This window comes from Ornithorhynchus anatinus, chromosome 2 (genome assembly GCF_004115215.2).
Source record: "Ornithorhynchus anatinus isolate Pmale09 chromosome 2, mOrnAna1.pri.v4, whole genome shotgun sequence".
In the NCBI taxonomy this organism is placed as follows: Eukaryota; Metazoa; Chordata; class Mammalia; order Monotremata; family Ornithorhynchidae; genus Ornithorhynchus; species Ornithorhynchus anatinus.
In genome coordinates, this window is record NC_041729.1 from 137,539,297 (window position 1) to 137,598,190 (window position 58,894).

At 45.5% G+C, this 58,894-nt stretch overlaps 1 protein-coding gene across 1 annotated transcript; it reads left to right on the forward strand.

Annotated features, from left to right (window-relative positions):
• Positions 1 to 3,842: 3,842 nt before the first annotated feature.
• LOC100091963 (interferon-induced very large GTPase 1-like) lies at positions 3,843 to 53,340 on the forward strand. Its single transcript, XM_039914620.1, has 8 exons — positions 3,843 to 3,890; positions 6,091 to 6,201; positions 13,359 to 14,138; positions 14,180 to 19,964; positions 37,636 to 37,694; positions 39,353 to 39,385; positions 40,179 to 40,244; positions 53,233 to 53,340. Exons 1-8 carry the CDS (start codon positions 3,843 to 3,845, stop codon positions 53,338 to 53,340), a joined length of 6,990 nt encoding a protein of 2,329 aa, XP_039770554.1.
• Positions 53,341 to 58,894: the final 5,554 nt, after the last annotated feature.

The window sequence follows — 58,894 nt, forward strand, 5'->3', positions numbered from 1 at the left end:
TGCAGAGCACTGTTCTCTCCCCTCCTCAAAAACCTCCCTATCAACCTTTGCATGAAACAAAAGCTCCTCACTCGGCTTCAAAGCTCTCTATCCCTTTGCCCCCTCCTACCTCACCTCCCTTCTCTCTTTCTACTGCCCACCCTGTACACTCTGCTCCTCTGCCGCTCACCTCCTCATGGTCTCCCATTCATGCCTGTCCCACCATCGACCCTGGCCCACGTCCTACCACTGTCCTGGAATGCCCTTCATCCTCACATCTGCCAAACTAACTCTCTTCCCCTCTTCAAAGCCCTACTGAGAGCTCACCTCCTCCAGGAGGTCTTCCCTGACTGAGCCACCCCTTTCCCTCTGCTCCTCCTCCCTTCTTCATCCCTCCACACTCTGCTCTTCCCCTTTCCCCTCCCCTCAGCACTGTGCACATTTGTATATATTATTTATTACCCCATTTATTTTGTTAATGAGGTGCATATCTCCATGATTCTTTTTATCTTGATGACATTTTGTTTTGTTTTGTTCTGTTTTGCTTTGCTTTGCTGTCTGTCTCCCCCATTTAGACAGTGAGCCCGATAGTGGGTACGGATTGTCTCTAGCTGTTGCTGAATTGTACATTCCAAGTGCTTAGTATAGTGCTCTGCACATAGCAAGCGTTCAATAAATACTACTGAATAAATGAATGAGCCACATGGACCCCCACAGTTACGGGGTGACAAGCAGAGGCGGGGCCAGCGAAAGAGCCTGAGAATGAGTGCCCACAGAGATAGGAGGAGAATCAGGAGAAGATGGTGTCAGTGAAGCTGAGGTTGTATAATTTTTCCAGGATAAGGGGATGATTGGCAGGGTCATAGGCAGGTGAAAGGTCAAGAAGGATTAGAATGGACTGGTAACAAAGTGCCCATCCCAGCAGCCCTAGCCTTGTGCCTCCCATAGGTGATTGTTCATAATAATAACAATGTTGGCATTTGTTAAGCGCTTACTATGTGCCAAGCACTGTTCTAAGCACTGGGATAGATACAAGGGAATTAGGTTGTCCCACATGGTGCTCACAGTCTTCATCCCCATTTTCCAGATGAGGCAATTGAGGCACAGAGAAGTTAAGTGACTTGCCCACGGTCACACAGCTGACAAGTGGAAGAGCTGGGATTAGAACCCACGACCTCTGATTCCCAAGCCCGGGCTCTTTCCATTGAGTCATGCTGATTCTCTATTAGGGAAGAGTCAGGAACGTTGGACCACTTGGGGCTTGGGTTTCCACTACATCTGGCTGTCGCTACACCTGCCACACTGATGTGAATACATTGTACACCGGGGCAGTTTCCTAAAAAAGTGATATTTCCTGAATACCAACTGTATGCCACGCACTATATTAAGTATTTGGGAGATGACACCATCCCTGAGCTCAAGCAGAGAAGCAACATGTCTCAGTGGAAAGACCAGAGGCTAGGGAGTTAGATGATGTGGGTTCTAATCCTGGCTCCGCCACTCATCTGCTGTGTGACCTGGCAAGCCACATAACTTCTCTGTGTCTCAGTTACCTCATCTGTAAAATGGGAATTAAGACTGTGAGCTACACGTGGGACAACCTGATTACCTTGTATCTACTCTAGTGCTTAGAACAGTGTTTGGCACATAGTAAGGACTTAAATACCATAATAATTGATAATTAGTCAAGGGGAGAGAGAAATTATCATTGACAGAAACAGAAGAAAGAACAGTTACCACTGGGAGTAGCAAGAATATGAAAGATGAATCCATCGATCATATTTATTGTGTTTACCTTGTGTCCCTCATTATGGCAGGGAATGTGTTCTTCATATTATTGTGTTGTACTCTCCCTAGTGCTTAGTACAGTGCCCTGCACACAGTAAGTGCTCAATAAATATGATTGATTGATTTGGGCTTGGAGTCTACAATATGACAGAGTTTCATTCAATCATATTTATTGAGCATTTACTGTGTGTAGAGCACTGTACTAAGCGCTTGGAAAGTACAATTCAGCAACAGATAGAGACAATCCCTGCCCAACAATGGGTTAGTAGTCTAGAAGGCAGGAGACGGACATCAAAACAAGTAAGCAGGCATCAATAGCATCAATATGAATAAATAGAATTATAGATATTAATAAATTAGTAAAATTAATTAATAAAATAAAACAAATACGTACATATATACAAAAGTGCTGTAGGGTGAGGAGGGGGTTAGAGCAGAGAGAGCGAGTCAGAGCAATGGGGAGAGGAGAAGGAACAGAGGAAGATGGGGACCTAGTCTGGGAAGGCTGCCTGGAGGAGATGAGCTTTCAGTAGGGCTTTGAAGGGGGGAAGTGTGCTAGTTTGGCAGATGTGAGGAGGGAGGTCATTCCAGGCCAAGGTAGAACGTGGGCCAGGGGCCAATGGCGGGACAGGCAAGAACGAGGCACAGTGAGGAGATTAGCAGCAGAGGAGTGGAATGTGTGGGCTGGGCTGGAGAAGACTAGGGAGGTGAGGTAGGAGGAGGCAAGGTGATAGAGAGCTTTGAAGCTAATAGAGAGTAGTTTTTGCTTGATACGGAGGTTGATAGGCAACCACTGGAGATTTTTGAGAATAGGGGTTACATGCCCAGAGTGTGTCTGTAGAAAGATAATCCAGGCAGCAGAGTGAACTATTCATTCATTCATTCATTCAATAGTATTTATTGAGCGCTTACTATGTGCAGAGCACTGTACTAAGCGCTTGGGATGAACAAGTCGGCAACAGATAGAGACAGTCCCTGCCGTTTGACGGGCTTACAGTCTAATCGGGGGAGACGGACAGACGAGAACAATGGCACTAAACAGCGTCAAGGGGAAGAACATCTCGTAAAAACAATGGCAACTAAATAGAATCAAGGCGATGTACAATTCATTAACAAAATAAATAGGGTAACGAAAATATATACAGTTGAGCGGACGAGTACAGTGCTGTGGGGATGGGAAGGGAGAGGTGGAGGAGCAGAGGGAAAAGGGGAAAATGAGGCTTTAGCTGCGGAGAGGTAAAGGGGGGATGGCAGAGGGAGTAGAGGGGGAAGAGGAGCTCAGTCTGGGAAGGCCTCTTGGAGGAGGTGATTTTTAAGTAAGGTTTTGAAGAGGGAAAGAGAATCAGTTTGGCGGAGGTGAGGAGGGAGGGCGTTCCAGGACCGCGGGAGGACGTGACCCAGGGGTCGACGGCGGGATAGGCGAGACCGAGGGACGGCGAGGAGGTGGGCGGCAGAGGAGCGGAGCGTGCGGGGTGGGCGGTAGAAAGAGAGAAGGGAGGAGAGGTAGGAAGGGGCAAGGTGATGGAGAGCCTTGAAGCCTAGAGTGAGGAGTTTAGGGTTGAAGTTTAGAGTGAGGAACTATAGACTGAAGTGGGGAGAGACAGGAGGTTGGGAGATCAGAAAGGATGCTGATGCAGTAATCCAGTCGGGATAGGATGAGTGACTGTAGTAACTGGGTAGTGGTTTGGATGGAGAGGAAAGGGCTGATCTTGGCGATATTGTGAAGGTGAGACCGGCAGGTTTTGGTGACGGATTGGATGTGTGGGGTGAATGAGAGAGAGGAGTCAAGGATGACACCAAGGTTGTTGGCTTCTGAGATGGGATGGATGGCAGTGCCGTCCATAGTGATGGGAAAGTCAGGGAGAGGACAGGGTTTGTGAGGAAAGATAAGGAGCTCTGTCTTGGACATGTTGAGTTTTATGTGGTGGGAGGACAACCAGCTGGAGATGTCCTGAAGGCAGGAGGAGATGCGAGCCTGGAGGGAGATTTCGTCTAATGTGGTGGAGAGACATTAAAATAAATTACAGATAGGTGAAGCAGCAGAATATAAGCCTATTTATATACATTCTGTGGGGATGGAGATTGAGAAAAGAGAGACTAATAAAGGAAAATTCTTGAAGAAGGTATGAGCTTAGATCTGTTGACCTTTGGGCATTTTATATTTGCCCCATCCCCAACCCCACAGCATTTATGTACAAACCTTTAAATTATATATTATTTATTTATATTAATATCCATCCCCCTCTTTAGACTGTAAACTCATTATGGGCAGGGAACAGGCCTCCTAATTCTGTTGTATTGTACTATCCCAAGGACTTAGTAGAGTGCTCTGCCCATATTAAGCACTCAAAAGGACCACTGATTGACAGATATGATTTAATATGGCTTAGAAGATGGGAAGAGTTATGGTCTGTTCGATATGAAGGGGAGGGAGTTTCAGGCTAGAGGGAGGACTTGGGCAAAGGTCGGCCTTGAGAGAGATGAGATCAAGGTTCAGTAAGTAGGCTGGAGCTATAGGAGTGTAGTGTGTAGGCTGAATTGCAGCAGGAGATGAGTGAAGTAAGGAATGAGGGGAAGAACTGAAAGAATACTTTAAAGCCAAAGGTAAGGAGCTTCTGTTTTATGCTGAGAGGGCTGGACAACCACTGGAGATTTTTGAGGAGTGGGAAGAAATGTGCAGATTTATTTTAGAAAAATGATTCAGGCAGAGGGTGAAGTAAGGACTGGAGTGGGGAGTGACTGGAGTAGAGAGGTGAGTGAGGAGGCTCATGCAATAGTCTAGGTCGGATATGTTAAGAGCTTAGATCAGGTGGTGGCAGTTTGGATGGAGAGTAAGGAGTAGATTATAAAGATGTTGTGAATGTAGAGCTAATAGAACATGTAGGTTGATAGAAGAGTCGAAAATAATGCCAAGGTTACAGATTTGTGGGACAGAGAGCATGCTGATGCTGTCTACAGTGATGTGCAGGTCAGTGGGAGGACATGGTTTTACTCATAAGATGAGGAGCTGTGTTTTGGACATATTAAGTTTGAGGTATTGATGGGACATATAAGTATAGATGTCCTGAAGGCAGGAGGAAATGCAAGCCTGAAAAGAATGAGAAAGGTTGGAGTTGTCAGTCTGGGAGTCATCTGTGTAGAGATGGCAGATGAAGTTGTAAGAGTGAATGAATTCTCCAAAGGAGTGGGTGTAGAGGGAGAACAGAAGGGAACCCAGAAATTAGTCTTGAGGGCTCCCCTGTAATTAGAGGGTGGGAGGCAGAGGAGGAGCCGGCAAAAGACACTGAGAAAAGAGATAGGAGAAGCAAGAGAGGGCAGTGTCAGTGAAGTTGTGGTTGGATAACATTTCCAGGAGAAGAGGGTGGTCCACAGGAGTGTTGAGGTTGAGGAGTTTTAGGATGAAATAGAGGCTGTTGGATTGGACAAGAAGGTAGTCACTGATGATCTTAGAGAGGGTAGAGAAGCAGCGTGGCTCAGTGGAAAGAGCACGGGCTTTGGAGTCAGGGCTCATGAGTTCGAATCCCAGCTCTGCCACTTGTCGGCTGTGTGACTGTGGGCAAGTCACTTAACTTCTGTGTGCCTCAGTTCCCTCATCTGTAAAATGGGGATTAAGACTGTGAGCCCCACGTGGGACAACCTGATTCTCCTGTGTCTACCCCAGCGCTTAGAACAGTGCTTGGCACAAAGTAAGGGCTTAACAAATACCAACATTATTATTATTATTATTAGTTTCCATGGAGAGAAGGGAGAGGAGAAGTGAATTTTCACTTACTGGCAAGAATGGAATTGTTGGGTACATACTAGTGTTTTATGCTTATGGATTGTGTCGACAATCAAGCAATCATTCAGTGGTATTTATTTAACACTTACTTGTATAACACTTAATACTTAACACTTCTGTAGAACACTATACTAAGCGCTAAATTGTAAGCTCATTGTGGGCTGGGAAAATGTCTACCAATTGTCTTGCATTGTACTCTCCCAAGAGCTTAGTTCAGTGCTCTTCTCAGATTAAGTGCTCAATAAATAACACTGTTTATTGGTAAGGAAAGCATGATAGAATAGAGATGGTAGAAGCATTCCCTTCCCATAAGGAGCTTATTCGCTTGTGATAAGAAGCAGGGCTTACGGAACAAGGTAATTGGTCCAGGGAGATTCCAAACAGAAACCACCTGAGCCTCCTTACAAATACAGAGACCGAGGAGGTTAGAGCTCCAACTACCTTATAATGGAAAAAAATAGCAAAAACTCATAGTAAATAAATTAGGTAACAGAGATTAAAGAACTCTGATCCAAAATGTTTTTCCTTTTCTTCTCCTTAAGGGTTACCTTGTTGATTCTCCCCAAGACCCTGTCTACTTTCCTGCAAGCATCTTGGGGCCCACTCCTTGGTCCACACACTTCGCCCTTAAATCAGGGGACCCCAAGTGTCAGGTTCACCATTTCTGGATCCTCCCCTTGGGATTTTGGAAATTGGGGTGAAACTGCTGCCAATCCATTAGGTTGCTCTTCCCCCACTGTGAAGAAGGAACCTCTCCAACCTACCCTCACCCACCCTGAGGATCCTGCCCTCTAGATCCCAACCTGGAGAATCTTTCACTCTGCATCCTGCTCCAGGATCACTTAGTCCCAACTCTGCAATTTAAAATTTCCTAGGAGAGAATTTTTTTATGGTGTTTGTTAAGCATGTACTATGTGCCAGACACTGTACTAAGTGCAGGGTAGAGACAAATTAGATTGTACGCAGTCCATGTCCCACAAGGGACTCACAGTCTTAATTTTGCAGATGAGGGAACGGAGGCACAGAGAAATAAAATGACTTCCCAAGTTACATAGCGGACAAGTGAAGGAGACGAAGTGATAACAGTGGGGGCAAATAGCTATTTTAAGGAGGGAGCAGCGAGTTAGGTCAAAAGCTGGAGGGAGCCATGGGGTCAAGAGAAGGGTTTTTTAGGATAACAGATACATAAGCATGTTTGAAAGCAGGGAGGAAGTAGCCATTGGAAAGCAAACCATTGAAGATAGCAGTCAAGGAGGGAAAAAGGGAGGTGATGAGTGCTTTAAATAGGTATGAAGGGAAGAGGTCAGAAGCACAAGTGGAAGGAATAGATTTAGAGAGGAGATGAACAACTTATCTTGAGTTGCTGCAGGGAATGTAGGAGGAGTCAAAGAGGGTGGGTGGACAGGGGTGATAGAGAGAAGTAGGGGAGATTTTAAGGAGATCATATCTGATGGTTTCAATTTTGTTGATGAAGTCTATGGCCAGATCATTAGGGGAAGGAGATGGTGGGGATGGAAAGACAGGAGATTTGAGGAGGGAGTTAAATGTCTGAAACATCTGGTGTTGTCAGTAGGTATGAGAATGAATTAGGAAGGAGAAGTATTGTTGTTGGGCAGTGCAGAGGACAAAATCAAAATAGACAAAAATGAATTTAAGGTAAATAAAATCAGAGAGCTATCTCCCAACCTTTGGCTTTAAGGCATTTAATTCACTTTTCCTTCTTCCTCCTGTCTGTAAAATATTTTAGAATCCTTTTCTCCTCTTAGATTATAATTTTATTGAGGTCTATTACCTTTACTAAATTCTCTGCACACATTAGTCACTCAAATATTATTGATTGATATGACCTTGGGGTTTAGTAGGGATTAAGATCTAGAGTACGGAAAGGCAGTTATTCTCAGATTTCAGTCAGTCATATTTACTGAGTGCATACTGTATGCACAGCATTGCACTAAGCGCTTGGGCGAGTACAATATAACAATAGACACATTCCCTGCCCACAGTGAGTTTACAGTCTAGAGGGGGAGACATATAGTCACATAAACTGTAGATATGCACATAAGAGCTGTGGGCTTGGGAGGAGGGATGAATAAAGGAAGTCAGGGCAATACAGAAAAGAGTGGGAGAAGAGGAAAGGAAGATTTATTCAGAGAAGGCCTCTTGGAGGAGATGTGCCTTCAATAAGGCTTTGAAGAAGGGAGAGTAATAAATTGTTGTATATGAGGAGGAAGGACCAGAGGCAGGACATAGGCCAGAGGTCAGTAGTGAGATAGACAAGATGGAGGTACAGTGGGAAGGTTAGCGTTAGAGGAGCAACCAGACTGAGCCCCCCTTTCCCTCTGCTCTTCCTTCCCTCCCCTCCCTCTCACCCTCTGCTCTTCCCCCTTCCCCTCCCCTCAGCACTGTGCTCATTTGTATATATTATTTATTACCCTATTTATTTTGTTAATGATGTATATATCTCCTTGATTCTATTCATCTTGATGTTGTCTTGTGTTGTTTGCTTTGCTGTCTGTCTCCCCCAATTAGACTGGAGGTTGTCATTAGGCAGGGATTGTCTCTGTTGCCAAATTGTACATTCCAAGTGCTTAGTACAGAACTCTACACATTTAAGCGCTCAATAAATACTATTGAATGAATGAAAAGTGATCTGGGCAGCAGAGTGAAGTAGGGACTGGAGTAAGGAGAGGCAGAGGGTTGGAAGATCAGCAAGGAGGCTGAGAGAGTAATCAAAGTAGAATAGGATAAGTGCTTGGATTAACATGGTAGCAATTTGGATAGAGAGGAAAAGTCAGGGGAGGACTGGGTTTGGGTGGGAAGATAAGAAGATGACACGAGGACATTCAAGTAGAGATGTCTTGAAGGCAGGAAGAAATGCAAGACTGGAGGGAGGGAGAGAAATCAGGGCTGAAGATGTAAATTTGAGTATCATCCACATAGAAGTGGTAATTGAAGCAATGGGAGTGAATAAGTTCTCCAAGGTAGTGGGTGTAGATGGAGAATAGAAGAGGACTCAGAAATGAATTTTGAGGGACACCCATAGTTAGGGGGTGGGAGGCAGAGGAGAAGCCCACCAAAGAGCCTGAGAATGGCAGCCAGAGAGATAGGAGGAGAATCAGGTGAGGACAGTATCAGTGAAACCAAGGTTTGATAGTATTTCCAGGAGAATGTGGTGGTTGATAGTGTTGAAGGCAGCTGAGAGGTCAAAGAGGATCCTTGGCAAGATCATTTATGACCTTTGAAAGGGTAGTTTCTGTGGAGTGAAGGGGATGAAAGCCAGATTGGAGGGGCTCAAGGATAGAATTAGAAGAGAGGAACTTGACAGCAGGTATGGACAACTGATCAAGGAATTTGGAGAGGAAAGGTAGGAGGGACATGGGACAATAACATGTGGGGTCAAAGGAGGGTTTTTTAGGATGGGGAGAGGTGTGTTTGAAAGTAGTGGGGAAGAAGCCATTGAAGAAGGGACAGTTGAGAATGGCATTTAGGGACGGAAGAAGGGAGGGACAAATGTTTCGAAAAGGTACGAAGGAATGGGGTCAGATGTGGAGGTGGAGCAGGTGGATTTAGAGAAAATGCAGAAGATCTCCTCTAGAGATACTGCTGGGAAAGATGGGAGAGTTGGAAAAGGGGCAGGAGGAGGGAGGGACTGGCGAGGAGAAGGGGAGATTTTAGGGACATCAAGCCTGATAGTGTCAATTTTCTCAATAAAGTAGGTGGCCAAGTCATTAGAGGCAAGGGATGAGGAAAACGGGGGCACGGGAGTTTTGAGGAGGGAATCATATGCCTGGAACAACTGTTGCAGTCAATGGGCATGGGTGTCAATAAGGATGGAGAAATAATTTTGCAGGGGAGAGGGCAGAGTTAAAGCAAGAATAAACTTGAAGTGGAAGATGGCCTGAGTGGAGTGTGCGGGATTGGGCGGTAGAAAGAGAGAAGGGAGGAGAGGTAGGAAGGGGCAAGGTGATGGAGAGCCTTGAAGCCTAGAGTGAGGAGTTTTTGTTTGGAGCGGAGGTCGATAGGCAACCACTGGAGTTGTTTAAGAAGGGGAGTGACATGCCCAGATCGTTTCTGCAGGAAGATGAGCCGGGCAGCGGAGTGAAGAATAGACCGGAGCGGGGCGAGAGAGGAGGAAGGGAGGTCAGAGAGAAGGCTGACACAGTAGTCTAACCAGGATATAACGAGAGCCCGTAATAGTAAGGTAGCCGTTTGGGTGGAGAGGAAAGGGCGGATCTTGGCGATATTGTAGAGGTGAAACCGGCAGGTCTTGGTAACGGATAGGATGTGTGGGCCCACCCCGCACGCTCCGCTCCTCTGCCGCCCACCTCCTCACCGTCCCTCGGTCTCGCCTATCCCGCCGTCGACCCCTGGGTCACGTCCTCCCGCGGTCCTGGAACACCCTCCCTCCTCACCTCCGCCAAACTGATTCTCTTTCCCTCTTCAAAACCCTACTTAAAAATCACCTCCTCCAAGAGGCGTTCCCAGACTGAGCTCCTCTTCCCCCTCTACTCCCTCTGCCATCCCCCCTTTACCTCTCCACAGCTAAAGCCTCATTTTCCCCTTTTCCCTCTGCTCCTCCACCTCTCCCTTCCCATCCCCACAGCACTGTACTCGTCCGCTCAACTGTATATATTTTCGTTACCCTATTTATTTTGTTAATGAATTGTACATCGCCTTGATTCTATTTAGTTGCCATTGTTTTTACGAGATGTTCTTCCCCTTGACGCTGTTTATTGCCATTGTTCTTGTCTGTCCGTCTCCCCCGATTAGACCGTAAGCCCGTCAAACGGCAGGGACTGTCTCTATCTGTTGCCGACTTGTTCATCCCAAGTGCTTAGTACAGTGCTCTGCACATAGTAAGCGCTCAATAAATACTATTGAATTTAGATTTACCCCAGCAGTGCTCTGCAGCTCGTGCTCAAAAACAAAGGATGTGGGCTGTGGCTATGATCCAGGACTGTGGGTTAGTAGTATAAGATTGATAAAGGGATAGGGGAATGAGTGAGTTGAGTTCAGTAGAGAGGGTGGTGTTGAAAACATCAGTTTGATCACCAAGGGAAGGTCGTCTGGGTATGGATGCTTAAATACTGCTTTCATTTGATTCCTTAAATAAGTAAATATTGGCTTCATATTCATCACCTGAATTGTTTGTGTAATTCATGCGAGGAAATCATGAACTTTGGAAAGTTTGCTCTTAGGATAGTGAGGGGGATTTTGCATTGCTCTGGACAGAAGTCCTTAGGGAGCAGGAATCCCAGGAGCTGAATCCCAGAGGCTTCCCATTCTGGGCAAGAGTGCAGATTCCAAGAGTCGTAGGGTGGTGACAGCAGACTCCAGGTACAGCCTCAAGGGACAGTAACAGCCAAAAAAAAAAAGGCAACAGAGATTTCAAAAGAGAACTGTAAATTGTGACAGATTTAGTCCCTAGCACCTAGAAAAGAAAAACAACGTCCTCATTTTCTAGATTTCATTCATTCATTTATTCAGTCGTATTTATTGAGAGCTTACTATGTACAGAGCACTGTACTAAGTTGTTAGAATGTACAATTCAGCAACAGATAGAGACAATCCCTGCCCAACAATGGGCTCACAGTCTAAATGGGGGAGACAGGCAAGAAAACAAAACAAAAACAAGTAGTCTGGCATCAATATCATCAAGATAGATTCATAGATATATACACATCATTAACAAAATAGAGTAGTGAATAATATATACCAATATGCACAAGTGCTATGCAGGGGGTGGGGGGAGAGCAGAGAGAGGGAGTAGGGGGAATGGGGAGGGGAGGAGGAGCAGAGGGAAAGGGAAGGCTCAGTCTGCAAAAGCTTCCTGGAGGAGGTGAGCTCTCAGTAGGCTTTGAAGAGGGGAAGAGAGTTTGGTGGATATGAGGAGGGAGAGCATTCCAGCTCAGAGGTAGGATGTGGGCCAGGGGTCAATGGCAGGATGGGGTGAGAATGAGGGACTGTGAGGAGGTTAGCGGCAGAGGAGCGGAGTGTATGGGGTGGGCTATAGAAAGAAGGGAGGTGAGGTAGGAGTGGGCAAGGTGATGGAGAGCTTGGAAGCCAATAGTCAAGAGTTTTAGTTTCATGCACAGGTTGACAGGCAACCGCTGGAAGTTTTTGGGGAGGGGAGTGACATGCCCAGAGCATTTCTGGAGAAAGATAATCTGGGCAGCGGAATGAAGAATAGACTAGAGCAGGGAGAGACAGGAGGATGGGAGATCAGAAAGAAGGCTGATGCAATAATCCAGTCAGGATATTATGAGAGTTTGTACCAGCAAGGTAGCAGTTTGGATGGAGAGGATAGGGCAGATCTTGGTGATGTTGTGAAGGTGATCCTGGCAGGTTTTGGTGACAGACTGAATGTGTGTGGTGAATGAGAGAGCAGAGTCAAGGATGAAACCAAGTTTGCGGGCCTGGGAGACGGGAAGGATGGTAGTGCCGTCCACAGTGGCAGGGAAATCAGGAAAAGGATAGGGTTTGGGAGGGAAGATAAGGGCTCAGTCTTGGACATGTTGAGTTTTAGGTGGTGGACAGACATCCAGGTGGAGATGTCCTGAAGGCAGGAGGAAATACGAGCCTGGATGGAGGGGGAGAGAACAGGGGAGGAGATATTGATTTGGGTGTTATCTGCATAGAGATGATTGTTGAAGCCGTGGGAGTGAATGAGTTCACCAAGGGAGTGAGTATAGATGGAGACCAGAAGAGTGCCAAGAAGTGACCCTTGAGGAACCCCTATACCGTTAGTGGATGGGAGGGGGAGGAGCCTGCGAAGGAGATTGACAATGAATGGCCAGAGAAATAAGAGAACCAGGAGAGGACAGAGTCCGTGAAGCCAAGGTTGGATAAAGTGTGGAGGAGAAGGCTATGGTCAACAGTTTCAAAGACAGCTGAGAGGAGAGGAGGATTAGGATAGAGTAGGAGCCTTGGATTTGGCAAGAAGGAGGTCATTGGTGACCTTTGAGAGAGCAGTTTCGGGTGGGGTGGAGGGGATGGAAGCAGATTGGAGGGAGTCCCAGAGAGAGGTGGAGTTGATGAATTCAAGGCAAAAAGTGTAGACGATTCGTTCTAGGAGTTTGAAAGGAAGGGCAGGAGGGAGATAGGATGATAACTGGAAGGGGAAGTGGGGTCAAGAGAGGGCTTTTTTAGGATGGGGAAGACATGGGCATGTTTGAAGGCAGAGGGGAAGAAGCCAATGGAGACTGAGTGGTTAAAGATGGAAGTTAAGGAGGGGAGGAGGGAAGGGGCAAAAGTTTTTATAAGGGGAGAAAAAATTAGCTATCGCCTATGTTAACAAAATCCAGGCTCCACCACTTTTCTGCTGTGTGACCTTGGGCAAGTCAGTTAACTTCTCTCTGAGTTACCTCATCTGTAAAATGGGGGTTAAGACTTGTAAACATTTATTGAATGTTTACTATGTGCAGAGCAGTGTACTAAACGTTTAGGAGAATACAATATAACAAACAGAAACATTCCCTGTCTACAATGAGCTTGCAGTCTAGAGGGGGAAACAGACAATATAAATAAATTACTTTGCAATTATCCCCCAGGACATTCATTCTGACTTCGAAAATAAACAATTTCAAACTAATGTAAATCTCTTGAGTCATTTAACTGACTACCTGGTTTGCTATTCTCATCTAGGTATAGCATTCAAAGTTCTGCAGTCATCATATCTATCTTTGGGAAGCAACCTGGGGGTCACCTTGAATGGGGCCCAGATCTGGATAAGAAGCTGAGAGAGGTGGGTCTGAATTCAGAATACTGACTGCCTAAGCTACAAAAACATATTGGAGTAACCAATTTGCAGATTCTCCAGTACCTGGACCAGAAGGATGTGCTGAAACCTGAACCCCACATTCAACATACCTGGGAGAAGCAGGCACTGGAGAAACTTCTTTCTCTATCCCATAGTCGGGTGAGAGACCTGGAATCCACACAGGCAAACAGCCAAGAGGTGATAATGAGGAAGAATGAAAAGGAGCTACAGGAAGCAATAACAATCCCACCACAGTGCAGTGAGCCATCTGAAAAGCCCCAGTCAGAGATCACAGAAGACAATCAAAGGCAACCAAGCATCGCAAAGGAGACTCTGACAGGCAGAAAGAGAATACCAGATAAAGAGCTTCTGAGCTGGGCATCCAGGGGCCTGGCCCTGCAAGGGATTTACCTGACCGACAACCCTAACGACCTGCTGGAGCAGCGAGAACCACTAATTAGGATCCCTGAGGATTTTGCTCTCCGAGGCCCAGGGCAGCAGTCGAGGTTTGAGAAGAAGGAGTTTTCATCCTCTCAAGCAGAAGCCTCATTCACGCAGAAAATGGAGAAACTGGGCTTCAGTCTGAGCTGCTCAGCCACATCTCCAGACTGGGGCTGTAGCTGGGAGGCTGGTTTAGATTCCAGCAAATCTTCAGAATCCAAAGGCAGCAGCTCATCCCTCTCTGGTTACAACTACATCTGCACAGCCAAGTTCAGCTATGTCCCACTGGCCTCCGCTCACCTCGTGCAGCACCAGCTGAGACTGTCCCAAGAAGCCCTTGGGGAACTCAAACATATCGAGGATCTGGGCTTCGTGCCCTTAGGAGCAAGTGTGAACACTTCTTCTGCAGGTTTGGTTCCCACATCAACCAGGGACCCCTGCACCTGGGGGGGATATTCTGGTGGAAAGCAGTAGTGGAGGGTTTCAGGGAGGAGCAGCGGGAGGATGTGAGGCAACAGGCATGTAATGCACTGGAGTCTTACATCAGGTGCGGTGACAGTGTCTTGGGTGTGAAGGCAACAGTGGGTGTGGGGGGATCTAGGTCCCACTCAGAAATGTCATTCAAAGGCAAAGAGACCAAGAGCCTCCAAACAGCCATTCAACTGTCTTTAACTATGACAGGTGGCCCCCCAGGGGTGGACTCTGTCTCCCATTGGAAAGCTGGGCTGGTAGCCAGTAACAAGACCTGGTGTGTGATTGATCGAGGCCAACGACTGCTGCCCGTATGGGACCTAATCCTGTCCAATCACAGAAAGGATTTTCGGGATGTTCTTCAAGTGAACCACCAGCTCGCGGAGGCCTACACAGACCTAACGGGCATAAGTGTGGAGATCCTAGAGGGAGAGGAATTACAAAAGGCAATGGAGGACATGAATGCTCTCCTAGACCATGTGAAAGCCTGGGAAGAAACTGAGCCCAAAAAACAGCTGTTAAAAGTGATTGATTTCAAGAAGAGATTGAAAGAGAGAACGGAAAATGACAATTTGTGGATCAATCAATGCCTTCCTGATGAAAGGCTTCAGAATTTCTTAATCAAGATAGTTTCAAAATATGAAAATTCCCTGGCTCCTGACGTGAATCAAATTAAGTCTTTCATGACCTGCCTTCTGACACCTCAGGAGCATTGTGTTGAAAATTTTCCCCAGTTGTCCTCCATTATAAAGTGGTCTTTTCACTTAGATGAACAGCAAGAAATGGAGACCTTTGTTTGCAGTTTGGATGATTTCCTCAAAGTTTTACAGCGAGTGGAGGACAATATTCAAGAAACTGCACATGTTCCTGGAACTTCAATGACTTCTGGCAAGGATACCCAAAGAAATGCCACTGTAAATCTAAGCAAGTCATTCCGCTCATTATGGAAGAATCTCAGAGAGATGGAGCAGAGAGATGAGGAAATGCTGCTGCTTTGCATTGCCATAAATTCAGGCTACAGCGTGGAAATTGGTTCTTTCCAAGGTCTTTTAGGAATTCCAGAAATCAGCTTCATGAAAAAGGAAATGAAAAAGGCCTTGGAGAAATTCCTAATGCTCAGGAATGAGGACACCTGCCGAGCTGAAGCTTTCCTGCTATTGACAGGGCTGACAGCAGCCCCTGAAGGTAAAGTTTGGACCTCTGAAGAGAAGATGAAAAAATGGGAGCTTATGAAAAATCACTTGGGGAGCTCACTCTCAAGTGAAATTTCTGACACCATTAGCAAATACTTCTCACCTCATGACTGGGAAGCCCTAGAGGGAGCCCTGAAGATCCTCATTGATAAAGGTTATGACCCCATAGCAGATGCTAGATTAAGGGAAATGGTAGTGAGAGAATTAGAAAATGTCCACCAGGGACAAAAGCAGGAAAATACTACAACATCAGAGTCCGCAGCCCTGCAGTCTCATGCTAACCCACAGGAAGGTGTCCCGAAGCAGGACTTTCAAGAGCTGATCAGAAGGCTGGGCTTACAGAAGTACTTCCCAAGGAAAATGCAGAGGGCAGATTTCCAAGTGATTAATGACTTGTTCCTGGGAGAGAGCCAGCCTGACAGTGAATCCGATCTGCCCTTTTGTATTTTGCAAAAGCTGATGATGCTGGACTGTCAGGCAAGGTATCTGGTTTGCAGAAGTGATGAGGAAACAATCTCCATAGACACCCCACACCTCCATCTAGAAAAAGTGTCTGATATCTTGGCTAATATTTTCGGACACACACCCGTAAAACTGAATGACTCCCCTGGCCCCAAGCAGACACACCTGCATCCCATGGACGTGCAGATGGCCATCTTCCACTGTGCTGATAACTTCAGGCAGTACATGTTCTCAAGGCTCTCTGCTTGCCAGTTTGCTCTCCCACTTTTGGTCCCAAGTCCTTGTTCTGCACAGATTGAATTCCCTCTTTGGGCCTTTTGCCAAGTAAAGAAGGAGTGGCAGAATTATGAGAAATCAGATGGGAAAATTACCAACAGGAAATGTAACAACAAACTCATTCGTCAAGTAAAGACCCCAGTGGTGTCTTTCCTGAGGCTTGGCATGTCAGCCTCTTCAAAATCTCAGATCCTTAATGCTCTGCTTAGCAAACAGAGGCATAACATTTTTTTCCATCGTCACTGCAGGAACAGCAGTAAAAACTGCCTCTTGCTCCAGGGGGTTGCAGAAATTTCCTGGTACTGCCCTGGTGGGAAGGAGGATGACAGGTTTGACTGCTGTGTTGCATTCACTAATCTGCGTGGAAATGCAAAAGAACATGAAAAACAAATCAGGTTTTTACAAGAAATAACTTCTGTGTATGTAATCTTCTTGTCATCAGCGGATCATGATGAAAAAGACAGAAAAGTTATCGAAGATCTCCTATGTACCTTAAAGACTTTAATCCTGGTCTGGGTGGACAAGGAGGTTGTTATGAATAACAACAGTGAAACAGTAAAAAATATAGCTATCAAGAACAAGAATGAGGCAGAATTAATCACTGAGCTGACTGCACAAATTAAAAGTGCTATAGATGCCTCAAAAACCTTTTACAGCCTTGATGCTTGTGCTGCCGTTGCTCAGAATCTTGGATTCCTTCTTGATGAAGATGAAGCCGAATGTAAGGAAGGGAAAGAACTGGCAGAGAAAGCAGTAAGTCTGCTGAAGAACAAGAATTTTCTGGAGAACAAGGATGAATTTTTACCCCTTCAAGGAGATCTGTGGCACAGGTGGTGTGAAAATGACAAACAGCTAACTAATCTGAGGGAAAGCAAGGACAGGAGTATTGAGCAGCACCAAAGCCAAACGGAATCCAAAAAACTTGAAATACGCCATCAGCAGGTTCAAAAAGCATTTCCTCTAAATGATCTAATGAAGTTGGTGCTCTCAGCTCTTTATTCCCAGTCAGGTGACACCAAACTGTACTTCCTGCATTGGCTGAAAGTATTCATCGAGGAGCTGTCTTCTGATCATCTGACAGAACTTCATCAAGACTACCATAAAATGTGGTCAGAAATGCAAACCAATAAGAACTGCCAAAAGAACTTACAATCACTGGCGGAGAAGATGAGGAGATCAACCTTTGGCCTTGAACACATTTTGAGAGAAATAGGTCAAATCTATGAAGCTGTGGATGAAACTTTACTTAATCAGGACAGGCTCATTCTTCGTCTTCCCCAGATTGTTGCAGACCTTATGCTTGCTGGTTATCCCATGGAGCTCATGGATGGGGATACTTCTTATGTACCCCTGAAATGGGTGACAGCTGTTTTTGGCAGGTTAACTGAGACCCTAAAAGATAAAAGACTATTTGTGCTTTCCGTCCTGGGTCTCCAGAGCAGCGGGAAATCCACACTGCTGAACACCATGTTCGGTCTGCAATTTGCTGTCAGTGCAGGGAGATGCACCCGTGGAGCCTATATGCATCTCCTCAAAGTGGAGGAAAAGGTCAGGGAACACCTGGGATTTGACTTTGTGCTCGTCATAGACACTGAGGGTCTCCGGGCCCCAGAGCTCGCCAGTAAGCCACTGAATCATGACAACAAGCTGGCAACCTTTGTCATCGGCCTTGGTAATTTGACCGTGATCAATATTTTTGGAGAGAATCCTTCTGAAATGCAAGACATTCTGCAGATCGCAGTTCAGGCCTTCCTGAGGATGAAGCAAGTAAGACTTTCCCCGAGCTGTGTGTTTGTGCATCAGAACGTGGGTGGAATTAGCGCAGAGGAAAAAACTAGGGAAGGAAGAAGGTGCCTGCAACAGACTTTGGACAAAATGGCAATTATCGCAGGCAAAGAAGAGTCTTATGAGGTAACCGGCTTTAATGATGTGATCCGGTTTAATGTGAACACTCACGTCCATTACTTTTCTCACCTGTGGGAAGGGGATCCCCCAATGGCCCCTCCTAATCCCAGTTACAGCCACAATATTCAGGATCTGAAGAGTCAGATTCTCAAACCTGAAAAGGAAAACCAACACCATTATCCCCAGGTTCTCAGGATGACAGAGTTTACAGTGCATTTTAGAGAGTTATGGAAAGCTTTGTTAAATGAGAACTTTGTTTTCAGCTTCAAAAATAGCCTGGAGATTTCAGCATACAACAAGCTGGAATCCCAGTTTAGTAAATGGACCTGGGAGTTGAGAAGTCACATGCTTGATGTGCGACACAAACTGGGTATTCAAATTAAAAATGAAAAATGCCTGGATATAAACCGAAGTCTCATCGAAAATCAGATAGAAGAGAAATTCAAAATGACAATGGATAGTTTCCAAGTCTTCTTCAAAGAACATGATGACCATGGGCTATTGGTTCAGTGGAGAGCATCTTCTGAAAAAAAGTTGCTATGTTTTAAACAAGAGCTTGTGGATGATATTTACAAACAATGTAAAATTTTCATGACCAAAACCAAGCACCTCATTTTAGTAGCTCAAAAGAAACAAGATTACAAGGATGAACTCCTCAAAAGAAGCAAAGATTTGGTTGTGAAATTCAACAATCAAAATGTAAGTGAACCTGAACTTAGAGAGGAATTTGATAAACATTGGGATAAGTGGATTGATGAGTTATCTGCTGAGAAGACACTTTCTGAAAAACACAATATCATTCATGACATGGAAACATTTCTTAGACATCATTTTCAGGCTGTTGCTGACATAGAAAACAGAATTCAGGAGTCCTCCAAATGGACCTGTGTTCCCTATGAACGTTATGAGGAGGGAAAGAAGTTACAAAAAATATGGTCCTCAATCCCCTTTTTTGGCAACTCATGTAGCAAAGATAAGTTAAAGAAAACAACCCAACTCTTGGAAAAACAGATGTATGACTACATTCTCGAGGAAGAACTCAGTGGCCAAGATTACAGCCCCCATTATTTTGCAGAAATAGTGGCTAAGATAAAAGATACATTAGAAACTCAATCTACTGAAACAAAATTTCCCACTTCTTATCAAACAGATGTGTGCCTGTTTTTGTGCCACAAAGCAACAAAAAGATTAAATGAGATGAGCAATACATTTCAGAAATACAATGATCCAACAACTTACCTTACAAGCCACAGAGATGACTTATTTTTTAGTTTTCAAATTTACTTTCAGGCAGCCATATCCAGCTCTGTGTTTGCCGATTTCTTGTGTAACAAGTTGAAAGAGGCCATCCGCTATGAAATCTATGAGAAGACTGCTAAGGCAATTGCTGACCAGATGAAAAAATCCCATCCAGCCTTCAGGTCTAACAGATCAAAATTGGAATTCTACATGCTGAAATCTCTTGCAGAAGAGGAAAGCCTGGAGAAGTACAATCAATATATATACAATCCAAAATATTTCATGGGGGAGTTTATTAGAAAATGTGTTGATGAGTATGTAAATCAGGAGAACCCCAAACTGAAGGGCTTGTTAGAAGAAAACCTTAAGGAATTCCAAGATCTTGGTCATTCAGCAATTGTAGAATCCACTGAAGCTATCCAACATAAAAGAGGGAATGCATCTATGTGGTTGAATGAATTTCATAGGATACTGGGAGATAACTTGTATGTTTCACGAAGAGAATTGAAAACTATTGAACATCACAAGATAACTGACTTGAAAATTTTTAAGGAGACCATGACTAAAACTCTGACTGACAAACTACAGAAGCTGAAAAATGACTTTGCTACTACTGACCTGGATCCATTTCTATCCAAACCCCATGAGATCCTTCATGAGTCCCTGATTGGTTGCTCTGAGCAATGTCCCTTCTGCCTCGCTCTCTGCACAAACACAATTCCTGGTCATGAAGGGTGCCACAGTGTGGAGATACATCGTCCAGTGGCCTTATCAGGTGCTAAGTGGAGTGGAACAGATTGCCTAGTCATTGACTTTTGCTCAAGCCTTGTAGCAAGTGATTCCTCCATTATATTGGGAAGAAAGAAAATTCCAGTCAAGAATTATAGAGAGGTTGGCCCTGCTTATGCTAAGTGGGACATTAAACCAGGAACCTCTGCACTATCTTACTGGAAGTGGTTTATTTGTCGATTCCAAAAAGATCTGGAAAAGGATCAAAATGGAAAATTTGAGGGAAAGGGGAAAATTCCAGAACAATGGAAATCTTTAACAAAGGAGAAGGTAATGGAAGAACTGATGTAGAAAACTTTAGCACTTTACCACCATTACTCATTTTCTCAGTGAAGATAGTTTCAAAAGAGAAGCTGTCACTTGTTTGGAGGACAGTGATTTAATCCATTACTAGAACTATTAGTAATAGTGGTATTGGTGATAGCAGCAATGGTAATTTTTGTTCTCAATGCTAGGAAAGAGTATTCATGAGGGAAATAGACAAGAATTCTGTTCCTCAAGGGACTGACCATCTTACAATAAGTGTGGGCTAAGGGGAGTGGAGGACTAGAGACAAACACACAGGGAACTACGAAATATTAAGTCGTTAAAGCAACATAAGGGACAGGGACAAATATGTAATTCACAAAATAAGAGCAAAATCCAGTAGGGAGCTGTGGCTAGAGGAGCAGAATTTATCCTCATGATTCAAAGTCCACAGCAATAACTGCACAGCCACTAATTTTCCAGCAGTTAAACTCACTGTGGGCAGGGAATACATCCACTGACTCTACTGTATTGTACTCTCCCAAGGGCTCAGTACAGTATTCTGCACATAGCGCTCAATAAATGCCATTTTTGATGATAACGATGATGACGATGAGGTCTAATATAACAGGTGCTGTTCGCATTCCCACTGGGGTGGCGGAAAGCAGAGGAGGATAAGGTCACCTCGTGATGCAGAGGGGAGCTAGTGCCAGCCTCAGATGGTAGGGATGGAAGGGTTTTGCTCAGACATGGTGAGGGGTGTGGGAGTGTGCAGGGAGGCAATCCTGTAAATGCCCCATGGTCTTATTCATTGAGCTCTGGATCTATAGAAGGTCCAAGAAAACAGAACAGTGGTTTTTATACCCTGCCGGGCACACACAGAGCATGCCAGGGATGGCATAGAGTTCTTAAGCTGCGGGGGGAGGGTTGAGAACATGTGAGCTCATCTCTAGACTATGAGCTTGTTGTGGGCTTGTTGTGTGTGCTCTCCCAGCACTTAGTACAGTACTTTGCACATAGAAAGCTCTCAATAAATACAATTAAATGAATGAATGCAGTTATGCATGCATTTTGCTCAGTTGTAATGAAAGAGCAATGGCTTTTATAGCCAGCCTGGATTGCCCAGAATACAACAACGACAGATAGAGAGTACCTCAGTTGTGGGGTCTGTTAGTGGGAGTAGGGGGTGGTTGAGGGCACGCAGGGAGCTGAGACTGCAATTATAGGATGTTTTGCTCCAGTGGAGGTGAAGAGAATCCAAAAAAGCAGAGCAATGACTTTTGTACCTGGCCTAGGATGCACAGAGCATGCCAGACTCAGGCAGAGAGTTTCTCAGAAAGGCTTTTTGTAGGAGACAAGTTTCTGTAAACCTTCAAAGGAGGGGACAAATATGATTTAGTGCCCAAAGGGTATTTCAGTAATGGGATGGACAATGGAGCAGAGGTTGGGGAATCTGGGGTTTGACTGACACGGACCCCAGAGCTTGCCAGTAAATCTCGGAATTATGACAGTGAGCTGTCGACCTTATAGAGCACAGGCCTGGGAGTCAGAAGGTCATGGGTTCTAATCCTCGCTCTGCCAACTGTCTGTTGTGTGACCTTGGGCAAGTCACTTAACTCTGGGCCTCAGTTACCTCATCTGTAAAATGGGAATTGAGACTGTGAGCCCTGTGTGGGATAGGGACTATGTTCAACTTGATTTGCTTGTAGCCACCCCAGCGCTTAGTAAAGTACCTGGTATATAGAAAGCCCTTAACATAATAATCATTATTATTATTGCCAATAACTTGATTATAACTAACATTTTTGGCAAGAATCCTTCTGAAATGTTGGACAATCTGCCGATCGCAATCCAGGCCTTTCTGAGGATAAAAAAAGTGAGACTTTCCCCAAGCTGTGTTTGTGCATCAAAATGATGGTAAAACTGGTCCTGAGGAAAATCTAGGACAGGAAGAAGATGCTGGTAGCAGACTTTGGACAAAAGAGAAATTATTGCAACCGAAGAAGAGTTTTATCATGTTCCAGAAGGGAAAGCATTAGATCTAAGGAAAGATGATTTGAACCAGATTTGTTTTTGCTGTTGCTTTGTTAAGAGATGATTAAATCTGTTAGAAGCAGCATGGCTTAGTGGAAAAAAACACAGGCCTGGGCATCAAAGGACCTGGATTCTAATTCTGGCTCTGCCAACTGCTTGCTGTGGGAACTTGGGCAAGTCACTTAATTTCTCTGTGCCTCAGTCTCCTCAACTGTAAAATTGGGATTATATTCTACTCCCTCCTACCTAGCCTGTGAGTGCCACGTGCGACAGGGCCTGTGCCAACCAAATAAACTTATATCTTCCCCAGGGCTTAGAAGAGTGTTTGACACACATAATCCTTAATAAATACCATAATAAAAGGATGGTGTTGGAAAAATAGTAGAGTAAATTTACAAAATCCTGTAATGGATGAAATGCTTGTGTGTCTTTGCAAATAAGAAATAGATTTATTATTGATCTTCTTATGTTAATTAGAAATGTGCTAATTAGAAATAATAAAATTGGTCATGCTAATCAGGGAAATATGTTGTTTTTAGCCAATGAATGGTAAGAATAAGAAATGCATTAAATGTGTTTGTTTGAGAAATGACTCCAGCTTATCCTGTGCAATGGCCTATGGGAAAGTGAATGTTGGCACAGGTTGAAGTTGAATAAAACTTTGATGGTTGCTGAGAACTGTTGTGTGTCTGCCTGCTTATTTTGGAAAGGCCACCTGCCTTGTCTCCTAACCAAACCATCCCACCTATTACACTTGGGCAGATCCTTGGAAGGTCCCGCCTCCCAGGTGGCCTCCCATCAGATAGCAAAGGCCAGGGTCGATGCTGAGCAAGAAACTTCTAATGCCTAACACTTAGCAAATACCACACAAAAAAAAGAGATACTGCAGAGGACAGAGGTCAGTGCTGGAAAGGTAGATTTGGGAATCATGAGTGTAGCAATGGAAGCTGAAGCTTGGAAGTAAATTAGTTCTCCAAAAGGGTAGAGGTAGATGACGAATAGAAAGGGACCATAAATAAGCCTTGAAACAACTCTACAGTTGGAGAGTCGGAGGCAGAGCCCATGAAAGAGAGGGAGGTTTTTGGGGACTGAAGGGGATGGAAGCCAGATTGGAAGGGGTCAAGGAGAGAATTGGAGGGGAGGAACTTGAGACAGCGGGTGTAGACAACTTGCTCAAGGAGTTTGGAGGGAAAAGGTAGGAGGTAGATAAGACTATAACTGGAGGGAGCCATGAGTGTCAAGGGAGGGATTTTTTTAGAGGTGAAGCTCTTAAAAGAGACTGAGAAGCAGACAGAGAGGTAGGAGAACAATCAGGAGAGAACAGCATTGGTGAAGCCAAGGTTAGATAATGTCTCCAGGCTAAGCGGGTGGCCCATAGTATTGAAGGGAGCTGAAAGGTGGAAAAAGATTAGGATGATTCCATCTGTAACATCCACAACATGACAACCCTGGTGACATCCTCAGCTCCCTACTGTCATTCAGCTCCCACCCACTCGTTTGCTGAACACTGCTGATTCTTCCAAATCTCTTTGTGTCCCTTCTTTTCTACCCAAACAACATCCTGGCTCTGGCACTCTTCATACCATGGTTAGATTGGGCCAGTCTCTAGGCTGCTCTCTTTGTCTCCATTCTCTCCCCCTTCAGTCCATAATTCAAGCAGCTGCCTGGAGCATCTTCCTGAAACACCGCTGAGTGGGGTGCTTCCCTGGGAAACATGACATCTGTCTGTGATTGGTTCCTCCAGAGACAGAGACCAAGCTGGGCATGGAGCTGGGGTCACCTGGCTCTGCCCCTGCTCAATCAGCCAATGGGCTGGGCTGGGAAGGGTAAAGAGAGACAGCTGAAGCCAGGCTGCTTACTTTGCTGCTATACCTAAGGAGATTGAGTCTCAGTGCAGAATTGAGATGCTCTGTAGTTGAAGAATGCTGGGATTGTGGGATGGGCTCGGATGATTGATTCCCCCCAAAACACATATTTAAGGCGGCATCACGGGCCCTGGACCCTGCAAGCTTTTGGCTCCTCTAGACTGCAAGCTCATTGTCTAATAATAATAATCATGGTACTTTTGTTAAGTGCTTCATATGCGTGAAGCACTGTTCTAGGCACTGGGGTTGACACAAGTGTCTCCCATTTCCCAGGGATGGGTTTGGGAATCAGTACGGTGAGGGAAGGAAGGTAGGGCCAAAAGGCTGAGCTGAACAAAATTCATTACATGCAGCGAATTGAACTTTCCTTTCTGGAGGAATGTAATTATTCAATTGTTTTAAAGCGGGGAATTGAACTTCCCTTCTGGGAAGAATTCACTGAAGTGTTACCCGTCCATGGCCAAGCACCTAGCTCCCGCCCATCAATGCTTCCCACCCAGGAGGAATTCACTTATGTGTTACCCTCTGGTAAGGAAGCATCTAGCTCCCACTCATGAAGGCATCCCACTCAGGAGGAATTCACTCATGCGTTGCTCACCCTTAGAGAAGCATCAAGATCCTGCCCATAAACACTCAATAAGACACTCACTCATCCCACAGTCCCTTAGTTTAGTGCACTGTTTCCAGAGACAGAGCGGGTATCCGAAGCTCTGGGCTGGAGTGACATGCAAGAAGCCGCTGCATGTCAGTTACCTCATCTGTAAAATGGGGATTGAGACTGTGAGCCCCAGATGGTCCAGGGGTTGTGCCCAACCCAATTTGCCTGTATCCACCCCAGTGCCTAGTACAGTGCCTGGCACATAGAGAGCACTTTAATACCATAATTATTACTATGTACATAACTTTATACTCTACCATTTCTCATATCCTTAATTGATTTTTGAGGAATGTGTCTACCAAGTCTGTTATATTGTACTCTTCCAAGTGTTTTTAGTACAGAGTTCTGCACACAGTGAGCACTCAATAAATACAACTGATCGATTGGCTGATTTTAATGTCTACTCTGCTGCACTCTTCCAATAGATTCGTTCATAGATTTCCCCATCGCCTCTACTCCCTCCCTCTGCTCTAACCCCATCCCCACCTCATAACACGTGTGTATTTATGTACATATTTATTATTCTATTTATTTTATTTATGATATATATCTATAATTCTATTTATTTATTTCAATGCTATTGATGCCTGTCGTTTTGTTGTGTGACTCCTTACTTGTAAACTGTGAGTCCATTATTGGGTAGGGATTGTCTCTGTTGCTGAACTGTACTAAGTGCTTAGTACAGTGCTCTGCACACAGTAATCACTCAATAAATACAATTGAATGAATGAATGAACTTGTATAAGTCGACTTATATACCTTGCTATTTAGGTACCAACTCAGATACATATCCACTTCTTGGTCCATTCTGTAAATTATTTCACCTCCATATCCACTTCTCCTTGCTCCTATCTAAAATTTATTTTAGTATCTGTCTCCCTGGCTAGATTGTAAGCTTCTTGAGGGCAGGGATTGTGTCTACTAATTCTACTCTCTACTAACTTAGCACAGAGTAGGCACTTGTTCAGAAACACCAAAGATTCATCTCCCAAGTGCTTAGTAGTGTTTTACACAGAGTAGGCACTTGTTCGGCAAACACTAATGATTTACTAAGAAGGGTAAAATTTTAATAATGGTCATCTCCCATCCCCCAGGTCCCACTTCCAATTTTTTTTTTTAACTATTTTGATCCCTTTCTTACATCCCTTCTCTCTTTCTTCATCCCTTCATTGATTCTTGGGGACTTCAATAACCACGTAGATGTTCCTGATGACCCTTCTACTGCCCACTTTCTACCCCTCTAGACAGTAAGCTTGTTGTGGGTAGGGAATGTGCCTGATTATTGTTCTCTTCCCCTCTTCAAAACACTAAAGCTCACCTCCTCCAAGAGGCCTTCCAGACTGAGCTCCCCTTTTCCCTCTGCTCCCTCTACCCCCCCTTCACCTCTCCGCAGCTAACCCTCTTCTCCTCCCCCTCTCCCGACCCATCCCCTCAACACTGTACTCATCCGCTCAATTGTATATATCTTCATTACCCTATTCATTTTGTTAATGAGATGTACATCACCCTGATTCTATTTATTTGTTATTGTTTTAATGAGGTGCTCTTCCCCTCGATTCTATTTATTGTCATTGTTCTTGTCTGTCTCCCCCGATTAGACTGTAAACCCGTCAAAGGGCAGGGACTGTCTCTATCTGTTACCAATTTGTACATTCCAAGCACTTTGTACAGTGCTCTGCACATAGTAAGCGCTCAATAAATACTATTGAATGAATGAATGAATGTTGTACTCCCCCAACCTCTTAGTGCAGTGCTTTATAAGTAAGTGCTCAATAAATTCAATTGAATGAATGAATGAACTCTTCAACTCCACTGACCTGCTCCATCCCTCCTCACCCACTCACCAATTTAGACATATACTCAATCTCATCATCTCTAGCCACTGCAAAATCTCTATCCTCACCAACTCTGAAATCCCTCTATCTGACCACAAGCTTCTCACCAGCCTTCTTTCCCACACACCTCCTTCCCACAAATCTGTGCTGTTCCCCCACAGACACCTCCGTTCTTTTGACCCCATCAAATTTTCTCATGCCCCACTTAACCTCCATACCCAAACTACCTTCCCCTGATGACCAAACTGACATTCTTCACACCACCCTCTCTACTGAATTCAATTGATCCCCGATTCCTTTGATGATCTCATACCACTAACCCACAGCCCTGATTCACTTGCACAGTCCTTCACGTTTATGCACAAGCCGCAGAGCACTGCTGGTGGAAATCTAGATACTAGGCTGACTTTGTCCACTTCAAGTTAATTCTTGTGTGCTTTAACTCTGCCCTCTCTTCTGCCTGACAAAATTATTTCTCTATCCTTACTGACACCCATACCCATCGTCCTTGCCACTGTTCCAGATATTTAACTCCCTCCTCAAACCTCTGTCTCCCCAACTCCCTTATCCCTTGCCACTGATGAGCTTGCCATCTACTTTATTGAGAAACTTGACACTATCAGGCATGATTTTCCTAAAGTCTCCCTCGATCCTCCCCAGTCCTTCCCCCGTCCTGCCTATTCTTCAACTCTCCCATCCTTCCCAGCAGTATCTCTAGAGGGAGATCTCCTGCATTCTCTCAAAATCCACTCCCACCACCTTCGATCCTATTCTTTCACACTTTACCTAAACACTTGCCCCATCTTTTTTTTTCCCTCCCTAATTGCTATCTCCAACTGTTGGCTCTCCAGTGGCTTCTTCCGCTCTGCTTTCAAACAAGCCCATGTCTCCCCTATCCTAAAATCCCTCCCTTGACCCCACTGCTCCTTTCACTTAATTGCCCCATCTCCCTCCTACCATTCCTCTCCAAACTGTTTAAGTGAATTGTCTACACCTGCTGTTTCAAATTCCTTTCTTCCAATTCTCTCTTTGACCCCCTCCAATCTGTCTTCTGTCCCCATCGCTCCACAGAAAACACCTTCTCAGAGGAAACCAATGATCTCCTTTTTGCCAAATCCAATGGCCTCTACTCCATCTTAATCCTTCCCAATCTCTCAACTGCCTTGTACACTCTTGGCCACCCTCTTCTCATGGAAACATTATTCACCCAAACTGTCCTCTCCTGGTTCTTCTTTTATCTCCCTGTTGCTCATTCTCAGACTCTTCGGTGGGTTCCTCCTCTGCATCCCACCCCCTAATTCTGGAAGGTTCTTAAGGTTCAGTTCTTGGTCCCCTTCTATTCTCCTTTTACACCCATTCCCTTGGAGAACTCATTCATTCACATGGCTTCAACTACCAACTACTACTAATAATTAATAATAATAATATTGGTATTTGTCAAGTGCTTACTATGTACCAAGCACTTTTCTAAGTGCAGGGATAGATACAAGGTAATCAGGTTTTTCCACGTAGGGCTCACAGTCTTCATCCCCATTTTACAGATGAGGTAACTGAGGCATAGCGAAGTTAAGTGACTTGCCCAAGGGCACATAGCTGACAAGGGGCGGAGCCAAGATTAGAACTCACGACCTCTGACTCCCAAGCCCGGGGTCTTTCCACTAAGCCACACTGCTTCAATAATAATTAATTACCAGCTCTTCACAGATGATTCCTAAATCTACATCTCGAGCCCTGATCTCTCTCCCTCTCTTCAGTCTCGCATTTTCGTCTACTTCAAGACATCTCTTCTTTGATGTCCCACTGTAACCTCAAACCTAACATGTCTAAAACAGAACTCCTTATCTTCCCAACCAACTCCTCTCCTCCCTCTGACTTCACCATCACTGTAGATGGCACTATCATCCTTCCTGTTTCACAAGCCCATAAACTTGGTGTTATCAAAGACTCCTTTCTCTCAATCACTCCTCCTATTCAATCCATCACTAAATTCTGTTGGTTTAACCTTCACAACATCACTAAAATCTGCCCTTTCCTCTCTATTCCAAATGCTACCACGTTTATCCAAGAATTTATCCTATCCTACCTTGATTACTGGATCAGCCTCCTTGCTGATCTCCCTGCCTCCTGTCTTTCCCCACTCCAGTCCATACTTCACTCTGCTGCCTGGATCATTTTTCTACAAAAAAGCTCAAGCCATGTTTCCCCAGTCCTTAAGAACCTCCGGTGATTACCCATCCACCTCCACATCAAACAGAAATTCCTTCCCATCAGCTTTAAAGCACTCAATCACCTAGCTCCCTCCTTTCTCAAGTCTCTACTCTCCTACTACAACCCAGCCTGCACACTTGCTTTGATGATACTTTTCTCACTATACCTAGAACTCATCTATCTCACCACTGACCTCTTGCTTATGTCCTGCCTCTGGTTTGGATCACCTGCCCTCTTCATATCTGAGACAATCACTCTCACCACCTTCAAAGCCTTATTGGAGTTACATCTCCTGCAAGTAGCCTTCCCTGACTAAACCATTTTTTCCTTTTTTTCCACTCCCTTCTAAATCATCCTGACTTGCTCCCTTTATTCATCCCCCTCCCAGCCCCACAACACTAATGTACATATCTGTGATTCATTTCTTTATATTAATTTGTCTTCCCCACTAGACTTTGCACTCACTGTGTTCAGGGAATGGGTCTATTGTACTACTACACTGTATTCTCCCAAGTCTTTTGTACAGTGCTCAGAACATAGTAAGTGCTCAAAGAATATAATTGAGTGATTGACTAACTAGCATTGGAGGGACTGTGACCATTTTTAAGTAAAAAAATTTCACATTAGCCAGGATGAAGATGAGGATTCACCCCTGAGAAAGGTGATGATGGAGAGAGGCTCACAGCTGTCTGGCTGGAGGCACCTTCTGGTGGCCAGATTGTTTAGCTGTCATACAGGACTGAGGTATCACCATATCTCCATGATGGATTTTTTTTATGGCATTCGTTTAATCACTTACTATGTGTCCAACACTATTCTAAGTTCTAGGGACCATACAAGTTAATTAGGTCAGACACAGTCCCTGTCTCACATGGGGTTCACAGTTTGAGTTGGAGGGAAAACTGAAGCCCAGGGAAGTTTTCAGTCAATCATTCATATTCACTGAGAGATTACTGTGAGAAGAGCACTGCATTAAGTGCTTGGTAGAGTCCAATACAACAATAAAGAGACACAATCCTTGCCCACCATGAACCTACAGTATAGAGGGGTGAAGTGACTTTCCCAAGGTCACAAAACAAGCAATTAGTGAAAAGTGGATTTGAACCCACGTCTTCTGACTCCCAGGCACGTGCTCCTTCCACTAGGCCATGTTATTTCTTTGGTATGACTGATTGGCACATTCTGCTCTATGACACATTAATCAGGCAAAATCCTTCAAGATGATCCAGTGAATAAAGAGTTTGTTTCGACTCCTGATTGATTGCCTTTGTAGTTTAAATTATCATTTTAGGCCTAGGGGATGGAACCATGGAAGAGGGAGGCAGGACTTTCTGTAAAGCTCATGAGAAAGGAACCTAGGCCTACTACATGGATCCACAGATTGAAGGGTTCGTGTTTTAGGAAAGGCAGGTGGGTAGGAAAGAGAATTTAAGGATAATTGAATAATGCTCCTCTCCCATTTTCAGTTATTTAGGAATTCCATTCATGAATAGGAAGACATCCTCATTTGGGTGCTCCGCTTCATATTTGTCCTGCATCCTGTCCCAGCAGCTAGGGCAGAGGGGAAGGGTTGCTGTGTGGTGGGGCTGGAGAGGGGCTGGGAACATACTCCAAAGGGGCTGTGTGGGACAGGGGAGTCAAGGAACCTGCAATTAGGCTTTTTGGAGGGTACAGTTTTAAAGGAAGACCTGTGGCCCATTTAACAATACAGATTTACCTGTTAGAAAAAGCTCCCATTTTAGAAGAGAGAGAGAGAGAGAGAGAGAGAGAGAGAGAGAGAGAGAGATCAGTTGAAGCCAGCTGGAAATGAGGGTACAGGTTACTCTAAGCAATAGAATATGAAACCTGAAGAATTTCAGGAGGCTGAGGTCTCTGCTGGAACCAAGAAATGTGTTAACTTGACTGTCACCAGAAAGGAAAGTGAATGATTGGAGGAAAGCTTCAGGACAACAGTGAGGGAATGTGTCTTCTTGGTTCTGAAATACTGTATGAATTACCTAAGACTGTATTAGTTTTTGTTTGGGGATTTGTTGGAAGGCTTTCTTCATTTCCAATTTATAAATATTCAATAGATTTATTCTGATTCCACCACTTGTAAATATTTTTATGTCTGTCTCTCCTGTTGAATGTAGGGTCCTTGTGAATTTTGGTTCCCATTGAGAAGCAGCATGGCCTAGTGGATAGAACGCAGTCCTGGGAGTCAGAAGGTCACGGGTTCTAATTCTGACTCTATCACTTGTCTGCTCTGTGGACAAGTCATTTAAATCATCTGTGCCTCAGTTCCCTCATCTGTAAAATGGAGATGAAGACTGTGAGCCTTGAGTCGGACAGGGACTGTGTCCAACTCAGTCATCTTGTATCTACCTTAACCTGGCACATAGTAAGTGCTTCACAAATTCCGTAATTATTATTATTATTATCCTAGTAACTATCAATCACTCGGTGATCTTTGTTGAGTGCTTACTTTAAGCACAGCACTGAACTAAATGCTTGAAATAGTTCCCATGCAATAGAGTAGGTAGACACAACCCTGCCCACGAGCCGTGTTGAGTCTAGGGGGCTAACAGATACTGGAGACGATCCCAAGGGTTTTTCCTGGAGCCTCCTGATAGCGGCACATAGCCTAATCCCTGAAGTTGAACCCTGAGGCATGTCACGAGAGGTGCAGAGATTCTCCAAAATATTTCAGCCTTTCCCCAGACTCCACCAGCTGCACCAAACCCTCAGATCCCGGAAAACAGCACAAAGTATAGCTGTCACCAAGGGGAACATAGGAAAATGAGAACAATGGCAATCAGGAAGAGACAGAAATGGGCACAGAGTCTCACAAATCACTTCACTGGTGTCCCTGGGGCCTTTGACTGCAAATACCCATGAGAGCTGAGAGCAGCCATAGCAACTGGACCTTGTCCAGCATGTTGTAGCCGGGGCTGTGGTGAGGGGTGAGGAGGCCTGCCCACAGTCACGGTTCAGAAGGAAGTTGAGGCAGTAACTTGGAGTGAGGGCTGGGTGATGGGAGGAGGAAGTCAGAGTCAATAAACCATCAGCTCAGCTCTTTCTCTCTGTGATTCTCATCTGATCTGGCCCTGGGGGGTGCTCTCTCTGCCCCTCACTCCAACCTGAGGTTCAGTTAGGCACAGGGCAGCCTATATGTTCTCTAGGGAGTTAATTGCTTGGGGCAGAAGGGTGTGGGAGTCTGACCCTGTCTTAGTCCCTCCTCTGCCCTAGAAGACCTATGGGAAACTGATAATCCTTTGGCCCAGAACTCTGTTCCAAGGGCCAGGACTCTGGTTTGGTCTGGACTTTTCCATGGCCTTTTCAGGTGCCGGATTAGGTGGGACTCAACTTCTCTCTCTCCACTCTGAGGGATCAAAACTGACATCTGCCCAGGATCACTATGTCCAACACTGACCAGCCCCTAGGCATTTATTTTCTTCCAAGGGGGCCCCAGGCTGGATTCGTCCTCACCCAAATCTGGAAGGGCCGGCTGCCTTGGGAGGCTAAGACAGAAACCCTACAGGAGGTGAAGGGAAGGAGACAGGAGGAAGGAGGATGGAGCTTCAACAAACTTGGACCCTGAGCAGATAGAAAATAATGGTTTGCAGAAGCACCAAACATTACTTGTCGCCGTCATCTACCGCCCTCCCGGTCCCACCTCCGACTTCTTCAACCACCTTGACCCCTTTCTCACCTTCCTTCTCTCCTTCTCTCTGCCCACTCTGATCCTTGGAGACTTCAACATCCATACGGATGTACCCGACGACTCCTCTGCCACCCGCCTGCTATCCCTCCTCGACTCTGCCGACCTCCTCCTCCACCATACCGCGCCCACTCACCGACTCGGTCACACCCTCGATCTCGTCATCTCCTACCACTGCACTATCTCCTCCCTCACCAACTCTGAAATCCCTCTCTCTGACCATAACCTTCTCACCTGCCTCATCTCTCACACTCCCTCCCCCTGCAAATCTTCGCTACTGCCCCACAGAGACCTCCGCTCTCTCGATCCCATCCGTCTTTCCAATAGCATCTCTCCTCACCTTGCCGCCCTGTCCTCTCTTCCCACTCTCAACGAGCGGGTCTCCGCTCTCAACTCCACCCTCTCTACTCATCTCGACTCTCTCGCCCCCCTTTCCCTCCGCCGCTCTCGCTCCACTAACCCACAGCCCTGGATCACCTCCTCCGTCCGCCTCCTACGCTCCTATGCTCGAGCTGCTGAGCGCTGCTGGCGAAAGTCCAAGCACCAAGCCGACCTCACACACTTCAAATTTATCCTTTCCTGCCTTAACTCTGCCCTCTCCTCCGCCAGGCAAAGCTTCTTCTCCTCCCTCATCGACACCCATGCCCGTCACCCCCGCCGATTGTTCCGGACCTTTAACTCTCTCCTGAGGCCCCCTGTTCCTCCCCCTCCCCCATCTTTCACCCCCAATGATCTGGCCACCTATTTCCTCAAGAAAATCAACACGATCAGGTCTGAGCTCCCCAAAGTCACCCCTCCGCCTCTCCCCTCCCCCCCACCAACCCCCTCCCCTACTTTCCCATCCTTCCCTGCAGTATCCTCAGAGGAAATCTCCTCCCTCCTCGCAAGTGCCACCCCCTCCACCTGTGCCTCGGACCCCATTCCCTCTCACCTTCTTAAAACCATCGCCCCTGCCCTCCTCCCTTCCTTAACTTCTATTTTTAACCACTCGATCTCCAAGGGCTCCTTCCCCTCTGCCTTCAAACATGCCCACGTCTCCCCCATCCTAAAAAAACCCGCTCTTGACCCCACTTCCCCCTCCAGTTATCGTCCTATCTCCCTACTACCCTTCCTTTCCAAAATCTTAGAACGAGTCGTCTACAATCGATGCCTAGAATTCCTTAACTCCCATTCTCTCCTAGACCCCCTCCAATCTGGCTTCCGTCCCCTCCACTCTACCGAGACTGCTCTCTCTAAGGTCACCCGTGACCTCCTTCTTGCCAAATCCAATGGCTCCTACTCCACTCTGATCCTCCTTGACCTCTCTGCTGCCTTTGACACTGTCGACCATCCCCTCCTCCTCCATACCTTATCTCACCTTGGCTTCACGGACTCTGTCCTCTCCTGGTTCTCCTCTTACCTCTCTGGCCGATCATTCTCGGTCTCCTACGCTGGAGCCTCCTCCCCCTCCCATCCTTTAACTGTTGGAGTTCCTCAAGGGTCAGTTCTTGGCCCTCTTCTGTTCTCCATTTACACTCACTCCCTCGGTGAACTCATCCGCTCTCACGGCTTTGACTACCATCTCTACGCAGATGACACGCAGATCTACATCTCCGCCCCTGTCCTCTCCCCCTCCCTTCAGGCTCGCATCTCCTCCTGCCTCCGGGACATCTCCACCTGGATGTCGGCCCGCCACCTGAAACTCAACATGAGCAAGACTGAGCTCCTCATCTTCCCTCCCAAACCCGGTCCGCTCCCAGACTTCTCTATCACCGTGGATGGCACGACCATCCTTCCCGTCCCGCAGGCCCGCAATCTCGGTGTCATCCTTGACTCGTCCCTCTCGTTCACCCCACACATCCTATCCGTTACCAAGACCTGCCGGTTTCACCTCTACAATATCGCCAAGATCCGCCCTTTCCTCTCCACCCAAACGGCTACCTTACTATTACGGGCTCTCGTTATATCCCGGCTAGACTACTGTGTCAGCCTTCTCTCTGACCTCCCTTCCTCCTCTCTCGCCCCGCTCCGGTCTATTCTTCACTCCGCTGCCCGGCTCATCTTCCTGCAGAATCGATCTGGGCATGTCACTCCCCTTCTTAAACAACTCCAGTGGTTGCCTATCGACCTCCGCTCCAAACAAAAACTCCTCACTCTAGGCTTCAAGGCTCTCCATCACCTTGCCCCTTCCTACCTCTCCTCCCTTCTCTCTTTCTACCGCCCACCCCGCACGCTCCGCTCCTCTGCCGCCCACCTCCTCGCCGTCCCTCGGTCTCGCCTATCCCGCCGTCGACCCCTGGGTCACGTCCTCCCGCGGTCCTGGAACGCCCTCCCTCCTCACCTCCGCCAAACTGATTCTCTTTCCCTCTTCAAAACCTTACTTAAAAATCACCTCCTCCAAGAGGCCTTCCCAGACTGAGCTCCTCTTCCCCCTCTACTCCCTCTGCCATCCCCCCTTTACCTCTCCGCAGCTAAAGCCTCATTTTCCCCTTTTCCCTCTGCTCCTCCACCTCTCCCTTCCCATCCCCACAGCACTGTACTCGTCCGCTCAACTGTATATATTTTCGTTACCCTATTTATTTTGTTAATGAATTGTACATCGCCTTGATTCTATTTAGTTGCCATTGTTTTTACGAGATGTTCTTCCCCTTGACGCTGTTTAGTGCCATTGTTCTCGTCTGTCCGTCTCCCCCGATTAGACTGTAAGCCCATCAAACGGCAGGGACTGTCTCTATCTGTTGCCGACTTGTTCATCCCAAGCGCTTAGTACAGTGCTCTGCACATAGTAAGCGCTCAATAAATACTATTGAATGAATGAATCATCCTTAGTATTTACTGAACATCCATTTATGTACTGCAGTAGGTCTTTGAAGAACTTAGAACTCTTTAGGAAAGAGCCCATGTATATGCACAATAGTGAAACATGAACTTGCTACCAGATTTTGTAATCACTCAAGGGTATGGGAGCAGAACTTTGATGGCTGAAAGAGGTTAGTACTGTCTGAAGAGGTGGAGATTTCTCGGTATAATTCCTCCTCCAGGCTACAGATAAAGATCTTAAATCAAACAATTGTAACACTATCTAAATTTCCCATCTTCAAAATTGATCATTTATCTCTATCTCCCATTTTCTATATTTTTTGCCCATTTTTATACATTAATAAGGCATTCCTTGACTCTGCTCTCCAGTCACCCCCTCACATCCAATTTGTCACCAAATTTGTCTGCTGTTCTCACCTTCACAACATTACCAAGATCCACCCTTTCCTCTCTATCCAAACTGCTACACTGCTGGTACAAGCTCTCATAATATCCCAACTGGATTATTACATCAGCCTCTGCTCTGATCTCCAATCCTCCTGTCCCTCCCCACTCCAGGTTATTCTTCATTCTGCTGCTCCGATTATCTTTTTACAGAAACGTTCTGGGCATGTCACTCTCCTCCTCAAAAACCTCCAGTAGCTGCCTATCAATCTTCGCAGGAAACAAATACTCCTCACTCTTGGCTTCAGAGCTCTCCATCACCTGGCCCCCTCCTGCCTCACCTCTCTTCTCTCCTTCTACAACCCCCCCACACACTCTGTTCCTCAGCCGCTAACCTCACGGTACCTCTTCCTCGCCTGTCCCGCCATCGACCCCTGTCCCACGTCCTATCGCTGACCTGGATTGCCCTCCCTCCTACCTGCCAAACTAACTTTCTTCCCCTCTTCAAAGCCCTACTGAGAGCTCACCTCCTCCAGGAGGCCTTCCTAAACTAAGCCCTCCCTTTCCCTCTGCTCCTCCTCCCCTACATTCCCCTTACTCCCTCCCTCTGCTCTTCCCCCTTCCCCTCCCCACAGCACTTGTGTATATTTGTATAGTGTTGGTATTTAAGTGCTTACTATGTGCTGAGCACTGTTCTAAGCGCTGAGGTAGATACAGGGTAATCAGGTTGTCCCACGTGAGGCTCACAGTTAATCCCCATTTTACAGATGAGGTAACTGAGGCACAGAGAAGTTAAGTGACTTGCCCACAGTCACACAGCTAAGTGGCAGAGCCGAGATTTGAACTCATGACCTCTGACTCCCAAGCTCGCACTCTTTCCACTGAGCCATGCTGCTTCTCTCCCTCTCTCTCTCCATATATATGTAGAAATATTCTCTCTATATATCTATGATTCTATTTATTTTGATGGCACTGATACCTGACTACTTGTTTTGTTTTGTTGCCTGTCTCCCCCTTTTTGACTATGAGCTCGTTGTTGGGCAGGGATTGTCTCTATCTGTTGCCTAATTGTACATTCCAAGCACTTAGTACAGTTCAAGCTCAGCACACAATAAGCTCTCGATAAGTACAACTGAATGAATGAATTCCTTCTAATTCCATGATCAGCTAGGTTTTTCACAAATTTTTAGGGTGGAATATTGTCAAAGACCCTTTGAAAATGTCACTATGTTTACTGGTTCTCTTCTACCCACAAGTTTATTGATCCCTTTAAGGAATTCCAGTAGATTAGTGTGGCAGGAATTCCCTTTACAGGAACCATGTTGCCTTTCACCACAATAGTTGAGATTCTCTAGGTTCTCACTTCTACCAAACATTTTTCTGTAAATTTTACTAGTGTTTCTGGTATAGGTAAGAGATTCACCAGGGTCAGCTTGGAGCCCTTCCTATAGATAGGTGTCACTTTGATGATCTCTAGACTGTAAACTCGTACTTTCCAAGCACTTAGTTCAATGCTCTGCACACAGTAAGTGCTCAATAAATATGATGAATGAATGAATGAATGAATGAATGAATGAATGAATGAATCCTGGGTTCTGAAGGCCAGGAGGTCTCAGGGCCCAGAGACAGGATTCAATCAATCATATTGATTAAGTGCTTACTCTGTGCAGAGCTCTGTACTAAGCCTTTTGGGAGAGTACAACTTAACAGAGCTGATAGACATATTCCCTGACCACAAAATTCTTAGCAGGAGGCAGCTCTGGGCTGAAATATGGTCTCAGTCTGAGAACACCTAGAAACTAAAGATACTTTTCTGGTTTCAGCACATCCTGGTTCAGAAAATCTCCAGGAATTTGTCTTGACTCAGATCAGTGTTCCACATGTGAATTACAAATGAGGGGTAAAGGTAGACATATGTTTTTCTTTCTTCAAGACACTCACAGGTGGAGGCACCACCTATTTTATGGCCACCTTTTTCTGGATTTTATAGCCTTGACAGCCAAGAAGTCTTCCCTTGTGCCCAGCTGAAATCTTTCCTGCTTTCACTTCAGCTAGTTTCTTATTATTCAATTTGCAGTGGCATATATGAAGTGTTTTACTGGGGAGGGGGCTGAACAGTTGCTTTCCACACACCCAGGATTGCCTTTAAAAACACTCTCAGTAGAATATAATAATGGTGGTATTTGTTAAGCACTTACTATGTGCAAAACACTGTGCTAAGCACTGGGCTGGGGCAGGGGGAGAATACAAGGTGATCAGGTTGTCCCACATGGGGCTCACAGTCTTCATCCCCATTTTACAGATGAGGTAACTGAGGCCCAGGGAAGTTAAATAACTTGTCCAAAGTCACACAGCTGACAAGTGGCAGAGCTGGAAGCCAGGATTAGAACCCATGACCTCTGACACCCAAGCCCATGCTCTTTCCCCTGAACCACACTGCTTCCCTAAGGAATATAGGAATATAGCCAGCTTTAAAAATTAATGCATATATTGTGCATGAGTAGAAGTTCTTAGTCATGGTAATAACAAAGAAACAAACCTTATTAGAACCCTCAGTCCTAACCATACCCTTGACTGCCCCATGCCCCATATTCCAAGTTTTACACTCCCCTTCTGGGGCTTTCCCTCTCAGTGCCATATGAGGCTGCAGTTCAAAGCACCGCTGCTTCCTCCCAGGGGCTTCTCCTGACAGTCCAGATCTCTTCTCTCTGAGGTAAAGGTCAGCCCCTCCTATAATCATAAGAACTCAGGTATTCATTAAGCCCTTACATTGTGCCAGGCACCATACTAAGCACTGGTAGATACAAACAAATTGTGTTGGACACAGTCCCTGTCCACATGGGGCTCACACTCACACTCCCCTTTTTTATAGATGAGGTAACTGAGGCCCAGAGAAGTGAAGTGACTTGCCCAAGGTCAATAGCAGGCAAGAGGTGGATGCGGAATTAGAACCCATGACCTTCTGACTCCCAGCCCCGTATTCTATCCACTGCACCGAGCTGCTTCCTATTTATTCCCTTGTGCGAGGCAGGCAGAGGCCCTATAGAGAGGTAGAGGCACAGGCCATCCCTACTGACCTAAGTGGCTCCCCCAAGGTTCCCAATTCTCCTGGCTCAGACAGTGGGTAGGGGTGAAGGGAGACATGGAGCTGCAATGAGCCATTCCCCTGAGGATCCTGGGTTCAGGGCTTAGGGGAGGGAACGGTCTCTAGACCTTCTGCATTCAGGAGCTGGGTTGACCTGGGTCATGTTTCTTCTAGGCTGCTGGAGCTTCCTAGCTAAACAACCCCACCTGTCTTCCTTTGTTTCCACTGACCCTGAATCAATTCCCTTCTCTGTATCTGGATCAAAGACCTTTTGCTGACTCATTTCCTTGGCAGGGATGTTTTGTGGTGGGTGAGGGGATGGGGAACTGGGGATTGTGGACCTGGGTCTTATGGGGCTGACAGGAACCAGATCCCTTGTCCCGAGATTATTTTCTGAGACACAAGTTGGAGGGCATCATGGATTTCACTCTTGGAGACACTTGTGCCTCTATCAGGTTGGGGTGGGGAGCCAGGTGCTGAAGACCTGGGTGAGTGTTCATGTCATAGCACTGATGGTCTAGGTGTTGCTGGGGACACATCCTATCCATCCCTCTCTTCTTCCCACAGTTACAGCTGCAGATTCTGCCAAGTCCCAGAACCAGATCCACAGGTTCTGTGAGATGAGGGAGGGCTGTCCTGTGCCCAAAGTCCATGGAGCCCAGGACTGTGCAGGGTCTCTATAGCTCCTGCAGCAGGGAAGAGGGGTAAATGCATGCCCCAGGGGTCCTCTCTCCAGCACATTGGGAGGAGGGATAACTTTCAGGTCATATATCCACTTGTGATAGAAGACGAAGAACTTCACCAAACACCTTCACCCCAGCATCATGCTCCCTTCTTCCTTCCCACACCACTCTCCCAACACCCACCACCTTATCTTCACTCCGTCCGGCTTCCCTGACTTCCTCTACTAAGCTTATTTTTCTCTTGGCTAACAGGGACAGCTTCCATGGAGCCTTGGAACCCTCAGAGACCATTTTATTATAATAATAATTATTATTATGGTATTTATAAAGCACTTACTATGTGCCAGGTATTGTACTAAGAACTGGGGTGGATATAGGCAAATCAGGTAGGGCTGGACACAGTCCCTATCCCACTTGGGGCTCACAGTCTCAATCTCTATTTTATTGGTGAGGTAACTGAGGCCCAGAGAAGTGAAGTGACTTGCCCAAGGTCAAGTAGCAGAGCTGAGATTAGAACCCATGACTTCTGATTCCCAGGCCCATGCTCTGAGACCACTCAGAGAGCTCCCCTATAACTCACCTCTTACTTTGATGACAGCCACTGCACTGCTGGGCTTCCAATAGACACTGCAGCTTCAAGGAGAAGGAGTGTGTGTACAAGAAGGTGGGTGGACAATGGCACAGGGTTTGGGGCCAAATCTCTGCTTGGGAAGCAATTCCAAATCCCCCATAGCCTTAATCTGGCCCTGCCTCCTACTCTACCCAACACTCCTCACTTCTCACTCAACGGCCTCCAGCTGCCTCCCATTGCCCCTATGAGCTCACTTCAGTGAGTAGTGAACTCTTACTGGCCTGAGGCAGGAGCAGAGGAAACTGAATGACATTTATCCCCCTTCCTCCTCCCCCTCACCCCACTCTGACAGAACAAAGGCTCTGTCTTGAAATAGGGGTGGCAAGACCCTGGGTTTCTTGGATTTTGAAGTACTGGGCATGTGAGATGCATATGCAAGGAGCAAGATACACACAATCCAGTTAAACAAGCATTTAACTTTAAAATACCACTTCTACATAGATGAAAGAGGGAGTTGTTAGTATAAATGCAGTCAAATGGTATACCTATAGTTAGGAGAATAGATCATAAAAAGCTAAATTCTAAAAGCTAGATATATAGGAGGAATAATACCATAGCAGCATCTTTTTTACTTGAGGCAGAAGGATGAAGCAGTGTAGCTTAATGAAAAGAGCACAGGCTTGGGAGTCAGAGGTCATGGGTTCTAATCATGGCTCTGCCACTTGTCAGCTATGTGACTTTGGGCAAGTCAAGTCACTTAAGTTCTGTGTGCCTGAGTGACCTCATCTGTAAAATGGGGATTAAGAAATGAGATTGACTGTGAGTCCCATGTGGGACAACCCAATTACCTTGTATCTACTCCAGCACTTAGAACAGTGCTTGGAACATAGTAAGTGCTTAACAAATACCATCATTATTATTTATTCATTTATCGAAGGTGCCCCAGCTTCTCAAACCTTCTGCTCTCACACTGTTTTCAGGTTGCCTGGTGTCAGCTGCAGCATTTCTGGATGCAAAGCTGAGCTTCAACTTCCTTGGTTTTTTGAGCATCTAATATACTGCAGTGTGGCTCAGTGGCAAGAGCATGGGCTTAGGAGTCAGAGGTCATGTGTCCTAATCCCAGCTCCACCACTTGTCAGCTGTGTGATTTTGGGCAAGTCATTTAACTTCTCGGTGCCTCAGTTACCTCATTTATAAAATGGGGATTAAGACTGTGAGCCTCACATGGGACAACCTGATTACCCTGCATCTACCCCAGAGCTTAGAACAGTGTTTGGCAGTAGTAAGTGCTTAATAAATACCAACATTAATTAATTAATACTTTTGGACTGTCTAGCATACATGTGCAGCTGGGCCTTCAAGCCTTTTTGGTCAGCTAACTCAAGACAAATCTTATCGACTGATAAACATGTCTTCCTGCTCTGGGCCCATTTGTCTGTCTGCAGGACTGTTAAGTGCTTTCCCATAAAGGCACATATCACAGTGTAATTTACCCTGGGGAATGTGTGTTCAGATCTCAGGTAAACACACCATATTCCTCTGGTTAACCCTATATTTTCCTCCTCACGTGGGATCAATGCCTACGTACATTCCACCCCTGGCCTTTTCACAAAACACAACAGTAGTGTAAGCCTATCAGGACTTCTAGGAGGCCCCCCACTGTGAGCAGTATAAAATGCATTGAAGATACCAAGCCAGAACTTGAATCACATCCCCCAGTTTACCTACCATAGAATTCATTACCACATGACCATTAATCCAGGCTCTGCTGGTTTATATTTATTAAAACCTCACCTGGCAGTAGCAGGCAGCACGTACTTCTTAGAACTACTTAAAGCCGTGTCTGGGGGCAGCAGGCAGCACAGACATTCTGGTCAGAATGGGGTCTATGTATATATATATACAACAACTAACGAGGTACCCCCTCTTCCTAGCAGTGCTATCTCAGAGCGGGTGTCCTACAATCTGGGTAGGGGAGAGTATTAGACCAGCTGACAGAGGTCTCATCCCACTACAAAAGGCTGTTCCTCAGTGCTGATTTATATAAGGATATTTGGCTGAACTCAGTTATTTTCCACTTGGGGTAGTTGCTAAAAAAAAACAAGGTCCCTGCCTTCATGCAACTTACACTCTAACAGGCAGTCATACATCGTGCACTGTAGAAGCACAGGGAATCACCTGGTAACAGTAGTGCTTGGCACAAAGTAAGTGCTTAACAAATACCATCATCATTATTATTATTATTATTAGAGTATAAAAAAACATGAAAACTAAATGATGTAAATTGAAGAGAAGCTGTTCGGATGACCTGATGAGGGTCAGCTGGAGAATGCCTCCTGGAGGAAGTCCCGACAGAGAAATGGAGGGTGAGAGACCAGGGAGTCATTTATTCTATCTTAATTGTTATTTGTTGAATGTTTACTGAGTGCAGACCACTGTACTAAGCACTTGGGAGAGTGCAATACAACAATAAAGAGACACATTCCCAGCCCACAGTGAGCTCACAAGGAACCCGAAGAAGGTTAATTTGAAGAAGCCGAGGGTGGGAGCTGGAGTGCTTTGTGCCAAGAGAGGAAGAAGTGGATATGTGAAAAGGAGCAAACTGGAGGAGAGGACTTGAAGCCAATGGCCAGGGGTTTCTATTTCCCATGGATGGGGGAGGGGGAAGGATGGGAGACAGTTGGGGTTTTTGAGGACTGTGGAGTGATGCATTCTGAAAGACATTTAAGGAAGATGATCTGGGCAGCAGAGTGTACGTCTGGTTGAAGGGGGGACAGTGAAACAGCTGATAGTGGGAAGAGGGAGAGAGTGTGAACCAGGGAAGTGGCTTTCGGAGAGAAGAGGAAGTGCTGTGTCCAGGAAATGTTGGAAGAAGATAATCAGCAAGCTTTACAGGCAGACAGAATGTGAGCTGTAAAAGGCAGAGAGGAGTCAAAAATGAAACCAAACTTTCCAGATTCTGGGTCAGGGAGGGTTTGACCCTCATTTTTGGTGGGGTAAACTGTGATGGGAAATTTAGGAGGAGTTGATTTGGTGCGGGGGAGGGGAAGGGAGAAATTTGGTTTGGGGGACACTGAGGTCAAGTGGCCAGCAGGACATCCACGTGGGGGTGTTCAGGAAATGAGAGGAAGTTCAAGGTTTGTAAAACAGGTTAAGAGGGAGGGGCTGGAGAGAGAGATTTGAGAGATTTGTCCCAGAGTGGACATCACGTGAGTGGATAATCTCTCTGAGAATGAGATTTTACTGCAAATAGAGTAGAGAATAGAGAACAGGGCCTGTGGCACACCCACAATTAATTAACAGATGAGAAGAAGAGGAAGAGTCAGCACAGGAGACAAGAAAGTAGCAATTAGAAAGTTAAAATAATAAGAACCAAGCCATTACCCTATCATCAAATCAAAGGTCAGTCTCAAGTTTCCAGGAGGCCGGAATGATTCTCTGGGTTGAAGGCAGCTTTGTGGTCAAAGAGGTATCTAAAGCAGCACCCAAAATGACCAGCTTTCAAATATTAAATCCTTTCTTTCAGATTATTATAACTTGGGGCATCTTAAAGTACTCAATACACAAACATATCCAACTAGGAAACACGGGCAAAGTATTATCAGCCATATTTATTGAGCACTGATGGCAAACAGAAAATTGTATTAAGCACTTGACAGAGCACAATAGCATAGTCAAAGTATTAGCCTCCGTTTCACCAATTTCAGTCAGGTCTGACAGTTTGTAAAAGAGAACACAGAGACCAAATTTTAAAACATGGCATGCAAACAGTTACTATTTGGGAAATATACTCACTTTTCCGTCTTTATTTCCTTGTGTGGAAGAATATGGAGTTCTCATTCCCATATTAGACTGATAGAGCCGAAATTAAAAAAGAAAAATTTAAGTTGATGGATGCATCTAAAAACCAAACACCTCCACCAGGGGTTTGAAGATCTTTAGGTGAGATCACAAAGGAATCATGCTGGGTTGTTCCATTTTCCTTTCCCATTGGTGCAATTTCAAAATGGTCCTCTAGTTTCCTCAACAGATTTCAATACAACTATGTCTAATTTTAACCACTTTATCTGCCAATAAACATTCACTGAATGTACATAATAGTATGTACATGAGCACCTGGAGTAAAGATTAAGATCCAGTCCCTGCCCTCCAGGATCTTACAAACTAATAAAAGAGGGACTGTGGGCAAATATATGAAAATCCCAAAAGTGTGTCAATAGTTCCAATTGCAAGAATCTGCATAGGAAGAAATAAAATCATGTGAAGAGAGAGAAGCGGCATAGCCTAATGGGTGGGGCACGGGCTTGGGAATCAGGAGGACATTCATTCATTCAATCATATTTATTGAGCACTTATTATGTGGAGAGCACTGTATTAAGTGCTTGCAACGTACAATTCCGCAACAGATAGAGACAATCCCTGTCCAATAAAGGGCTCACAGGGAGACAGACAACAAAACAAAACAACAAAACAAGTAGTATGGCATCAATATCATCAAGATGAATAGAATCATAGATATATACACATCATCAACAAAATAGAGTAATACATAATATATACAAATATGCACAGTGCTGTGGGGAGGGGACTCCTCCCCTCCCCATTCCCCCTTCTCCCGCTCTCTGCTCTTCCCCCTTCCCCTCCCCACAGCACTGTGCATATTTGTATATATTATTTATTACTCTATTTATTTTGTTAATGTGTATATATCTATAATTCTATTTATCTTGATGATATTGATGCCAGACTACTTGTTTTGTTTTGCTCTGTTTTGTTGTCTGTCTCCCCCGTTTAGACTGTGAGCCCATTGTTGGGCAGGGATTGTCTTTGTTGCTGAATTGTACATTCCAAGCACTTAGTACAGTGTTCTGCACATAGTAAGCACTCAATAAATACAATTGAATGAATGAATGAATGAATGAATGAATGAATGAATGAATGAATGAATGAAGTGCCCAGATCTGGGAGTTAGAGGACCTGGGATCTAATCTCAGCTCCACCACTTGCCTGCTGTGTAATCTTGAGGAAGTCACTGCCCTCTTCTGTGCTTCATTTCCCTCACCTATTAAATGGGGATTCAGTAACTGTTCTCCCTCCTATTTAGTCTGTTGAGCCCTATGTGGGAAGTGATTATCTTGTATCTACCCTATCACTTAGTAAGGTGCTTGGCACATAGCTTGTAACAAATACTACAATTATTAACATGTTCACTGTGAGCAGGGAATGTGTCTACAAACTCTGTTACTTCGTACTCACCCAAGTGGACTAAACACTGTTTAGTCCAGTGCTCTGCACATAGTAATGCTCGTTAAATGCCATTGATTGATTGAGTGGTTGTTGAAGTCCCTACAAATCAGTGAAGGAGAGGGAAGAGAGAGTAGAAAGGAGAGAAAGGGAGCAAAGTCACTCAGAAAGTAAAGCTGTGAGCCCATTGTTGGGCAGGAATTGTCTATAATTGTTGCCGAATTGTACATTCCAAGTGCTTAGTACAGTGCTTTGCACATAGTAAGTGCTCAATAAATACAACAGAATGAATAAATGAGAAACAGTGAAGATAGAGGTGACTAGACTGTCTAAATCCTCCACCCTTCCCCAAGGGTCAGGGAGAGGTGGAGAAGGTGCAGCCATTTCTGGAGAGAACAGCAGGGAATGCGATATCATCAGATGAAAGCTGGGTCTCGGGGGTCGGGAGTGAAAGGATCAGGAAGAGGTCCGGGGGAAGGGGAGTCTGCTCACAATGAGGTGGGGATTCCACAGTGGGATGCTTTTAGGGAGGGAAGATGGAGGGTGAGGAGCAAGGGTCAATCAGTCAATCAATCATATTTATTGAGCACTTTGCTATGGGCAGAGCACTGTACTAAGCAAGCCTTTTGGGGAGCACAATAGAAGAATTAGTAGACACAATCCCTGCCCACAAGGTTTACAGGGGATGCAGATGGTAAAATAAATTACAGTTAGGGAAAATAGCAGAGTGCAAGGATATTTGCATAAGCGCTGTGGGGCTGAGGTGAACATCAGAGAGCTTAAGCTAAACTTGTTGTGCACAGGGAACGGGTCTGCTTATTGTTATACTGTACTCTCCCAAGTGCTTAATACAGTACTTTGCACACAGTAAGCACTCAATAAAGACGACTGAATGAATGAAGTCAATGTGGAGGGGTAGAAGGATGGGGAAATGAGGGCTTTAGTCAGGGAAGGCCTCAGAGGAGATGTGATTTTCAGAGGATTCTGAAGTTGGCGAGAGTGGTGGCCTGTTGTATTTGGAGGGAGAGAGAGGTCCAGGCCTGAAGGAGGATGTGGGCTAGAGAGTGCCAGTGAGATAGATGAGATCGAGGTACGGAGGGTAGGTTGGAGGTTTAGAGGAGTGGAGTACACGGATTGGAAAGAGTGGGATAACTGTGAGGTGTCGACAGGTGATCAACAGAAAGGTCACAGGCTGGGCAAAGGACAGACTACCCCACCAGAATATTATCAATCAATCAGTGATATGTATTGAGTACTTCCTGTGTGCAGAGTACTGTGCTAAGCGCTTGGAAGAGTACAAGAGAGTTGGTAGACACATTCCCTGCCAATATGGAGCTTACAGTCTAGAGGGGGAGGCAGACATTAAAATTCTCTTCCCCTCTTCAAATCCCTATTTAAAGCTCACCTCCTCCAAGAGGCCTTCCCAGACTGAGCTCCCCCCTTTTTCCCTCTGCTCCCTCTACCCCCCCCTTCACCTCTCCACAGCTAAACCCTCTTCTCCCCCCTTTCCCTCTCCTCCTCCCTCCTCCCCTCCCACCCCCTCAGCACTGTACTCATCCTCTCAACTGTATATATCTTCATCACCCTATTTATTTTGTTTAATGAGATGTACATCACCCTGATTCTATTTATTTGCCATTGTTTTTATGAGATGTTCTTCCCCTTGACTCTATTTATTGCCATTGTTCTTGTCTGCCTGTCTCCCCCGATTAGACTGTAAGCCCGTCAAAGGGCAGGGACTGTCTCTATCTGTTGCCAATTTGTACATTCCAAGCACTTAGTACAGTGCTCTGCACATAGTAAGCGCTCAATAAATACTATTGAATGAATGAAAATAAATTACGTATTGTGGGGCTGAGAGTGGGGTGATTATTATGTGCTTAAGCCTACACATCCAAGAGCATGGGCAACGCAAAGGGAGAGGGAGTAGGGAAAAAGATCTGGGTTGTAATTTCTAGCCCCGCTACTTGTCTCATTCATTCATTCAGTAGTATTTATTGAGCGCTTACTATGTGCAGAGTACTGTACTAAGCACTTGGAATGAACAAGTCATCAACAGATACAGTCCCTGCCGTTTGACGGGCTTACAGTCTAATCGGGGGAGACAGGCAGACAAGAACAAAGGCAATAAATAGAGTCTCCTACATGACCTTGGGCAAAGCACTTAACTTCTCTGTGCCTCAGTTGCCTCATCTGTAAAATGGGGATTAACTCCGAGCCCCATGTGGAACAGGGACTGCTTCCAACCTAATTAGCTTGTATCTACACCACTTAGTACAGTGTCTGGCACATAGTAGTTGCTTAATAGCTACCACCAACAAAAAATGAGGGCTTAGTCAGGGAATGGAACATTCTGGGAGGAGGCTGGTCCCTCTGCCAAAAATGGAAGAGCTCCACCTGCCTGGGCAAGGAGCCAAGTTCCCCTGAGGACAGAGTGAAGAGAAGTCAGATAGTGGGAGTTTCCCGTCATCTGGGATATGTACTCCTGTGGAGCCCAGTCAGAACAAATATTCCATCACCCCGGCTGGGCAGAGTAAAGCAGAGGACCACTGAGGCCTAGTGGATAGAGCACGGGCCTGGGAGTTGGAAGGACCTAGTTTCCAATCCGGGCTCCACTACTTGTCTGCTCTGTGACCTTGGCCTCAGTTCCCTCATCTGTCAAATGGGGATTAAGATTGTGAGCCCTACATGGGACATGGTCGTCCCACCTGGTTAGCTTGTATCGACCCCAGTGCTTAGTACAGTGCCTGGAACATAGAAAGTACTTAATAAAAACCATAAAGAAAGGAGCCACCATATAGCACCACCTCCATAAAACCTCTGGATGGCTGTGGCAGGTGTGACTACAGAGCCTGAATTCTGCTGCCCTCAACACAGCACCCTGCCGATCTTTGTTTTTGTCTTAAGTACTGTGTTTCCTCTCTCCTCATACACCTGTCATCAGTCCCCGTCTCCCCTTTTCCCTTTTTGATTGTGAGCTCCAGTGTACCCTTTCCCAGCACTTAGCACAGTGCTCTGCACACATTTATCCATTCACTTTTATTTATTGAACACATACTGTGTGCAGAGCACTGTACTAAGCGCTTGGGGGAGAACAATATAACAATAAATAGACATACCGGTAGGGATTGTCTCTATCCGTTGCTAAATTGTTCTTTCCAAGAGCTTAGTACAGTGCTCTGCACACCATAAGCACTCAATAAATACGATTGAATAAATGAATGAACTTAATAGATACTATTATTACTGCTGCTGTGGTAATGTATTTCTCTTAAACAAAACCTGGCCTAAAAAGGAAGGGAGATCGGATCAATTTGGTCATTAACCTAATGTGAGGGGCACTTTAAACCACACTCCCTTTCCCAGCCTTTTCCTCAGGCCCAAAGCCACCATGACTGACTTCCATTCCTTGAATCCACAGCTTGACCCTAACCGTCTTCGGTGGTTTTAAATATGATCTGGCAAACCTCAATTTTAGTCTATTCTGTGGTGATTTGGCAGTGGGACCCGAGAAATGGATAGTCTGGGTCGATGTTGCAGAACGGAGTTGAACAGTGCTGCGATTCTGCGTCCAATCCAAGTGCAGAGGAAGGAACAAGGTAGATAATTCAGTCCTACCAACCTGACTCTGCCAGTGAGAAGGGCAGGACTGTTGGGCAAAACAAAGCCTGTCTTGAGGGGGATGGTGGACAGGACTGTGGCTGGGAGGGGATACAAACTCACTGAGATTCCCCTGACCCTTTCCTGTGCATCTCCTCTGGGTTCTTCACATGGACGGAGAGAAAACAGTTTACCTCCAGTTCAACGATTCATGTCAACTACAGACGCATAGAATGACCACCAACCAAGTCAGATGGAAAAATCCAATCTCTAATAATAATAATAATAGTAATAATGGTATTTGTTAAGCACTTACTATGTGCTGAGCACTGTTCTAAGTGCTGGGGTAGATACATGGTAATCAGGTTTTCCCACATTAGACTCACAGTCTTAATCCCCATTTTACAGATGAAGTAACTGAGGCACAGAGAAGTTAAGTGACTTGCCCACAGTCACACAGCTGACAAGCGGCGGAGATGGGATTCAAACCCATGAACTCTGACTCCCAAGCCCGTGCTCTTTCCACTGAGCTGCCCAAGGTCACACAGCAGAGAAATGGTGGAGCCAGGATTAGAACCCATGACCTTCTGACTCCCAAGCCTGTGCTCTATCCACTATACTATGCTGCTTCGTGGACACCGCTTTGGGACCGAAGGAGTAACCAGGCTTAAGTACAGATCTGAGAGACCAACCAGCCCAGGATGCTCAGTTGAGGATCAGATGGAAGGAGTATCATGGATTTTTCTCCTACTTGGGATGACTAAATGTCTCAGGACTGCCCTGCCCCATATTGATTTACAGATTGATTTACAATCCTCACTGCTTAAATGACTATCAATTAATCAATCAATCATTGGTATTTACTGAGCACTTAGGTGCAGAACACTGTATCAAGTGTTTGGGAGAGTACAGTATCTCCTAGGTTTGAGTTACTTTGTGTCTGTCTCCTCTTTTAGTATGTAAAGTTGTTGAGGGCAGTGATTATGTGTTCTCACTCCATGGTACTCTCCCAAGTGCTTAGTACGGTGCTTTGCACACAGTAGATGCTCAATTGATATCAGTGATGAGGAAGATGAAAGTCTTTTACCATGACAAGAGTTCTGGATGAATGGATGGATGAGAATTTTAAACACGTTCATTTGCTTACCAAATTTCTGAAGTGTGATTCTTTGTTCAATTGGAGTCAAGATGTAAGGTGTTTAAGCAGATATGTTATTGAAATAGTAGAACACAGGAGAAATCAGGTGACCATGCATTGATTCTAAAGGATCGTTGGGTCCTGGGTCCAACATTTCAGAGACAAATAGAAGGTGGAAGCAGCAGAGCAACATTGTCCAGTGTATAGAGCATGGGCCTGGAAGTCAGAATAATAATAATAATGATTATTGTGCTTGTTAAGCACTTACTATGTGCAGAGCACTGTTCTAAGTGCTGAGGTGGATGCAGGGTAATCAGATTGTCCCACGTGGGACTCACATTTTTTTAATTCCAATTTTTACAGATGAGGTAACTGAGGCACAGAGAAGTTAAATGACTTGGCCAAGGTCACACAGCAGACAAGTGCCAGAGCCGGGATTAGAACCCACAACCTCTGACTCCCAAGCCCGTGCCTTTCCACTAAGCCATACTGCTTCAGAAGGACCTGGGTTCTAATCTCGGCTTCAGCACTTATCTGCTGTGTGGTCTTTGGCAAGTCACAACTTCTCTGGGCCTCTTGTTCCCTCATCTGTAAAATGGGGATTAAAACTGTGAGCCCAAAGTGGGACATGGACTGTGTCGAACCTGATTAGCTTGTATCTACCCCAGTGCTTAGCACAGTGCCTGGCACACAGTTGATGCTTAACGATCACAGCAGACTGTGATCACATAGTGAGAGGAGTGATGCCCTGGTCCCTCAGCCTTGGTGTTCTGAATTGGATCATGGTGCCCTTGTCATTACCACATCAAATTTCTGGGATGTCACTGAATCAATCAATCATATTTATTGAACACTTACTGTGAGCAGAGCACTCTCTACGGACTTGGGAGAGTACAATATAACAGAGTCGGTAGACACATTTCCTGCCCACAAATGAGCTTATAGTCTGAACACAGCAAATCCCTGTTAAGAGGCAGATCTCAGCAGAACAGGGTCTTGGGGGTTGGGGGATACATGGTGTGCACCCTGTGAGGTCCAAGCTGGGTCTTGATGCAGTAAATCCTCACGTGAGCAGAACCTGCAGTGGGTATGAGGTGGGGGCTCCTCAGATGGGGCAGATCAGACAAAACTGTGAGCTCAAGGGTCCTTTGGAATGATCAATAATAACAATAATAATATCTAAGGACTGGGTTAGATACAAGGTATTCAGGTTGTTACACAAGGGGTTCACTGTGTCAATCCCCATTTTACAGATGAGGTAACTGAGGCCCAGAGAAGTGAAGTGGCTTGCCCAAGGTCACACAGCAGACAAGTGGTGGAGCCAGGTTTAGAACCCATGCCCTCTAGCTCCCAAGTCTGGGCTCTTTCCACTAAGCCACGCTGCTTCTTTTGTAGTATAAAGTATATAGAATAAAGTCTGCTTTATTGAGTGCTTTCATGGTGCAGAACACTTTACTAAGCACTAGGAAGAGTCCATACAATAGGATGAGTAGCTATGATCTCTGCCTTCGAGGTTAGGCTTTCTCTTCTTCATTGCCCCCATGCCCCAACTTCTCCTCTGGGCAGACCATCTCTGGCCCCGAAGAACCACCCTCTCCCAGCCCAGAGGGCCTGAGTTGGTACACATTGCTGGTCCTGAAGTGTTGGGTAGAAAGTGAAAGAGAAGGAGGGCAAATAGGGACTGAAGAAAGGGAAGATGGTCCCCACAATGACTCAGGGTCTGCTCCCATCTTAACATACCTGAATGTGGAACAGCAGAGAAGCAGGGTCTGAATCTCTGGAATCTGGTCTGCTGAGTGGACCCCTGGCCCATGATCTTCTGACTCCCAGGCCCATTCTGTACCCACTTGGCCATGCTGCTTCCATGATGTTCATTCATTCAATAGTATTTATTGAGCGCTTACTATGTGCAGAGCACTGTACTAAGCGCTTGGGATGAACAAGTCGGCAACAGATAGAGACAGTCCCTGCCGTTTGACGGGCTTACAGTCTAATCGGGTGCTTGATGTGCAGAGTCTTCAAGGTTTATCAGCTTTACAGGTTGAATTTGTTACTGTATTTTTCCTCCAACTGGGCCTGGAAGTAGCACAGGGCAAGTCAGATGTGTCTGAGGTGACACTCCAAATGGCAAACTCCCCTCCAGGCAATGTGTCTGGTACGAGATTCATCTGCCATCCTCCAACATATGTTATAATCACTTGCCACTGAACTGGTATAAAAGTCAATTGAGAAGTTCTCCATTTCACGCCAAGTTCTGCCATTCCCTGCCTCAGAACAATGGAAGAGGACACTGTGGTATTCATTGTAATCAGTAACTTTGTTGGTTCAGATAGCCTTGCAGAAGGACATTGCTTCCAGGAGCCACATGACTGATCAAAAAGCATCTTCTGGAACTCTGGGGTCACTTTTCCCATAGCCCTGCAAGTCCTTTGTGGCAGTGAGGTTGAGCCTCACTCAGTTCTGTCTCAGGAAGTTCTGGACTGCAATTTCCAGGGCGCCTTTCATTTCAGGAGGATTCACTCCCAAACAGATTAAGGTTGATTATGGTCAAAATACCAAAGCTGATGACTAAGGTCACCAGCTCATTATCATGATTCAGTGATTTATTGGATAGCTCTGGTGCACTAAGTCGAAGCCCAGGTCTTCCCTGACCTTCTCTTCCACCTCGAGGAGATGTATACAGGCTCTCTAATGCATCTTCCTGTACTGCCAGCAAACTGCAGACCCAAGATGGCGTTTAGCAGTGTGGACATCCCACTGTTCTGAAGGCCCAGAATTGAAAACACAAACAGGATTTTGTCCCAAGGCCTCAATGTGTCAGAAACCACCACCACTCATATCATGGAATGTAGAAAGTATCCTCATCCATGAGCTCAATGGGATACCCAGCAACCATCAAGTCAGCAACCAACTGGGGAAGGGAAAGCATCAGTGTATCCTTTTCAGGAGAATGTTTATCCACAGCTTCAAATATCTGTCCAGTCTCTCTCAGAAAGTGATCAATTCCAAATGAAGTTGTCTCTTTCTGTGGAGATAACTTTTATCTCACTTGGCAAATGGTTCACCAAGTCACTGAGATTCTTTTTGTTTTTCTGCTAGGACCTGACACCACAGTTCATCATATTTCTGTTGAAGTGTTCCCAGGTGGCCTGCAGTCAGATTAACCAGAAAGACATTCAGCTACTGCAGTTTGGAATTTGTCTCTAATTGAACTTGGAGAATGCCAACCACAGATCTCATATGAGCAGTGAGGGGAAATGCTTTGTGCAACTGAGGAGCAGTATGGCCTAGTGGAAAAGGCATGAGCCTAAGAATCAGAGCAACTGAGTCTAATCATAACTCTTCCACTTGCCTGCTGTGTGACCTTGAGCAAGTTGCTTAGCTTCTCTACATTGTAAGCTCTCCATGGGCAGGAAACATATCTGCCAACTCTGTTACAGTGTACTATCCCAAGTGCTTAGTACAATGCTCTGCACAAAGTAAGCAGTAAATAAATACCATTGATTGATTGATTCTCTGTGCCTCATTTTTCTCAACTGTAAAATGGGGATTCAATACCTGTTCTCGCTCCTACTTAACCTGTGAGCCCAATTTGATCAACTTGTATTTATCCCAGTGCTCAGTACAATGCTTGACAAATACCCTAAAAAAACAAAAACTGAGCACTCCAGATTTCCTGCTTTTCTTCTTAAGCACTCATAGATGCTGTCTGATTCTTGTGTTCTCTTTTCCTACACAGAGAGATGATTTTCTGCCTTGCACCACCGGTGCCATAATTCTCCTTGGAGAGGCAATGATACTAATTGTGGTGTTTGTTAAGTGCTTAATAGGTGCTGAGCACTATAATAAGTACTGGGGAAGATACAAGCTAATCAGGTCAGACACAGTCCCTATCACACATAATAATAATGTTGGTATTTGTTAAGCGCTTACTATGTGCCGAGCACTGCTCTAAGTGCTGGGGTAGACACAGGGGAATCAGGTTGTCCCACGTGGAGCTCACAGTCTTAATCCCCATTTTACAGATGAGGTAACTGAGGCACCGAGAAGTTAAGTGACTTGCCCACAGTCACACAGCTGACAAGTGGCAGAGCTGGGATTCGAACCCATGACCTCTGACTCCAAAGCCTGTGCTCTTTCCATTGAGCCACGCTGCTTCTTTCCACTGAGCCACATGGAGCTCCCAGTCTGAGAAGGGAGGAAAGATACTGAATTCTCATTTTAGAGATGAGGAAAGTGAGCCAAAGAGAAATTTGATGACTTGTCCAAGGTTAAATGGCCTTGATGGATTGACTGACAGGGGAGTTGAGTGACGTACAGCTAATAGGTTTGCTGGAGAGGTATGAATACAGAGAGTTAGTGAACAGATGGAGAAAAGAACAGATTGTGGTGAGCTCACAACAAGCTGTCTATTAGCGACTGTCTTTAATCCCGCAAACAACAAGAAGGAAGGAACTGGAGAAGGCACTGAGGGGTTGTATTTGAGGACAGGTGATTGCTGGCCTGTGGGGGCGAAGCAGAGAGAGGCCTGGCCTTCCCTCCCTGCTCCACCCGGTGACCAATCAACGACTGCCATGTAGAGCCACAATTACCAAGGCTAGGCAGAGAAAAGATGGTCATGTTGGAACAAAAGAAGCACCTGGAGAAGAAGCATGCAGAGGGAAAAGCAGACGGAGAGAAATAAGGAGGAGAGTAGCACTGAAGCAGAAGCGGCAGGAGAGCAGCACTCGAAAGCACCAGAAGGCAGCAGCATCTGGAAGCAAAAAGATAAAACATCGACAGAACAGGCTCCTTTGACCAGCAGACTGGTACTGGACCCTTGGTAGAGTTGAATGAGTGAGAGTGTGTATGTGTCCCTCCCTTGCACGTTGGTAAAACTAAGTAAAAATTCTTTCCACAGTAACCTTGGTGGTATGGTCTGACTCTATGTCTCACTGAGGCTACTCCTGTCCAGGAAAGACGTGGTTGGTATGAGCCCAAGGGGGCTTGTGACACAGATAAGTAAATTGAAGCCAGATGTAGAGAATAATAATAATTATGGTATTTGAACATATGGCTTTGTACTGAATACTGTGCTTGGGAAGATACAAGATAATCAGATCCAACATGGGACTCACAGTTTAAACAGGAAAGAACTCAAGTACTGAATCCCCATCTTGCAGATGAGGGAACTGAGACACAGGGAAGTTGAGTGACTTGTCCAAGATCACACAGCAGACAAGCAGGGGAGCCGGGAATAGAGCAGGTTCTTGAACTCTCAAGCCCGTTCTCTTTTTACTGGGCCATGTTGTTTTTCAGTCTTGAAGCTGATTGTGAAGAGTTTTGGTCTGATGCAAGAGACACAGAGAGTCAATGTATGGTTTTGAGGAGAGGAGATTTGTGGGCAAGGAATGCTTCAGGAAGAAGATCCAATGCAGTAGTGGTTAGCATAGCCTGGAGTGGGTATTGTACTCTCCCAAGTGCTAAATTCAGTGCTCTGCACACAGTAAATGCTCAGTAAATGCCACTGATTGAGAGGCTGAGGGCTGGGATACTAGTGAGGAGACTAATGCAATAGTCTATCTGTAGCTAGACAAGAATTTGTTCAAAGGTGGTAGAAGTTTGTGGAGAGGAAGAAATGAGCTCATTGCAGGCAGGGAATGTGTCCACCAACTCTGTTGTTCTTTCCCAAATGTTTATTACAGCATTCTGCTTAGAGTAAGTGCTCAATAAGTCCTATCGATGATGAAATGGTGTGGCCTAGTGGAAAAATAGTCCTGGGAGTCAGAGGACCTGGGATCTAATCCCAGTTCTGCCACTTCCCTGCTGTATGACCTTGGGCAGGTCACAACTTCTCTGGGCCTCAGTTCCCTCATCTGCAAAATGGGGATTCAATACCTGTTCTCCCTCCTACTTAGACTGGGATCCTAATGTGGGAACTGATTATCTTGTATCTACACAAGTGCTTACTACACTGGCTGGCCCATAGTAACTGCTTCACAAATACCGCAAGGATTATCATCTATGTTAAATTTAAACAGGGTTGCTCATTTAAGGGTGGCAAAGCAAAGTCCAGATATCAACTTCACAGACTCAAGCCAGGGTACAGTAGCTCAGCAAGGATAATAATCCATCTCCTTTTCTCGTTGATCATTGGCTACAATTAAGAAAATGAATGAAGATTTTATTAAAGACTACTTTCTGATCCCACTTAAACTCAGCCAGTAAAAAGCCTTCATTGAATGTCCTTTTGTGGTTCCTTCATACTTGTTTTTGAACAAACAATATATAATCTGAGAACGCTGGCCCATTCTGAGACCTAGAGCTCAGATAAGCAGCACCCAGAAGTCAGAAAAACAGCACCCTCCTGTCACACTGACATGCCAAATCACCTCTACCCAGAGTCGGGGACGCCCAAACTGTCAGACCCTGCATGGTGGCGAGAGACAGATTGGGCCTCCTCACTGGAGCAATGAGAAGTGAAACTCAAACTTGACTGAAGGGTGATTCTAAAGGAAGCCCACACTGGGGTGATTTGAAAGGTAGCCCCTGGAGACAACCAATTTCTCTTTCTTGCTGACTGTTAGATGTTGGGGACCATGTTGGTCACATAAGTGTATTCCTCCCACATGGGAAGAGTTTGTGGGTGGGATCTAGGTGCTTTATCCCATGACAGTAACTAAATGAATTATTTCTCCCAAGTGGAAAACATTGGTGGGGCAAAAGTTAAGCACTTTTCCATATACAAATAACTAAATAAATGTATTCCTCCCACAGGGGATGTTCAATTCACCACATGGAATATATTTTGCATGGTTCGGCCTTTCTGATTCCGTTCTCTCACTCTCACCGTATCGATTCTCGAACCCATCCCTGCACGACAGGTGACATAAACGGCGATGAGGATGAGATGGGTGACTGGCGGAGAGGCGAGGAGACATCTAGCCGTCCTCAGGGACCAACAGCCAAAAGTTCGGTGATTGGTGGGAGGCCCCAGGACCAAGTAGAGAGTGGGAAAGGTCATCCTCCTTGGCCTCCTCACAATGACGCTACAGGCTGATATATGGGATGTAGAAAGGGTGGAAGGAGGAGAAGCAAGAACTTGAGGTGAAATTAAAGTAGTGCAAGATGAAATCCCTTATGCTGTGGACAGTGGATGAGGTACGAAGCAGCATGGCTCAGTGGAAAGAGCCCGGGTTTGGGAGTCAGAGGTCATGGGTTCGAATCCTGACTCTGCCACTTGTCAGCTTTGTGACCGTGGGCAAGTCACTTCACTTCTTTGGACCTCAGTTCCCTCATCTGTAAAATGGGAATTAACTGTAAGCCTCATATGGGACAACCTGATTATCCTGTATCTACCCCAGCGCTTAGAAGAGTGCTCTGCACATAGTAAGTGCTTAACAAATACCAACATCATCAAAATGCAACAGGTGGCCTTATTAGAGCAAAGGTAGCACCCTGGGTAGCTAAGGAGGCTGTTACCGAGCTCCCAGTGAATGAACAGGAGATCAGACAAGTTATGAATAGCAGGTTGTGTGGAGAGGATGACTATGAGAACCCCTTTGGTCCTCAGCCAGACCCAGAATTGCCACCTCACAGGGCCAACGATCAGGTATCCCCAAACCCAACAGGATGTTGGTCCTCCATCTCAAGGACAGGGCCAATGGGAAAAGAATTTGGAGCGCCTTGGCCGACATAGTCAGTAGTGGACTGGCCTCTCTACCAGTCAAGCGCAATCCTGTGGAAGGTTGTGAAAATCTAGAAAAAAAGTGGGATCACATCTGTGGTATCACTGGGAATGAAGTATTCATTTAAATCAGCACTAGCAAAGTTACCAAGTTTAAGTTGCAGGCACCAAACCAGCTTCACATGAGAGATCTGTGTCTGAGACAGTCCGTGCAGTAACCTGATATTTACATCCTTGGAAGAAGATTGTTAAAGGCTCTGTCACCCTCAGCCAAGAGAAGAGAAGTTCCTGAAGCTCACCTTTAGACTGTAAGCTCATTGTGGGCAGGGACTGTGTCATATTGTTATATTGTATCGTTATAAGGTACTCTCCAGCACTTATAACAGTACTTGGCACATAGTAAGTGCCTAACAAATACCATTCATTATTTTACTCTCCTAAGTGCTAGGTAGAGTACTCTGCACACTGTAAGTGCTAAATAAATATTATTTGTGCTAAATAAATATGATTTACTGACTGACCGGGGAACATCTAGGTTCTGCTTTAAGGTGTTCAAAGGACCATATCAGTGTGTCTGGATTAATGTGTCACCTCTCGTTTTTGTGGATGTGTGCATATGTCCAAGGAGTAGAGATGTGAGATGATGCCAACAGAGAGAATTTGAGCATATGGATGTAGATGGGGCAGGAATGAGGAAAAGACCATTTGTGTCTATAACGATGGGAAAGAGTGAAAGGCTTGGAGTTGTCTCTAAAGAGACAGGAAGTGAAATTGGTTAGGGAGGAAATCTATACGTAGTAGAAAGGAAGGAGAATCTTAAATTAGGACTTGGGCATTTTTTTGTTTTTCAGTAGGGGGACGGTTAGAGATTGGTTGGAAATTGACACCTTTTCATTTGGCAGGAGGGATTAAGTGTATCCTAGTGCCTGTATAACAGTATGTGTGAAAGAGTGGGTTATTTTTAAATGAACTGGTCAGTGTTGCGAAAATGTGTATTGTGGAGAGAAATTCCTAACAAAATTAGGTTAGCCTCACAGGTTAAGATTCATCTTATTGGTCTGGTATTTTCAAACTGATTCTCGGCTCTCAGCAATT

Bases quoted from the DNA above. Each gene is read 5' to 3' on its own strand.
- LOC100091963 (XM_039914620.1), top strand. From the start codon at position 3,843: ATGGAGATTGAGAAAAGAGAGACTAATAAAGGAAAATTCTTGAAGAAG. The intron at 14,139-14,179 runs GTGAACACTTCT...CACATCAACCAG, and splicing joins TCGTGCCCTTAGGAGCAAGT to GGACCCCTGCACCTGGGGGG. The intron at 39,386-40,178 runs GTGAGTGTTCAT...CTTTGATGACAG, and splicing joins GCCAGGTGCTGAAGACCTGG to CCACTGCACTGCTGGGCTTC.